The sequence below is a fragment of the Diospyros lotus genome, chromosome 7 (genome assembly GCF_014633365.1).
Source record: "Diospyros lotus cultivar Yz01 chromosome 7, ASM1463336v1, whole genome shotgun sequence".
In the NCBI taxonomy this organism is placed as follows: Eukaryota; Viridiplantae; Streptophyta; class Magnoliopsida; order Ericales; family Ebenaceae; genus Diospyros; species Diospyros lotus.
The window spans coordinates 5,003,633-5,073,347 of NC_068344.1; the positions used below are offsets into that span (position 1 = coordinate 5,003,633).

General features: G+C 37.1%; 3 protein-coding genes across 3 annotated transcripts; 1 reads left to right on the forward strand and 2 right to left on the reverse strand.

The window, feature by feature from the left end:
• The first annotated feature begins 17,071 nt into the window (after positions 1 to 17,071).
• Positions 17,072 to 18,280, forward strand: LOC127806454 (probable carboxylesterase 6). The gene has a single exon (XM_052343764.1). It carries the CDS (start codon positions 17,127 to 17,129, stop codon positions 18,159 to 18,161), a length of 1,035 nt encoding a protein of 344 aa, XP_052199724.1. The 5' UTR covers positions 17,072 to 17,126; the 3' UTR covers positions 18,162 to 18,280.
• Positions 18,281 to 28,442: 10,162 nt separating this feature from the next.
• LOC127806453 (aluminum-activated malate transporter 9) lies at positions 28,443 to 32,046 on the reverse strand. The gene is made up of 7 exons (XM_052343763.1): positions 31,883 to 32,046; positions 31,154 to 31,446; positions 30,888 to 31,025; positions 30,542 to 30,811; positions 30,201 to 30,337; positions 29,630 to 29,776; positions 28,443 to 29,251 (listed from the first exon to the last, which is right to left on the reverse strand). The coding sequence occupies exons 2-7, from the start codon at positions 31,395 to 31,397 to the stop codon at positions 28,724 to 28,726; spliced, it is 1,464 nt and encodes a 487-aa protein (XP_052199723.1). The 5' UTR covers positions 31,398 to 31,446; positions 31,883 to 32,046; the 3' UTR covers positions 28,443 to 28,723.
• A 1,447-nt stretch (positions 32,047 to 33,493) lies between these two features.
• On the reverse strand, positions 33,494 to 50,231 carry LOC127806455 (uncharacterized). The gene is made up of 5 exons (XM_052343765.1): positions 49,817 to 50,231; positions 47,859 to 47,952; positions 46,298 to 46,335; positions 46,061 to 46,196; positions 33,494 to 34,151 (listed from the first exon to the last, which is right to left on the reverse strand). The coding sequence occupies exons 1-5, from the start codon at positions 50,138 to 50,140 to the stop codon at positions 33,736 to 33,738; spliced, it is 1,008 nt and encodes a 335-aa protein (XP_052199725.1). The 5' UTR covers positions 50,141 to 50,231; the 3' UTR covers positions 33,494 to 33,735.
• Positions 50,232 to 69,715: the final 19,484 nt, after the last annotated feature.

The window sequence follows — 69,715 nt, forward strand, 5'->3', positions numbered from 1 at the left end:
ACAAGATGCAATACAAACCACACAATTTCAATTATTCAACTAGACATAATTATATCTAATGGGCACTCACACACTTAAAGTTAAATGGATTTTAGCTATAATACACACCTAATATTAAATAGATTTTAGCTAAAATACATACCTAATAAAGCACTCATAAAGTTAAATGGATTTTAGCTATAATATCCACCTAATAGTTAAATGGATTTTAGCTAAAAAACACACCTAATAAAGCTCTCACATACAAAATAAAAATAGATTTCTATAAATTGGTTTTTAATCTTCATTAGGATTAAAAATAATCCTTGGGCCTTCTCCAAATAATATTTTCCATGGGTTGCTCAAATTGGGCTTTAATTCTTCATGGGCTTGAATTCTTCATGGGTTTGAATTCTTCATGGACTTTAATTTTTCATGGGCTTGATTTCTTCATGGATTTGAATTCTTCATGGATTTGAATTCTTCATGGACTTTAAATCTTCATGGGCTTTAAATCTTCATGGGCTTGAATTCTTCATCCCTAAAAAAAATAATTTAATATTATTAATAAATTATATATTATATATATATATTACATATGGCACACATATATATATATTGGATTATATTATATATATATATATATATATTACATGCATGCATATAATGATGTATATGTATTATATATAATTTTATATATTATTATTATTATTATTATTAAATTTTACTTTAAAATTTCATTTTATTCATTTTTCAATTTAAACTTGCATATAACCATAAAATATATATTAATATCTAATTTAAATCATTTTTAAGATCAAAAGAAGGGTATAATTATAACAAAATTTTTATAAAATTAACCACTAATCATACCCCCCAACTTAAACATTGCTAGTCCCTTAGCAATCAGATTATACACCTGCCAAACTTTATTCACAATAACTGTATGAATGTAAAAATTTCAAATTCGAAACCAAAATGCATAAAATTAAATAAATAATTTAGCATTCTAAATCAGATTTTTGGTTAAAGGTCATACAATCTCAGGAATGGAAATTAGGATAACCAACACACAGACTTACTCCCTCGAAGTTTTGACTTCAAATCTCACTATGGATTTTCTCTCCAATAAAAAGAATTCCTCAGGTGTACACACAAGGGGGTGCACCGTTATAAGAGTAAATGCAGAACAAGTTCAAAACTCGGTGCCATCCCAAATACAAGGAACGTATTTTCATGAAAAAACAAGGAAATTGACATAGCTTCATGATTGGAATAATGCTCTAGATGAGTAACTTCTGAATTTAAACATGATTCCCTACTCCAAACTCGAATTCTGAGATCACATGATTTATAGCATTAAAAGGGACCAGACTGGGTTGTAATGGGGCTATAAGGTTAATACGGGTTGTCAAAGAAAAGGTAGAGTGTGCAAAGGGTGTGTCGGGATTTTTTTTTTTTTTTTACCATTTCTTTTGAAACAGTTATGCTGAATAGTTAAGAGAATTTCCCCCTTTTTTTTTTCACCTTTTTTTTTTCTTCTTTTTTCTTTTTTTTTTTCTTTAAATATGAAAATAGATAAACAGACTAATTCTCAAAATCACACCAAACGAGGGTAACGAAAGAAATTATACTACAAATGGCTCAAATAGGATAGCAAAGGAGGTTAATTTAAAGAAAGAAAAAGGTTTAATAAGCTCAAAATGAAAGAAATTGATCCCTCTATCATGCTTCTACAAAATGATGATACTCAGTCATCTAATTCAGAGTTTGAAACCAGTCAAACTTATCCGCTATCATACTAGACATTCAAAGCAAATTGATGTTTTGAAGCCATTGAAAAGATAAGATAAACAATAAAGCATATTTAGAGTAAGTGTTATTTCACTTAGAATTAACAGTTATTAGGCTCAAACACTCACTTGGGTAATAGTTTCCACTTCTGTTGAGGGATCATACAGTGTACTAATCAGCTAATTACCGTTACCTTTGACTTTATGACCGATAATCAATTTTTAAATTTTGAATCCCTGATGAATGCAAATTACTTATTCTAATGCATATACGTTTTCAAATAAGAAATCAATGCATTCATGTTTCGTATTGAAAACTTAGCCGGCTATCAGTGCATAACTTCAAAGCTTTAGGAATAGCATTATTTAAAACACATAATAATTTTTTTTTTTTTTTTATAAGAGCAGATAAAGATAATCAATTCCCACAAGACTACAAACTAGTAATAACAAACTCACAGTTAAATATAAACCAGATGATTCATGACTAAACCTTACACCCCCCAACTTGAATTGCAGTAATAAATTAGGGTTGTTAGGAATACCTGTAACTCCACAAGTTCATTTTGCTGTGAACTGCTAAAACTTAAACAACAAATGAGCACACCATATATATATATATATTTATATTTTCATACCAAAATAAAAATTGATGCAAGTCATAAGATAAGCAAAATGCGTCTCAAGAGTACAAAAAGTACTCCTTACTCAGCCATCTTATCAAAGACTTTGCTAACAACATTCCACAGTTTTGTTTTGTTTTGTTTTTTTTTTTTTGTTTTTTGTTTTTTTAAAGAACACAACCAAGAAAAATTCTGCGAGTTGTACAATAACTAGATGCGTCTCAAGAGTACAAAAAGTACTCCTCACTCAGCCATCTTAATAAAGAGCATTTCTCACAGTGATAAATCTAAATTAATCGGACCCCTTTGGCGCTTGTTACTAATTGCCTTAGACCAGTCTATCCGAGGCTCATGAGGATCGTACTGTGGAACATAAGCATGTAATTTCTCTAACAGCTTATCAATGGTGGATGCAGAAATGAGAATCTTTCTTGCTGAACGAGAAATGAACTGTTGGTCCACAGCCTGATCAAGAAAAGAGAGTAACCCATCGAAAAAATGGTTAACATTTAAAAGTCCAATGGGTTTGGTATGGAGATTACTCTTGGCCCAGGAGATTATACAAAAGATTTCTTCAAGTGTTCCAAAACCTCCTGGTAAAGCAATGAAGGCATCTGACTGATAAATCTTACAAGCCATGCGCTCAGACATAGAAGTCGTTTCTATAAGTTGACCGCGTGTAATCCCGGAGATATGTGGTTCAGCTAAAGGGATTGGCATTATACCTACCACAGATGAATTTCCAAGATGCACAGCTTGTGAAACATAACCATTCAATCCACGACTTCCCCCTCCATATACCAAATTAATTTTTTTCTCTCCTAATTTTTTACCAAGTTCGTTCGCTGCAAGTGCGTAACAAATATCACTCCAAAGTTGAGAGCCACAAAGTACACATATGGTTTTAATTTGACGAACGAACTGCCCTTCCATGTTTGTTCCTTTTGTATGTCCTGAAAAGAAGTTTGGAGATCAAAAGTAGCTATACTACAATTCAACAAGAAATAAATACAAACAAAAATCTTGCGTATGTATAAGTAGTTGTGATTGTGGCTCACATCTTCCTCTGGTTTTACGTCCAGAAACGGCTTAAACACTTTCTATGAAGCGGGGATAAGCTTCCCATCCAATTTTCTTATAGATTGGCAAACAGGGTCGTTTTTAGTCAGATTCCCAAGACTATAGCGTTGGTGGTCACTTCTGAACTGGGTCCATAAAGCAAGAAGTTCTCTTTGCACTATTCCACATGGATGCGTCTCAAGAGTCAATCGGATATCATCCAAAGACTCCTTACTCAGTCCATCCTTTATGAAACTAATTTTATCTTCTCGATTTATGGACGTAAACCCCACAGATTTGCATCGTGTGTTACAGGTCCATCGAGCACATTTGTAACAACCATTCACTCTTTTCGCTCTTCTTTTTTTCGCAAAACTACTCTTCCCTAAGCCTGGAAAATGCTTAAAACTAGGTGAAGTTTCACCAGCTAATCGAACTTTTGCTTCGATCAGCCAACGAATATCTTCAGGGATGTTATTAAGCATCAACAACCTAAGTCTTTCACACCTAGCAACATAAATTTTTTTCAAATCATTCTGCGGGAGAGATGGATAGTACTTGTGAATTTTTGAGAGATAAAGATCCATTTTTTTTTTTTTTTAACTATACTAAGAAGAAAGTAAAGAACTATAAATTTTACAAAAGGGATGAGAGTACCTGATCGGAGAATAACACAAAGGAGAGAAGACTGAGCTCAAGAAGGGTGGCTTGCCTTATACAGATATGGAGTCTCTTATAGAGCAATGACCATCACTATTTTACACTCGGCTCGAGGCATGCCATAATTACAGGGTCAGGCTTGGCGTCTCTTTTTCAACGCTTGGTGCCTCATTTTTCAACATTTGGCAGTGTGCCTTATCCTTTATAGGGCAGTGTGATTGCACTGCCCAAGAAAAGATAGCTACCACCAGCGTCAATTCTGTCTCTCAATTCAATTTTTTTTTTTATATTATTATTTTATTGTTTTTTTTTTAATTTTTTATTATTATTATTATTATTATTATTATTATTATTTTTTTTTTTTTTTTTGCACAATGGATCAGTTTCAAACACCAATAAAATCAAGTACACCTTACCCCCCAACTTAAATTGCGCATTGTCCTCAATCGACAATAAAAAGATAGAAGATAGGCATACCTGGTGGTCTTCAATGCATGAACTTGTATGCAAAAAATTTTTATTTAGATTGCACACAGAGAAACACTATTTGAATCAAAGTTAATTAAGTAATGCAGAAAATGAACAACTTATATATATAATTCTTTATTATTTTATTTTATTTTTATTTTATTTTTTCTTTTTTTTTATTTATTTTATTTATTATTTTTTTTAATTTTTTTTTCAGATCTATAAACATCCATTTAACCTAAATGGAAAGGTGGTCTTTTAACGTCAGATTCCCAGACGATAGGAAACTTTCCCTACGCATCAGATGATGATGGATCATCTAGATCCACAACTCCTTCATTCTCCTCAACACTACCCTGGTATGGTTTCAACCTATGACCATTGACTGTTAGAAGCTGTCCTGACTCCAGATTTTCTATCTCAAATGCCCCATATCCTGAGATGGACTTGATTACAAAGGGGCCGACCCATCGAGACTTCAATTTTCCTGGGAATAGATGCAATCGAGAATCATACAAGAGTACCCGTTGCCCTACCTGAAAGCTTTTTCGAATGATGTGCCGATCATGTAACTCTTTCATGCGAACCTTGGCCAATCTTGCATTTTAAAATGCTTCATTCCGAATTTCTTCAAGTTCATTCAATTGGAGCTTCCTGGATAAGCCTGCTTCAGTTAGACTCTTGTTGATCTTATGAATTGCCCAATATGCTTTATGCTCAATTTTCACCGGCAGGTGACAAGATTTACTGTATACTAGCCTATAGGGAGACATTCCCAAAATTGTTTTGTAAGCTGTCCTGTACGCCCAAAGAGCGTCTACTAGTCTTAAGGACCAATCCTTACGATTAGCAGCAACAGTCTTTTCCAATATGCGCTTAATCTCCCTATTGGCTAGCTCGGCTTGACCATTGGTTTGGGGATGGTATGGTGTTGCAACCTTATGCAGTACACCATATTTCTTCATTAATCCTGCCACAACTTTATTACAAAAATGGGAACCCCCATCACTGATGATTGCTCGTGGCATCCCAAATCGACTGAATATGTTTTCTTTCAAAAATTTCACGACAGTCCTATGGTCATTTGTTCTGGCCGGGATTGCTTCTACCCATTTGGACACATAGTCAACAGCAAGTAAGATATATTCATGACCAAATGAATTGACAAATGGGCCCATAAAATCCATACCCCAACAGTCAAAAACTTCTAACACTTGGATCGGATGTAATGGCATCATGTTTCTCCTTGACAGACTTCCTAACCTTTGACATCGATCGCAATTTGAACAAAACTTGTACACATCCTTGAACAGTGTCGGCCAATAAAATCCACTCTGAAAAATTTTTGCAACTGTTTTCTTGACAGAAAAATGGCCTCCACATGCAAGAGTATGACTGAAATTGATAACACTTTGTTGCTCATGATCGGGTATGCATCTACGGATGATTTGGTCAGGACAATACTTGAAGAGATAGGGCTCATCCCAAAAGAAGGTTCTGACTTTTCTGAAGAATTTATGCCTATCTTGCTTACTCCAATGGTCTGGGATCAGACCAGTTGCCAGGTAGTTCGCAATGTCGGCATACCAAGGGACAACAGATGATACACGAATAACATTCACTTTAAACAGTTGCTCATCAGGGAAATTGTCATGAATTGGTTCATCAAATTGTGTGAGATCTTGACTTGGAATCCTTGACAAATGGTCAGCCACCACATTTTCTACTCCTTTCTTGTCTCTGATTTCAATGTTGAACTCTTGCAGGAGTAAGATCCATCGGAGCAGACGGGGTTTTGCATCTTGCTTTGTGAACAAATACTTCAGAGCAGCGTGATCAGTAAAAATGATCACTAGTGACCCTACGAGGTAAGATCGAAACTTGTCCAGGGCAAAGACAACTGCTAGTAACTCTTTCTCTGTAGTGGTGTAATTCTTTTGTGCCTCATTAAGAGTTTTGCTAGCATAATATATCACATGAGGTTTCTTATCCTTCCTCTGCCCTAACACAGCTCCTACCGCGTAATCACTAGCATCGCACATAAGTTCAAACGGGAGGGACCAATCAGGGGACTGAATGATAGGTGCTGAAATGAGTGCATCTTTCAATTTATCAAAAGCATTTTGACAGGCAGGACTCCATTCAAACGGAACATCTTGAGACAACAAATGGCATAAGGGTCTTGTTATAGTGCTAAAGGAAGCAATGAATCTCCTATAAAACCCTGCATGTCCCAAAAAACTTCTGATGTCTTTCACATTCCTAGGGATAGGGAGTTTTTGAATTGTTTCAATTTTTGACCTGTCTACCTCCATCCCCCTAGATGAAACGATGTGCCCCAAGACTATGCCTTGTTTCACCATGAAGTGACATTTTTCCCAATTGAGTATCAGATTTGTTTCCTCACATCTTGCTAAAACCTTTTTCAGATTCTCCAAACAGGCCTCAAAGTTACTTCCATAAACAGAAAAGTCATCCATAAACACTTCAACAATTTGCTCAACCATTTCACTGAAAATGCTCATCATACACCTTTGAAAGGTGGCTGGAGCATTGCATAACCCAAATGGCATGCGCCTGTATGCAAATGTCCCAAATGGACATGTGAAAGTTGTCTTCTCTTGATCTTCTAGTGCAATTTCTATCTGATTGTACCCTGAGTACCCATCTAAGAAACAATAGTAGGCTTGGCCTGCTATTCTCTCCAGAACTTGATCCAAGAAAGGCAAAGGAAAATGATCTTTCCTTGTCACAGAATTGAGCTTTCTATAATCAATGCACATACGCCATCCTGTCTGGATGCGCGTGGGAATCAGTTCATTGTTCTCATTTTTTACAACAGTGACTCCAGACTTTTTGGGTACTACCTGTGTTGGACTTACCCACTTAGAATCAGAGATTGGGTAAATTATTTCAGCATCCAATAGCTTAAGCACTTCTTTTCTGACAACTTCTTTCATGTTGGGATTTAATCTCCTTTGCATTTGCCTAACTGGTTTTGCTCCTTCTTCCAAGAATATCTTATGAGTACAGATCAAAGGGCTAATACCTTGCAAATCTGAAATGGTCCATCCTAATGACTTCCTGTGTGCTTTTAGAACTTCTATCAGTTGTTGCTCTTGCTGAGGTGTCAAACTTGAAGAGATCACCACTGGGAATGCTTCCCCTTCTCCTAGAAAGACATACTTCAAATCACTGGGCAATGGCTTTCTCTCAGGCGTGGACTGATGGCTATCAGGAGCCATGAGCTTACTGTCCAAGTTCCTTAATGGCTCTAAACCAGGCATCCATGTAGGCTTCTCACTTTCTTTGCTTATGACTTCCACTTCTTTTATTTCTTCAAGATCTTGATTTCCTTCTTTGGGTCTTCTCATGAACTCTTCAAAACAGTCATTGGTCAGTGTTTGGATCAAGTCTACCTCCTCCACTTCACTCTCAGTGTCCTGATGTTTGGCTACCCTGAAGATATTCATTTCTACAGTCATGTTCCCAAAAGATAGCTTTAACACACCATTCCTACAGTTGATGATGGCATTTGATGTGGCAAGGAATGGTCGACCTAAGATGACTGGCACAGGAGGTTGAGGCCCCTGATGTGGCTGGGTGTCCAAAACGATGAAGTCTACTGGAAAGTAGAACTTATCGATTTGTACCAAAACATCCTCCACAATTCCTCGTGGAACTTTGACTGATCGATCAGCCAGCTGAAGGGTCACTCTAGTGGGTTTAAGCTCACCTAATCCCAACTGTTGATACACACTGTATGGCAACAAATTGACACTAGCTCCTAAATCCAAGAGTGCCCGATCAACCTTTTGACTTCCTATGATGCATGTAATGGTTGGACAACTTGGATCTTTGTATTTGGGAGGAGTTTTCAATTGGAGAATGGCGCTGACTTGTTCAGTCAAGAATGCCTTTTCATGCACATTTGTTTTCCTTTTGACAGTGCACAGATCTTTCAAAAACTTTGCATATGAAGGTGTTTGTTTGATTGCATCCAACAGCGGGATGTTGATTCTCACTTGCTTAAACACTTCATATATATCTGCATTTTGTTGCTCTTTTTTCAAATGATTCAACCTTTGTGGAAAAGGTGGTTTGGGCCTGTATTGAATTTCTTTCTCATCTTCTTTTTGTTTTTCATTTTTCTCATTTTTTTCATTTTTCTCATTTTTTTCATTTTTCTCCACGGTGGATTCATAATCTTTTGGTTCTTTTTCTTCATCAACATGTTGGTTTATCCTAGGATCAGTTGGTTTCTCAATTATTCTTCCACTTCTTAGGGCAGTCACTGCTTGCACTTGTTCATGAGTGTTGGTTTCACTATTTGAAGCTTCTACCTGGTTGGTTTGCCTAATTGGGTTAGGATTAGTTTGGGATGGAAACCTTCCGGGTTCTCTCACACTCAATGTTTGTGTTATCTTGGTCAACTGGCTCCTAATGTCTTCTATGGCTCTGTTTGTTTGGTCTTGATTTTTGACAAGCTGAGCAACCTGATTATTGATACCTGTTTGACTTTGGATGAACTGGTGCAAGGTATCTTCCAAAGATCTCCTATGAGGAGGTTGGTAAGTATTGGATGAAGAACCTTGATTTTGTTGGAAGGTATGTTGTTGTGTAGGGAAGGGAGGTTGAGAATGATTTCCAGAATCATTTCTCCAAGAAAAATTGGGGTGATTTCTATTATTGGGATGGTATGAATTGTAGTTCTGATTATTCCCATAATAGGCTCCACTCTGATTTTGATTTTGTCTCCCTTCAAAGTTGTGTGAATGATTGTTATTAGTCTGCCCATACAATACCTCCTTGAAAGCAGGTAGGGTAGGACATTCTTCAGTTGAATGATCTGTTGCATCACACACAACACACTTTACTTCCACTTGATTAACAGATTGCACATTTTTGGGTTGCATGTTTTCAACTTTCTTTGTTAAAGCAGTTAGTCTTGCATTTAAATCATCACTCTCACTCAGTTGGTATCTCCCTCTAGGTTGTGGATTTTCTCTTGAATCAAGAGCAGATGTTGGACCAACTTCCCAGTTCCTTGTATTCTCAGCCAATGTGTCAAAGAAGTGGAAAGCTTCTTCTGGAGTCTTCTCATAGAATTCTCCATTGCACATTGTAGAAGAAACAACCCTCTAGCGATTTCGAGTTGAAACGAATGAATTTAGGGTCAAAATGAGCAATCGGGCCTAAGTGTAATTTTCCAATTTTGTATGAGGGAGATCAAAACGATGGTTTTTCGAAAAGTTTGAAGATGAAATGAAAAGTACTAAACTTGTGGGCCTTAGTGGTATAGTTGGATAGATTAGAGATATCATGCAAATGGTAGAAATGACATTTGAAGAAACTTGGGAGTCAAAGTGTAATAAACCAAAGTTTGGCAGTGTGAACGTAAGGAGGAATTCGGTCGCTACAAATCCACCTCACGTGGAGACTGATTTCGACGATGGGACAACCAAGGGTGACCTAGGCGAGGTAGTATACGGCCGTGGGAAGCTTGGAGGCCATGTATCGACCGATGATTAGCCGAAAGGTGGCCAGAATTTGGCTATAAAATGGGGCTGAAACTTCAAGATTTTTGGCATCAAATTAGTCGATTTTGGGAGTGAATCGAAGGCAAGGGATAGAGGGCTTTTGGTCTCGAGGCATCAAGGATCATTTATGGAGCATTTGGTGTGGTTTGGTGTGCGTTTGAAGGTTATTCGAAATTGGTCGGAAAAAAGTAAGGCGGATCGCCTTCGCCGCTTGTAACAGCTCGTTTAGGGCACTTTCCAGCGTCCTTTCGGTCAGAGGTTGGTGCAGTTGGGATCGACTCTTTAAGGGCTTCAAGGGGCTGGGCTCAGATCGGCCATCGAAGCATTCGTCGGCGGCCAAAAATTTGGGGAAGAAGGTGGCGCGTGGCTGTAAGCGCCACAGTCCACATGCAGCCACGCGCTGAGAGTGTGATGGCGTGTGACAAGGGCTATTTTCGGTATTTCTCTTCCAATATTTAACTTAATTTATTTTAGGATTTATCATGTTGAAAAATCTGGAAAAATGTTTGAAGAGATAAGTATTTTGGAATTATCGATGTGAAAATTGAGAGAAAAATAGATGAAATTATGGAAAAATTGAGGAAAATGGATTTTGATGCTTCCTTAATTAAATATGATGTTTAGGGAGTATCGTGGCTCAAGATTGAGTATAAGTTCAAGTGTTTGTGATTTGACACACAAATCGAGGTAGTGCACGAGGATCGAGGCGATCCAAATACATTCGAGGTGAGTGAATACCCCCAAAACTTCATTTATTGTGGGTATATCTACCCTAAAAACTTGGTGTTTATGTTACCTAAATGTGTTATGATTTCATGCAAAATGATTTTGTGCATGCAAACGGTAATCAGTGATGGTTGGTTTTATAAGGGAGGTTCGTCCCTAAACGTTTTGTACTTGTGCTTTGCATTTTATAAAATTTTATTTATATGATGCATTAAATTGTGAAATGTGGCATTGTCTTGTGTTTTGTGTGTTCGTATGGAATGTCAGTCTAAGATGTTGTCTGCAAAGTGTAGTCATAATTCTCCAAGGGCGTGACGGAATAATAGAGGTATCTTGTGTTGGTGTGCACGCTAGGATAGCCTCCTTGGTTTTCGTGTTGGGCCGTTTGGTCAGGAAAGTTGCACCAGGATGACTAGATAGTCCATATTGTGTTGTTCATGTGGGATGTCAGCTTAGGATGTTGTCTGGATAGTGTAGCCATAATTCTCCAAGGGCGTGACAGAATAATAGGGTATCTTGTGCTGGTGAGTATGCCGAGATAGCCGCCTTGATTTCCGTGGCAGGCCGTTTGATCAGGGAAGTTGCACTAGAATGACTAGGTGGTCCATGTCAAATTTTGGAGTTGGGATTATGTGGTGGTTCTTGGATGCTTAGAGTGGGAACGTAATCTCCAACGTAAATGTGGTGAGCCGGGTTCCTGCGTTGATATGACCCTCTTGGGCTGGGAGTTTGTAACGATTATTCCAGAGATATTGGAGAAATGCGTTGACTTGCCCCTCTTAAGCTAGAATCGCGTCGTGTCGATGTGTCGGTATGGTGGCATAGCTTTTAGAGAGATTACTCTTTTTCCATGGTAGGGTTAAGCGCTTGGGATTCTCTTGGGATAGGGCTTACCGGGTGTATTGGTTTATTTCATGTCTTGCATTCATTTATGAAAAATGTGTTTTTTAACTCTTACTTAGATGATTCATCATCTAATATGGACTTTGTCTCTGGAATATTTAAACGTTCCAGGTGAAGGTAGCACTGCGAAGCGAAAAGGGATTGCTAAGGAGTGACGCCGATTAATGGATAGTTTACTTTATGTCGTTTTCAATTATGTTGTTAATTTTTAATGACGTCATGTAAACGTTGGTTCAACTTTATATTATGAATAAAGTGCTTTTGATTGTGTCTATTGAGGTTTCGATCTAGCTTCCACATTTGAGATGATGTACCTGTCTTAGTTTATTGATGGTTCATAGTTGATATACTGAGAATGTGTAACAGGATCTTCGGGGAACGATTTTTGTGATGGGTTTTTATTTGGAAGAAAATTTATATCCCCAGAATCTTATTTTACCTAACATCCTGGGAGAGCGGGGTGTTACAAAATGTCATTGTCAAGTCATCTGAGTTTGTAAAGAAGAAAACAATCAGAGGGCACAGAGAAGTTCTTGCATGAGCACTTCGATACTTAAATTAGACACTAAAAATGCTAGAGGTTTGAGAACAGTATTCACACTAGTATCATAGACGTACATTTTCTAAAATGCGAGTCTTTTGCCTTCTGCCTTGGTTGAGGAATTATGGGAGGCTTGAGAACGTACTTTTACAAATGATATTTATCCCCTTATCACCATTGCTTGAGGAATTGTGGGAGGCCAAAGGCCTTCTGCCTTGGTTGTGGTTGGCAATGTGGGGGTAGGAGATGTCTTCTGCATTTGTTGTTGTTGCCTGAGGAATTGCGAGAGGTTAAGTGCCTCCCGCCTTGGTCGCGACCGGTGGCGTGGAGGGAGAAAGGTCTCATTCCCTTGTTGTTGCCACTCGAGGCGATGTGGTTCTTCCGTTCTTAAGCATGGAAATTGCTCAGAGACGCTATTTCGGCATTTCCAAACTATTTCCCATTTTAGAAACGACAAAGATGGCCCGAAACACTTTTCGGGCTATTTCTATAGTTTGCGGAACGTTTCGAGACTGTTTCACAAATTACAGAAAATGGCCAAAAATGTGTTTTCGGCTACCGAGAGGCAAGGCGAGGCGACGACGAGAGATGCGATGCGATGGTAGAGATGAAGGATGTAGCGGCAGTCGACGGCGAGGGTGAGAGGCGAGGTGGTTGCCAAAGCGATGAGGCGACATGCCAACGACGAGAGATGCTAGAGATGTGAGGCGACGATAGAGATGGAGAATGTAGCAGCAGTGACAATGGGTCTCTCATAACCTACCCCAAACCTTCAACAAGCTGAAATTCCTTTGCAAATTTGCAATTCAAATGGCTGAATCTAAAGTTTATAATTTAAATGCTATTTATATCATATAAATTATAAACTAATTTTACATACACCCTTTTTTATTTTATTTCAACCCTTATAGTTTCAACTGTTTTTCACATATACCTTATTTATTTAACTTTTCAAGTATTTTCTATTCTATACTTTCTTTCTTTTTTTTCAAAAAAGATAACACTAACCAAGAATAATGATTATAATATCATATTAAGGTGCTCAAGAGAAAAATTTAGTTGAATGAAAAATATATACATATAGATGGTGGATTATAATATAGAGTTTGATTGATTTAATCCTTTTGATTGATCAATTAATTTTTGTAATCCATATATATGGTTAACAAGTATTAAATATATCTTTTTCGATAATATATTTATTATAATAAAACTAATTAACAATAAATGGTTAGACTTAAAAATAAAATATAATAAATATGTATTATCTGAAAATTAATGTATGGTGTTGGTGTGTTTTGCAACATATAATATATAAAATAAAAAAGTTTATGTTCTGCATATTACTCAAAATATATACAAAATTTCATATCTTTTAAATAATTACTATATTTTCGTGACAATATTATTTATATGTATTGATGTAATATTACATAATTTATAATAGTCTTATTTACAAAACAAAATCGTATATTTTTTTAATTTACACTTTATACTATATTTTCATTTTTTACTTTTTTTAGAAAAATATCGTTCTCTCATTTGCATTTTATATCGAAAATATTTCTTGTTTTCGTTTCCGTATAACCTACGTCTCTCATCGGCGAAGGGTTTCTGCCCTTTGGTCTTTTCCCATTTTTCTAGGTCGACCCACTTTTAATTTTTACTTTTTGTTTTCCTTTAATTCCTTTTGTAGTATTTTTATACAAGATATATCAATTGTAATTTGAATGACTTTTATCTATAGTGTAATAATGACGTATTAAATTGGTTCCAAGAAACTTAATTTCATATTAAACTAATTTTATGAAACTTAATCTCATGGACGAGATAATTTAATAACACACTTTAATCAAATTAATTATCAATACTATATATATATGAGATATGGGGTACATATTTTGATACTTAATATATATGAGATTTGAGGTACTTAATTCATTATTACATGACATTGAAATATTGGATGAAGGATGAATTTGTAATACAAATATTGACTACATTTCTATGAAAAAGGATGGGCTTGCAATAGCCTTCACGGGCATAGCCTGACGGTTGGTATTGTATATGTGTTATTTTTAAGGAGTCTTAGATTTTGCCGCTATATAGTCGGTGTTGGTTCCATGTTCGAATTTAGCCGCTAAGTTTCGTGATTTAACTCCCTTGTAGAAATTTTGAGGGTGAACTACGAAAGCTCTTGAGATGAGAAATTTTACCTTTTGATCCAAGCATTAATTTGCAATAAATTAAAAATTCTAAGTAACTAGTAGCACTACAATGGGCCGCTTTGAGCCCTTTGGTGGACAAATGAAGGTGGGGGAGCATGACAACTCACTACCTAACTACAGCTCTATATTTCTCATAGCCAAACCTTTTGATTTCATGTCAACTCCATATATAGCTGGCACAGGGAAAACAAAGATCGATAATAATGACCAGTTTGGAAAATAATTGATACATGAATCTTCATGGTCCTCCCCACTGTTCATGGCCAAGAAGAAAATGCTGGCAAGTGCTTCTAATTATAGAGCATTTGGGTATAGTATGAAAATAGATTTGGGTCAATAACTTCATGGTCCTTCCCACTGTTCATGGCCAAGAAGAAAATGCTGGTAAGTGCTTCTAATTATAGAGCATTTGGGTATAGTACGAAAATAGATTTTGGTCAATAATTTAGGATTCTTATTCTTGTGCAGTTTCTCGTTGTTCGTGTTTTTTATTTTGATAGAAAAGATAAATTATAGGTGGAGACTTTGTTTCATTACATAAGACAAGAAGTTAAACTCATGATCTACTGATGTGAATTTTAACTTATTATGAGTCAATCACTTGACCTGTGTTGAGCACAATTCGAGTCAATAATTTGAACGTCACAAAACGAAAAATATCATACACTAAAATGGGTCTGGGAGACCCTTTGGCATTTGAACTGAAAATAACCCCACCAAATACCCTCTTCGGATGTGAAAGACATCCAATGACAAGCATTGCAATTTGGACGGACGACATTGAGACAGGCAAAATGAATGAGTAGTAGTTGCCAGGCCCATTTTAGTTCACACATTGCTTCTCAAACTGGAGGAGAAAATCCAGACTGCTTTTCTTTTCTTTTTCTGAGAAAATTTCCCCAACAGTTTCCCGGAAAAGACGTTATCGGGAGGCTGCCCTCTTCGGTTGACATTATTGACTTCATTGCACACTAAAGTGCTTTCATTTCACATATCTTTACACATTTGCTGCATAAATATAATAATAATATGCATTGTATTTGACTCTCCTTTTGAAGCCACACCCACAAGCCCAAAGTGACCAGTTTTGAACTAACATTAGTCGGTAATCTAGTGATAGGTGGTTGGTGATAAGTTGAACTTTATGAGTTTCAGTGTATTTTTTTTTTAGGGTTTTAAGGCTTAAAAGGAAGTAATGATATTATTAGAGTTGGAAATGAGTTGACTTATTCGTGAATCAATTTTATAAAAATTTGTTCGAATTCGTTTGTTAAGATAAACGAAATAATTTTGAGTCGAATTTTGAATCTCGATTTGTTAACGAGCTGAGGCTGAACTAGTAAAACTCGACTCCTTAGCTGGTGGACAGATTTAATTAGAGAATTGAGAGCAAATTTGATTAGAAATTTGTGAATAACTCGTTAATAGACTTATTTATAAATATATTAATAAATTTATTCATAATTTTATAAAAATATTATTTAATATAAATTTATCAAACTTTAAATTATTATAATAATACCATTAAATCATTAAATTTTGTTAGATAGATTTTGAGAATGTTTTGACGATGAGAAATTAAATGTAAAACTTTAATATATTTTTTCCATTAAAATGTGTTGATAATAAGATATATTCATTAAGATAAACTGTTGGGATTTGTTAATTATCGAGTTCGATTTAAAGTTATATTTATTAATTATTTGTATATTAGATTATCAATTTTTTTAAAATATAATTTTGATAAATTAGAGCTCGAGCCCATGCTTTTGGCGAGCTCATTTTTAGCTGGAGCTGGATCTCAACCCGACTCGATTCAATTGCAACTCTAGATATTATCACAAAAACTTAAAAAGATATGATTATAATCTTTATTCGGATCCTAATTTTCATCGCGAATGAGTTGGACAAGATTTGCTTGTATGTGCCATGTGGGTTAAAAATACAATCTCACACTAAATAACTCAATATTATAATAATTGGTATACTCTGATGGATCTGACTACCCGAGCCAATTTTTTTTTCTTTTTAATTAACCATAGAGTAAACATGTGCCCAGTGAAATATTATTATTCAATTAGCACACCCAAGAAAGACATCATCCTTGGCACAAGTCAATCTTCCTTCTTATAAATGGCAAGTAATGCTAAGATTACTTGTTCTAAACTTTTCCTCTTATAGTACTGTTTCTATCTTTATTAAAAGGGTCGTAAGTTGGGCATGTTTTGGATGTGTTTGGGCACGGCTGATATATCAGGTTGGCTAGAGTTTGTGCATTTCTGTCACAACAACCCACTTCACTTTAAAATATTCATATAATTAAAATCATACTATATGGTATGTTTTGTCCACAAAATGATATATATTTTTATGGGTGGACAGGGGGCATGGAGAGTCCACGTGAAGATATGTGGAGCTTTACGAGTTGCCCACTTGTCAAATAAAGAGAGGAGGACCCCATCCCGGCCTCCCTAACTTTGATACCCTTATTAGTTCTGGACTGGCCGTTTTATCTTTTCTTCCTTCCTATATAAAGGAGCATAAGCAAACAACTATTTTCTAACCTAAGTAACGCCCATTTCTCCAGTTTCACGAGGAAGAGGAGAATGGCTGCCACAACAATGGATCTGACTTTGAGCCTTCAAATCAGCCCCAAAAACCCCCGCGAGCATGGAGCCATAGTCGAGGAAATCGAAGGGCTTATCAGGGTCTACGAAGATGGACATGTGGAGAGACCCCAGATCGTGCCACTCGTCACCGCCTCTTTGCCGCCTGAGCTCGGGGTCTCCGCTAGGGACACCGTCGTCGACAGATTCACCAACATTTGGGCGCGTTTCTACATGCCCAAGTCCCGCGGGAAGCCGCTCCCACTGCTCGTTTACTTCCACGGTGGCGGATTCTGCGTCGGCTCCGCCGCCTGGAGTTGCTACCACGAGTTCCTCGCAGAGCTGGCCGCCGCAGCCGGCTGCGTGATCATGTCCTTGAACTACCGCTTGGCGCCGGAAAATCCGCTTCCGGCGGCCTTCGAAGATGGGTTCAAGGCCGTTATGTGGTTGAGGCAACAAGCTTTGTTTGGGACTGAATACTGGTGGTCAAAGCAATGCAACTTCTCGAAAATCTTCCTCGCAGGCGACAGCGCCGGCGGCAACATAGCCTACAATGTGGCAATAAGATTGGCATCACAACCGACGGCGGCGCTAAGCCCGTTTAAGATCAAGGGAACCATTTTAATCCAACCCTTTTTCGGAGGAGAAGAAAGGACTAATTCGGAGAAGTTCGCGGCGGCGCAGCCGCCACACTCTGCCCTGAACTTGTCGGCTTCGGACACGTATTGGCGGCTGGCGCTCCCTGCGGGGGCCAACCGGGACCATCCATGGTCGAACCCAGTGGCGAAAGGGTCGGGAAAATGGGCGGAGCCGAGGCTTTTTCCTAGCATGGTGTGCATATCGGAGATGGATATATTGAAAGATCGGAACTTGGAGTTCTGTGCCGCCTTCTCCGGCGCCGGCGCCGAGAAGTCGGAGCATGTGATTTACAGAGGCGTTGGCCATGCATTTCAGATCCTTAATAAGTCCCTTCTGTCACAATCTCGAACTCACGAAATGATTTCTCATATCAAAGCCTTCATTAGCAGATCATGAATTAACGTAAATTGCTTAAGTTTTGTATATCATATCTTTATAGGATTATATATAACTTTGGTTGGCTGGCTTGTGGAAATTAATGGAATCATATATGAAGAGGAGTTCATTTGAAATGACACTGAAGTGCACATATATATATATGTATATATAGTCTGTGTATGTACGATGCCTGTTGCCTAATGCTTACTTAAGGCAATGGTGGCGAGTTGTGGTGTGACAAAAAGGAGAGATGACTCCAGTCACAGTATTATTGGGGGGAGATGAGATGAGGTGACGTAAAGCGGTCAGTAGCTACTGACACTTTGTTGGAACTTGGCCAATTGGAGATGAAGATGTTTTTTTTTTTTAAGAAAATGGTGAAAATCAAAAGTATCACTAGTGTTGAGATTCAAGACTTTAAGTTTAGGGTTGTAGGTTTTTACTTTAAGTTTGAGCGGTATATATAGTTTCCTATTGTTCCAATTATAGATGATATTGGTTCCAAATACTTTTAACCTATCAAGCTAAAGAAACAAAGCCTAATCCCTTCTCTCAGCTCCAGCAAACATAAAATAGATCCAAAGACAAAAATTCAAATAAAACCTAGGATTCAACGAAATTTACTGAGGCCTAGCTAGCTAGCTCAAAAAACCCACTGAAGAACAAAAACCCTGAAAAACTACATGGTCTTTCCACATCGCCGCCAGCTTTTAGCTTTAGTCTGATAATTGCAACTCCCTTTCCACCTTTTTCGTTTGCATCCACCTCCTACATGATTAAGATTTTGATTCCTCTAATTGACTTAGTTTAGGACGTTGATCTCAAGAAACTCATTCATCGCCGTCGAGTGCCGTCCTCCATCATCGACTAAGAGCCACTCCCTTTTTGTCATTATTGGTGCTCTTCAACTCCTCTTCCACATAAAGGATTGAGAGAGCAGGGAAGAAACTGAGAGAGTAGGGAAGAAACCAATAGGACTAGAGGCCGCCAGGACCCTAAAACTAGAGAAAACCCAAGGAACCATAAGAGGAGGAGAATTAAGCTCTGTAATTAAGGTTCCCCATCACAAGTTTCTCTCCTTGTTGAGTAAATGGACCAATCTCTTACGGAATCGATCATGTATAAGAATGTGTGGTGCTAAGCATGTCTAAAAACGCAAAAGAACGTTCTTTTGCTAATACTGTAACTAGAATTAATACTTTACATGAAAAACTTAATTAAGGTCGTGTTTTCTTTTAGGTCGTTTTTAGTTTCAATTTTTTAAAATAGTGAACATGTGTTTACTTTATTATTTTCGAAAACAAGAAAATTTTTTGTAAAAAAAAAATCAAAACAATAAAAAGTCGTTTTAGCTATTTTCATTACAAGCACGCTCAAAATTTTCAAAATACCGAAAACGCTGCAGACAAGAAGAATGCGTTTTTAACAATTTCAAAACAAATATTTAAAACATAAAACTGAAAATAAATTTATTAAAACTCAAAACTGAAAAATAAAATACAAAAGAACAACCCCTTATCACCTTTTGAACTTCAAATTTGAACTATCAAATACTTAATCTTTATAATTTATATTTATTGATTACTTAATTATTTAGTCAATATTGAGATTGTAATAGACGTGCATGAACAGTGACCGTGGGATGTTGGTTGGAGCAAAAAGGAAGAGGAAGGGTGAGTTGGTCACGAGTCACTAGTCAGAGCAAAGAGGAAAGGAAAGGATCGGTTGGTCGTAACTTGCAAGTCGTCGATCTGGGCAAAGAGGACGAGAAAGATGGATTAGTCACTGGTTGCCGATTGGAGTAAAGAGGAAGGGGAAGGGTCGGTCAGTCACCTAGTACTGGTCAGAGAAAGGGAAGGTTGGGTTGATCGTGACTCACAAGTCACTAATCGAAGCAAAGAGGAACTGATGGGGTTTGTCAAAACAACGACAACCAACGGAAGACTCAATTTTGCCGTTCAAGTCAACGGGAGATGGAGGTAAAGATGACGACTAAAGGTGAATGGGAAAAGCAGAATAAATGATAGATTTAGTTGGTTCTTCTCTTATTCTTTTTTTCTCATATTTTTCTTCTTTTCATTTCACCTCACGTATTATTTTATTTTAAATCAAATTAAGTAGTCATTAAATATAAATTATAAAGATTGAATATTCAATTAATCAAATTTAAAATTCAAAAAGTGAAAGGTTTTTATACAAATTTTGAAAAAAAAAATATGAATTTAGCCATTAATTTAATAACCATCATTCATAGTATTCCTATACCATCTCTCCTCATCTCAAAAGGGGGGAGTCATTCATCAGTGTGTGGGGACTCTTAAGATGAAAAATTTCACCTACATACAAAGAGGGGTCATTCATAACATTAGCATCCCACCCCGGTGGGCCATTTATGCCATTACCTTCCCCACTCATTGCCAGTTGGTTATTAGTCAACAACAGACACAGGATTAACTTGCAATGTGTTTGGAAGCATATAAGGATTATATATATATATATATACACACACACACTTAATTAATAAGAAAATTAACATTGATGTTGTGTTAAATTGGAATTTAACTAAATAATTACATAAATATGTATATATGGGTATATTTAAAATTATATGGGTATATGATCAATGTATTGTTATTTTTATTTAGAATAATATATAGATATAGATATAGATATATGATATTCTTCCTTCCTTTATTCGAGAGTCATGAATTGGAGAGAGGCCACTCCAATGGACTATATAGTGTTGGTTTTTGGCGTTCTTTTAGTATCCAAAGTCATGTCTAAAATGAAAAGTGGCCATGTGAAAAGATGCTTCCAAGTACACACATCGCCCTACAAATTTGACAAGAATTAAGCGTTTTCTCACGTTCTTTTCCTTTTTCACAACATTAAGAATCCATTCAAATTAGGAATCTTGATATCAAGATAAGATCATACACTAATCAAAGGGATAAATTATTATTTCATGTTAGTTCATTCATTTTATTATGGATATAACAATACTAATCTTTTCTTAAGAAATTTATATATTTTAATAGCTAGTAAATACTCAATTATTATTATTATTATCATAAACACACACAAAAAATGACAAAGTCTAGCACTATCAAGCTAGATTTGTGATCGCCCAACTTGAACCCTTGAAGCTCTTCTTATTTCTCTCTTTTTTTTTTAAATGAGACTTGGATTTGACAGCAATATACCTAGAGTACTATGCGAGAGTAAAAATATATATAAGAAAGACTAATAGGAGGTAACAAGATATAAGTGTGATAAATTGGGCACTACATAATTATTTATTAGACTTTCTTGTCAACTAATTACACCACTTATTATATATATATATATATATATATATTAGATAATTAAATTGATTCTAAATGAACATATAAATATCTGCAACATGGCACCCATATAATATAATATTACAACATTGCTGTCTTTGAAAGCAACCAAATTAAAATCCTACCATGAATAAAAATTTCACAGTACTACAGAGATGTATTTCATCATTTTGGAACTTAATTAGTTTGAATTAATTAATTGCAATTTCATTGTCACAGTTATACACATATGGATGCAAGACTTGTGCTTTGTGTCTACTTCTCAGATGTAAGATCCTATGATTCAAGAACTCCATTTAGATATATACATATATATATATATAATCTTCACTCCAAATGTCTTCATTATATATCCATGAAAATGTCAATGTCATGATGTTTGAAGCAACATTTTCGCATAAACACCTTGTAAGCATATCATTTTTGGGAAAGACTGATGCCACCTCAGACCCTGATCCCAACCTTTCGTGAAGGTCCGAGGTTGAGGCTCTGCTAATGTTCTCATTTCTAGTTCCTTGGTGGGATCAATGACTCCAAATCTCTTGCTCAAATGAGTGTTCCAAATATACATTCACAAGGTCGCACCTGCAAAATTCAAAATAAAATGTTTTACTGTACATTCATTTTAGTGTGCATATTTATTTTGTCACATTTGACAATCTACTAATTACGATAATGTTATGTTGTCCACGTCGAATAATATAACGTTTGTCTGATGCGGGCAAAATGAGAGAGGGGCGTGGGTCCCCATCCCCCTTGCATGCCTGCATCAAATTTGTCTGACGCGGGCTAAAGAACAAATCTGCTACTAATTATTAATGTTGCAATTTTGAAAGGAAATTACATTTAAAAAGTACAAAAATTATATAAATGATGTAATTAATAATATTGTTCTTATAATTCTGAGCACTTCTCATGGATATTTTCTCCCTTCAATAGATTTTAGAGATGTTCTGATGAAGAGAACTGAAGCAAAACTTTAATGAACTTTGACCATAAAAATCCAAGTAAAACCTTAATGTACTTTCTCTGTTATCTATTAATCACTTGGAAGACGTCATCTAGGCTTCAATGGATTTGGTTCTTAATGAGTCACAGGATTATCCTAAGTGTCCATAGTACCTAAGTGTTCAAATGATATAGGTGCTTAAAATATAGTTGAATATGTTTAAATGACTTGATATGATATCCTAAATATTTAAACATGTATTAATCGACTCACACATAGAGAAAGATTAAGATTTAAAAGAAATGTATTTGGAAATGTGTTTCAAATACGTACTTGAAACAAACATGAAGTCCTTGTATTCTCAATCTTGATACATTAATTCAAAAAGAATGTATAAGTGAAAATTATACACTCAAATGTTGAAATTTAATGATATCGGAAAAAACGCTTAATAAAGTACTTAAAAAGTTAAGTATTTATTGCTTGATAAGCAGAGCCGGCCCTGGCCCAGGGCTACAGCCCTGGGCCCATAACTGAGGGGGCACAATAGTTAGAAAAAAATTAATAAAATATATATTATTTTTATTTTTATTCTTCATAATTAGAAAAAATTTAATAAAATATATAATATATTTATTTTTGCTCCCCTATTCTCTCAACCCCCTCAAAAGTTGTCCCCTATACTTTATATTTTATCTCTAACCATCTCCTCCACTTTCACAAAATTAATCTATTTATTCCCTCACTATTCTCTCTCCCCCCTCTCCTTCACGGCAAAAATTTGAAACCCAACTCATTCTCTCTATTTCTCTTCCTTTAATTTTCTCTCAACAATATATCAATAAACAATTAATTTTATAAAATCTAACTGTTTGATCTTCGATTTGATCGCATTTTTACCATGAAAGTGGTCTCGATCTATAAAAAGGTAAGTCTTTTAAAATTTTCAGTAATTATTTTTAATTTTCAATACAGATCCATAATATATGTTTCAAGTTTTAATTATGTACTATTATATTAGACTGTTAGGGACATCAATTACATAAAAAACAATAGTGAGGGTATAATGGATTCTAGTCATATTACACTGTTATGCCAAATTAAGAAATTTGTCATTTTTTTTTGTTTTAGGAATTTTTTGTCTTGAAAATTTGTAAATTGTAATACATATCTTTATCAACTTTTTCTTATTTATTATTTGATTCAATAGAAAATTTAATTGGGATTCTTATTCTTTATAATTGGAAGTTTCAAGTGAAAGAAAATATACTCAAAGTTCAAGTTTTATTGTTCTTTGTTAATTAGTTTTTTTTTTTATTGTATTGTGTTTATTATAAAAATAAAAAAAATATTTCTTAAGAAACAACTTTCCGAAAATCTTAAAAGACAAAGAAAGAAAAAAGAAGAAGAAATTGCTCAAAGTTTAAGTAGATCTTTGAATAAATATTTTGTTAAATATACTAATACTTCACTTGAAAATTTAGATGAAGATTTACCAAATGAATGTGAATAACTAATTCAATTTGAAGAATTAGTCAAAAATGAGAATGAAGTGAATGAAGAAATTGGTGATGTAGATGAAAATGAAAATATTGATGAACCTTTCCTACAGATGAAAATAAATATTGATCTAGATGAAAATGAATGTAGATTCAAATATATAGTTTTCGTTTAATAATGTATTGTTTACAATGTGAGGTACTCTTTTTCTTTCGTTTGGGATTTTGTCCCATTGAATTTTTCTCAAAAAAAAATTTAATGAGGCCCCAAAGTATTCTTCTTTGTCTTTTATAAATTTTAATAAAATTAATTAATTAATAAATTTTATCATTTTTTATTTAATTTATATAAAAGGGCACACTTGATAAATTTTGCCCTGGGCCTTAATAAACCCAGGACCGGCCCTGTTGATAAGCAAACCACTCAAGGGTTTGAAAGATTTAAAATATGAGCTTCAAATTAATAATTATATGCTTAAACTGAAAACAAAACGTTAATTGAATAATATGTCTAATTTAATTGATTAGCACATATATATCTTACTCGAGTAGAAATTAATTTTAATCAAGTAATTATGTTATCAACTAACAAACTAGATTTAATCAAGTAAAGAGATATATCAGTTATCTGAGCTATGACAAAAACCCATCATCGGACTCTTCTTTATCTCTTTCTCCTCCTTTTCCTTTTTCTCCATTCATATAATTTCTAGCATAAGCATGAAGATTATTACGAAAGATGAGTATAAAAGACATCTCTAAGTTCATGCATAAACATAGCATATATATATATATATATATGTATTATATGATTTGAGTCTCTCAAGAAGCTCATGGTTTGGGTTGGTATTTATAGTGGAGATGTGAGGAAGGAAGCAAAGGATTGAAGTAAAGTAGTTAGCGGGGGTTGGGGTATATGTAATTGCATGTGGAAGAACCACCAGTCTCCTCACATCTAATGCAATGACTATATATTGTGATTTTTATGACAAAGTAACTATTTTTCAAGGCTATATACGTTAATTTGTTCCAATTTTTAAATTAAATATTTTATTTAGTTTTTAGTTTTTGGGTATGTAGTAAAAATAAATACTTTTGTTAACAAAATATCTTATTTTTATTTGATTTACTGAATATCTTATAAAAATTATAAGTTTTTTTTTTTAAATTACAAAAAATTGGGACAATTTTTAAAAACAATTTTTATTTTATATATCATCGTACAAATTTAATAATAAACTCTTTTGTAATTATTTTAATTATTTGTATAATTGTATGGAATTTGAATTTATCAATTACACTTTTTTTTTTACAATTATATAGAAATAATAATAACATAATATGTGTATATATAAATACTGTATGTGTCTAATTCTTATAATTAAAATGTTCCTTAATTTTAATTAGCCCATTTTTCACCCGCAATCCAATCTAAATTTATCCATAGTGCCATATTAATATTGTGGTTTTTCTCGATCCCAACTAATTACTAATTAATTAGCGAAAGAAAAAAAACCAAAAAATTAAATCAAGAACACTGTTACCATTATGACATAGCAATCTTGGAATGATTTCATCTCTTTGAGATAAATGACTCACTATTAATTAGGTAATTAAGAGTCAAGGATTTATAGAGTAATGCTCAACAATGAAGTTGAAAATTGATTGACAACCATATATTAATTAAAGAGGTGAAATTTAAACTGGCAAGTTAAAATACCGATCCTATAACTAAAAGCACCAAATATACATAATTTTATACAAATATATATACATATATATATATTGTTATGTTATACTATTATGGTTTTAGAGAATAACTAAAATCATTCTGGATTACATTTAAAATTGTAGTTCGAACAACAAAAACGACATTGTTTTGGTTGTCTCTCTCTTTTACTACTGCCCTTTTCATCATTCTATTTAGTTGAGGACCTTTCTCTTTGTGTTTTTTAGACGGTAGATCCACCACTGTCATCACTATCCGTTGAAGCTCAAAAAGGGTTTCAGAGGATAAAGGAGCTGGGACAACGATAAGCTTGAAATAGGGAAGAAGGAAGCGCGAAGAAGGAAGCGCGTTGGTCAGTAAAGCCCGTCAATGACAATGAGTGGAAAATGTCAAATAAAAGAAGAAAATGAGGAAGAGAAGAAGAGGGGGAGGATTTTGACGAGCAGTCGCCATGCACTAGGCAAAACCTTATTCCTCATTTTCAACGAGCTTCCTAGGTCACTGCCATGCCAAAACCCTCTTCCTTCTTTTCTTTTCCTCTTCTTCTCTTTCTCTTTCTCGTTCTCTTCTTTTATTCGATATTCGTCGCTCGTTGTTATCAATGGTCTTCGACATGCTTCGCCAATTATTGTCGTTCCAACTCCCTTTTTCTCTTTTTTGAGCTTGTTGTCATCCTAGCTCCCTCTTCCTCTAAAACCCTCTTCAAGCTTCAACGGACAACAATGGTAATGGCGAATTTGTAGTCCAAAAAACACAAAAAGGAGGGCCTCCGGCCAAAGAGGAGGAAAAGACAGACAGTGGATAAGGACGGGGGACTGGACAACCAAAATGAATCTAAATTGCAATTTTAAATACAATTCAAATTAATTTTAGTTATTCTCATAGTTTTAACTCTTTATTTCCCAAAATATCACAAAATATCATATTAATGACTTACTAAGCACACAACAAACAAACAATCAATCAACTAGTTTAGTAATCAACAAGTAAGTTGGTGCAACATACTTATTGTATCAAGCAATCTTGTCCAAGTTAAAAAAAAAAAAAGTTTTATAGGTGGGTTATTAGGCAAAATCATTTGGGGCTCCCCAAAATATTATAAAGTATGGTGTTTCATCCCTCATCTAATTCATACATATTATTTATTATTCAATTAATATTTTAGCTCATTTTTAGTGCAAAAATTAATAGAGAGTAAGCGAAAAACTTAATGGTGATACCTTAGTGGCTTTATATATTTGGAGCTCCTTGAATTATTAAAAAATATAATATTTCGTTTCTTATCTAATTGATATTTACTGTTCATCTTTAAACTAATACTTTAGGTCATTTTCAGTCCAAAGGTTAATTCAAAGTAAACAAAAAATTTAATAATGACATCTAATAAGGTGAATAGGAAAGATGTCAGATACATGTTAGAAAAGTTTGTACACATCATAAAAATACTTACATGTAAGCATTTAAATAACACTTAATTAGTAATTAAAATCTCTGTTGTCCGTCTTGTACAAATAAAAATAAGTTTTAAATTATATCAATTATCAGTAATTTAAATGACATGTGTCAACATTTGAATGACACATAAGAAAATGCGACTGTGAAATTAAGGTTGTCCAAGTCCATAAATTTGTAATGCAAATTTAATATTTTTAAAAAAATGAAATATTTGTTCAACTATATATCTAAAGTATATTGACAGTGGTATTTTTGTTAAAACAGTTTGCATGTATGAATATTTGGAGAAACCAAGTTGAGTTCATTCCACAATTAATGTGTTCATGACATAGCAAAATGAGCTTGGTCAAATTGTCCTAAATATATATATCTAACTGACCTAATTAAGCTCAACAAAATATAAATAATGATAAATGCTATTTTAAGTTTACAAACAAAATTCATTTAGGCACAACATAAACCTGACAAAACACCAAAATCGACATTCGATATTTCAAATTATTTCTAAGAATTTGCAGACTGCTGAGTCCCCACGTTTGCTGCTTTCCTTTGCTGTGCAACACTCTGTGTGGTGCCTTTGCAATTGAGCCTCTTGTTGGAGTTGGTTTTTTTTTACTGTATTTGACATCTTTTTTATTTACCTTATTAGTTGTCATTATTAAATTTTTCGTTTACTTTTAAGTTACCTAAAATATTAGTTTAATGATAAATAGTAAGTATAAATTAGACAAGGAAAGCATCATATTTTTTTATAATATATATAGTTACATATAATATATATATATATATAGAAGAATTTATTATGAGAGGCATTCTGTTTTAACCTTTAATTGTGTGATGGATGATACGAACGAAATTGGAGGAGAGGTGATCATTGACCGGCCGGAGGTGGTGCCAACTCCCATTCAGATGGCTCGCCTACCCACTTTCACGTGTCCCAGCCGGCAGCTCAACTCCCCCACTCTTACGGCTTTCCTTACCCTTTTAGTTTTATTTATTAATATATCTATATATATATAAATATAATACTCCTATGACGACAGAAAAGGATTGACGAGACAGTCGCTAGATTCCAATTTGTCTTTTCTGGAATTTTTGTACCTTGAGGGCGACGCTGCCTTGAAGCTTCCCATGACCGTCTCGAGCGTGCATGCATGCATGAACTTGCCACCCCACCCCCTTTGTCGTTTCATAGTTATATGTATATAATTCTATATATTTTATCTTTTCTTCTCAGTTCTGTTATTTTTCTCGAACAGTAATTAATTAGGGTATACGAGTACTAAGATTGTTCTCTAATTTACAAAAAATAAGGACCAAGATGGCACATACTTTTCAATCCTCACAAAGTGAAAAGTTTTGTATATAAACTAGTAGCTAGCATTGTTAGTATTCACTTTGAGAAAAGGAAACAAAGATTGTCGAAAAATACGATGCTCTTACAACTTTCGAAGTGACGAGTTATATGTTTTTTAGAGGGGGGAGTCCAAAAGAATGAATTTGAATCGTATGGGTTTGATTTACGTAGCAAAACCAGTGCTTAGGTTAGGTTAAAGGGTAATTGAACAGAGACAGAGGGTACGTATAGTAGGGTCCTCTTTGAATTATGGATTCTTGAAGTTGGCTTTGTCGCTAAGCTCTTGAAAGGAGCGGACAACGTGCTGAAGCCTGGCGACAAATTCAATCAAAAGCGAAGCGAAGGTTGCCAAAGACAAAGCGCTGGCGCTCTGATGACACCCCCACTTCTTTAATTCATCTTCTTCCACCTTTGTCGCCCCGGCAATAAACGACGACCACAGCTGCGCGGAAGCTTCGCTTTTTGCCGAGGAGTCGACGTCGACCACAGTTTCCCTCTTGTCTTCGTCCTCTCCACGGCATAATTTCTGGGAATCTTCGAGCTCCTTTGGCTGCTGCTTCTCTGACGAGGATGAGCTCATCAGGAGCTGCGATTTTTGGTCGATTATTCTCTTCTGCAACTGTTGCGCTGCTTCGTGCACGTCTTGAAGAATGTCTAGAGGGCTTAGTTTCTCCATCTTCTCCACTTTGTCTCCCAGCTCTCGTAGGACTCTGGCGCCTTCTACACCAACTCTTTCTAGTTCGCTCGCAAACACCCATCTCTGCTCGGGTGGAGCCTACATCGAACAGATGAATGAATGAAAAGATTGCGTTAAGTAGTCAACAAGTAACATAAAACTTAATTTGTTAGATCAATGGAGACCCTTGTGATAACATAACTAGAGCAATCAACTCACTCAATTGAAAATGATAAAATGATAAATTTATTCTTACTTGTTTGTCAATATACCCTTATTCACTGACCCAGTTGACTAATTGGATCGGGGGCTGAAGGGATCGAACCCAACACTCCAAAAACACACCCAACTGCTTGAATCACCACTTCCGTCATTCTTGATGTAGGTATCAATTTTACATCATAAAAATCTCCATGAATATATCCCATTTTCTATAATACTATTGTTAATTATTATATATATATATATATTAATTACCTGTATTTCTGAAAGAATGCATCCATGAAGTGCCATAACCATGAAGACACAGTGCCTCAAAGCTCCGCTTAGCTTCACATAGTTTCTCCATGGATAGTTGAACACTTTGTATCGGCCATGGGGGGGCTCCCAAATTGCAAAACCCAGCTGTCAATTCAACAATAATATTTACAAGAATCTATAAATTACCAAAATATCAAAACTCTAAACATTTCACCCATCTTACAAAATATAGAAATATATATATTATGTATATTGTTTATATCATATGTATATGTTCATGTTAGGCTATGGTATATTTACTAAAATTGTTATTATGTTTATGTATATATTTTATAATTTAATATAAATTTGAACTGGTAACAGTAAGTTCAGTATACCTTACCGGATGCGATAAATATTGATAACTATGACTTATCCTGAGAGTTATTTGAACTCTATTTCTAGAAGAGAGCGCTATAATATTTTATTATTGGACCAACCCTTCGGGTCTATTAATTTTCTTCTTTTTAAAGATGGTATAGAAAGTAATATGCAAATACATATGATAGATTGACAAATATTTATATACCAAAGTCTGCTCGCGGTTTGTAGACTCTAAAACTGATTTGTAAGCAGTGTGAAGGGGATCATGATCAAATGCTTCGTAAGTGACTATTCTTGATCTTGAAGGATATTCAAAGCAATTCAGGTACCCGTTAACACAGCCTGATCATCCAAAGTAAACCTTAATTAGTTGTCAAATTTAACTATATTATAAACTTAAAAAACCAGATCAACTAATATAATCAACTCAATCACATTACTTAATTTGATTCTTAAATCTATCCGGAGCTGTGAACATCAGTAGCTGATCAAAGCGGGTTCAGAGGAAGTTGCCTAGCATCAAAGAAAAATAGCATGAGAAATTACCCTCCAAGGAAGCGGCAGCATCCCTGAAGTTTCTGACCACCAGCCTGTGCAGATCATCGCCGGCCCAAATGGGATAGATGCAAGTATTGACTAAGAAGCAAACGCCGGCACCTACAGCTATAAGCACCAGCCTGGTGACTATTGCCTCTGTGTAATCTCTACTCCTATTTCCGGCCACCATGAGGATACAATACGTCATCACGAAAACCCGAAACCCGTATTCGTACGGCAACATTGTCGGGTACAGCTTCAAATAGGCTGCAACTAACCCTATTACCAAAAGAATGCTGTCAAAATTTTAAACTCCAAATTTTAAACACGATTTATTATTATTATTATTACTGACCGATTATGAAAATGCTAGCTACAATTACGACTTTTTCCCAGGGACCAGAGAGTGTAGCTAGCTTTGCAAAGCCAAAGGCGATGGCTCCCGCAAAAATTGTCCCCAACCCGCGATTAAATCCTTTGATTAAAGTTGCTCCTGCATGAGAAGGGAAAAAAGGCCTGGAATGTAGCTAAATTTATGGTTAATTCGATTGATGATTGCATTAATGCAAAATTCAATTTTAACCGAATAATGCAGCTTCCATGCAAGGTGATGCATGGTACCTATGCTGAACTCGAACATGACGACAACGGTGAGGATTGCCCAGATGGCATACTGTGAAAGTTCAGGGAACAAATCCACCCAGAATAGGAGGAGGGACACAACGGCTAGCGCCAGCCCCATCTTGGCGGCGAAGATGACTTTCCTCCGATCAGACCGGCCCATTTCGAGCACTTTCCCGGCGTAGTCCTGCAACTCATTACACAGTCTCGTTGCTTCCCGGCGAGCTGACGGGAAACCCATCATCAACCTCCAGCTTTCCCAGCCACAATATTCTCCGAAGCCGGCCAGCAACCTGTCCTTGCTCATATATATATATATATATATATATATGCAGCTATAGAGAGCTCGGAAGAAAGAACAAACCGAATACGAAATGAAGCCAAATTAAACTTGCAATGACAGCACCGTTCAGCTATAGAGAGCTCAGTTTGTCCATTGGTTTTGCTGAGAAGTTGGAGCAATATTCTGAAATGAGATGCTTGGAACTGAGCATTGAAATACTGTGATGATGACACTTTTAAGTTATATATAATTGTAGGCTATTTGGGAGTGTTTTTTTCTTTTTTTCTTTTTTAAAATTCTATGAAATATATTCAATTGGGTATAAAGATGAGATGACAACAACATATATGCATGGAAACAAGGTCATGAGAAAGTTCCATCTTGTGAGTAAAGAATATATGGTAGTGAAGGGGAAGCTTCAACCTTCACCATTGCTGCAACTTTACCTGTCAAACTGAGAGACTTGGAATTATTATCGGTTGAACTTTGAATTAGTAGATCTGTAAAACAAGGATCTTGGAAATGCCTTGAGACTTGTTGGGAAAGCCACTTGAATGGATGTCTAAATTAAATATGGAGCAAAGTAGTGGAGCAAAGTAGAGCGTGTAGAATAATTGTTCATGAGAATGCTTGTAGTCCTCTATTTATATATACTAGTTCAAATTAATCATTTGCTTTGGATTAGACCTCTATAATTGATATTAACTATAAATAATGATTATAAACAAATCTGAAGAGATTTGTCTTATTTTTAATAACCAATTTCCTTAATTTTAGGAGGAGTCAATCCCGAGATTGTAAGGATTCCTCAAGTGGATTTAGGCCTATCATCAATAATAATAATAAAAAAAAAGTGTTCCATTTGAGGTTGGTTCCATCCCTTGTTTGGGATTACCACAAAAGTCTTTGTTTAACTAGCACAATCTTCTAATCTTACCTATTGCCTGCCTGTAAAGAGGCGTGAGTTACCCTAGCCCCACTATTATGCACAATGTGGGCCCTTACGTTCGGCTTGTGGGGTTAGATTTACTATTGCAAGCGAGTCCATATTTGAGGGTATCATATATAATTCAATCTCTTAACCACCAATAGCAAGAGGTACTTTATCAAATGCTTGAACTACCACTATATATGGTGGTCTTTTTTTGCCTTTTAGTAAAGGATATTGTGGCTTTCCTTTTGATTTGCTCCCAACAATATATAATGTGTCATGTTATTATTTGTCAGTTTTATATTCTGGTAAGATATTTTGTTACGTTGTGACAATTTTTATCATTAAGAAATTATAGTTTTAACTTTTCAGGTGAATTATTTGTGTCTCAAGTTAATATCTGTGCTCTACATACTTTAGCAGAAAAGTACTAAATTTAGATTAAACATAGTTTTTTTTCACCAATTGTGTTAAAATGATAGCTAGTTGTGAGTTTTGACATATTGAATTCAAGGTCAATGAGTTTTAGGGTTTTCGTATTATTATGTTATATTCTACTATAAAGGTAATATTGTTAAAATTATATTTGGTAACTATGTATAGTGATGTGTTAATTAATATTTAGAGAAAGTAATAACTATTTAGTTAATATTTTATTATTGTGCCAGAAAAGATATTATGATATTAAATAACTATTTAGTAAAATAACATAATTATGAAGGGAGGTGATAATAATTATAAAAGTAAATAATCTATTAATGATTGCAGATCCCAAAAGTAACTTAAAAACTATTTTTTTAAAATTGTGCTTTAAAAAAATAAAGTTTTACCTTCTCAAACACCATTTTTTAAAAAAAAATTAATAAAAAACTATTATACTTAAAAAAAACACAACAATACTAAGCTCATAAACTTACTTCTCTAATTCATTCCCATATAGCCTTCTATCATACTTTATTGAATTTAAAAAATGAATAAACTAACAATATTATCTCAAAAGCTTAACAAAATATAATACTCTAGTATGACATATTAAGTATTCTCGACCCTTGCAACCCACTATCAAGAAAAAATAAACAAATAAGGCATTAAATAATAACTAAGATGACATTTAACTCAACTTAAATTATGGGAGCTTAAAGCTCCAAATCTTTATACTATAAAATTTTAAAATTTAAGGAAAGAATTTTAATTAATCGTTTTAGTTGGTCAACTATAGTTTTTTTTATCGAAATTTCTTCAAAATACATGAAACAAGAGTAAAATGCCTTTTTCCAAAAACCTTCAGATGCCCATATTGCTCCCCAATGGAGCTGAATGAAAAGCTATGACACCATTGTTACAGATGAATATATCATTTAGCTACAGTCACACCTCCTCATCAAGATCCAAACAAAGAAGGAACACAACTAAACCAACCACAGGTACAAATCTAAGATAATTCACCACACCAGCTTTGCTTTTCCCAACATTTTGCAGATTGTCACCTATCAACCAAGGCTGGAAGATCATATAGAGACATATATCCCAAATAAATGCATATGCCAGCCGCTCGGATCCTAGATAACTTGTCAAAAACTCCCATCTGTCCGAGAGGCCCCCAAAATTACCTTCTGGTCGGCCGAAAAGTGCCCATAGTGTGGATATCAGGCAGACAGCACCGCCGATCAGTCCCACAAAAGCTGCATTGTTAGCCATCAGAGAACCCAGCTGAGATTGCTTGCTGGGTGAATTCTGGACATCAGCCTCATTTAGCCGGACTGCCATGTAAGGTATCAAGAATGCTGGCATTGGATAATCAAACATAATGTCATTGACACAAAATTAAGGTTAGTAAACAGTTAATCGATGAGAAGAAAAAGAAGCAGGGAGGGTGTGTGCAAGCAGAAAATCATAAAAATGATCAACAGTTTATGCTATTCCCTGGTGCTTTAAGGCATTGTATGATCACACGTTGGATCGAGGAAAATATCTCCAACAAGGTAGGAACATGTATCAATATATTTGGCGGCGCCAGAGAACAGTTTCAACCAACTTTGGCCAGAAATTGTCATTCTCCTGGCCTTCCAATCCCTTGATGGTCTTAGGAGATTCAACGTTGAAAACAATTTAAATGTTTGTAATAAACTAGAGAATTGATTTTTTTGTTACAAGATTCAAAAAATTTCAATCAATTTTTCTGTTACAAAATTAAATATGATTTATTGCCATGAATATTGAGTGTGGGTGTGAATGTCATAGGTACAGAAAATATGTGGCCGATGGTGATTTCTGTACCTGAGGTAGGGACCTGGTTTGCCTACAAAAACCTCCTATGGTCTTACAGCTAAGGCAATAATTATCCTGTCTGGCTTAAAGGTGTTAGCCAATCACTTATGCACACACTCTCTACCCTCTCTCTCTCTCTCTCTCTCTCTCTCTCTCTCTCCTCTTCAGTATTTTCTACAGGTGATTTGATTATATTGTGGGTGATACAAAAGCAGAATTTCATTATCAACTACAAAGTGTCAGATGGCAGGTATACGAAATTACATGGTTCAATTTGATTATTATGTTATTGTTTCTATGAGATTAAATATTGTAAATGCATCTATATATGTTGCTTACAAATACAAGTTATTGTGCCTTTGATTTCTGTTTTCTGCATATTGAGTATGTAAGGAAAACAATGATCCTGAAATCTTCATCAAGAGGCTAACCAACAAGAATTAACAATTCTATTTCTATTCCTTACATACTCAATATGAGAAGAGGAAAAGTAGTTAATTTGTATATTCACAAAATAAAGAGAGGAAAACCTAAAGGGAAAGGAAAAATAAATGGGGCAGTTAGATAAGTGACAAACACTATCTTGGAAGACAGAAAGTTGCCGGAAAAAAAATGTCGCCGGTGGTGGTGTTGTGCTGCAGGTCTTCTTATTCTTAAAAAAAAATTGAAACTTTGCAGTGGACCACTCTAGATGGATAGGTTCATGACATAGAAATAAATTGTAAAGAATAGATTGATTATACCAAAATGGTTTTTCACAAGTTCTAAATTGGAATCAATTAATATATTTCATTGTTATTTATGGTGATAAATTAATGGAAAGTGATTGACTAATGATACCTTTCCAAGTCAAGTTATATAATTGAAATCAATAAGATTGGAATCTTTCTGAATAACTAAGATTGCGTTCTCTTTACTATTTTTAGCCTGTTTTGAGTTTGCAGTTTTTCAAAACACTGAAAACGCGTTTATTTTGCTATTTTCAAAAACGCATTTTCAAAAATAAGAAAAAAATTTGTAAAGAAAACGTGGGTGTTTTCAACCAAAACACCAAAATGCGAAAAACATTGCCCCCCTCCCCAATCTCGCACAGAGTAGCATCTCTCGCCTCTCTCCTATCTTCTCTCATTTCTCCTCTCTTCCCTTCCTTCTCAAGGCTCGACTGTCGACTGCACCCGTCATTGTCGTCGACTGCGCCCTCGACTGCCATCATCGCCGCGAGCTGCCATCAACCGTCCCCTGTCGTTCAACCACCCACTGATGTTGTCTCCTATCTCATCTCTTCTCTTCCTTCTCTTGTTGGTTTTTGAATATGTTGGTCGATGGGGATAAGGGTGTTGGATGGTTGGATCTGATCACCGGAAACCACCGGCCATGGTGGCCGATGGCAATTGCCAGTGTGTTTACACGGGTGTGGGTTTGGTTAAAAGTTTAAGCTTAGATCTATAGAGATTCGATCATTAGATGTTGCTAGTTTTTTAGTATGTTGGTCGATGGGGATGAGGGTGTCGTGTGGTTACCTTTGATCACTAGAAACAACCGGCCACGGTGACCGATGGCGACTGACAGTGTGTTTTCTAATTTTGGCTGAAAATTAAAAATCAGATCTATGAAAATTCAGCCATTAAATTTGAACTATTTTTGTGTATGTTAACCCCCTTGACTTGGTGTTTCTAATGGTAGGCTCTGATCGTGTGAATCTCTAGCCAACAATGGTTACCGACGACGGAGAAGATGCAAGCTGATGGAGAGAAGAAAAGGAAAAAAAAAAAAAAAAAAAAGAAGGGAAAATAAAATTATATATTTATTTAAAATTTTAAAAATGCAGTATATTTATATTATAATTAAAAATATAAGATAACATATACTATATTATTAAGTGTATTATACATATTATATATAATAATATTTAATATAAATTATCACTCAGATGTCAGCAATTCATTGATCAAATTTATTATTTTATTTTGATAGTAGAATTTCATTAAAAAGAGTTAATTTTATTATTTAATAATCAAATTCATTGAATAAAATATCATAAATTTTTTTTTTCAAAATTCCAAAGTAAACGTGTTTTCTAGTTTTCTGTTTTAAGAAACAATTTTTTAGAATGAAAAAAAAAAAACGTGTTTTCAAAAATCTCAAAATAGACACTCAAAATACAAAACTAAAAATGAATTCAAAATTAAAAACTGAAAACTGAAACACGAAAGAAAATGTAGTCTAAGTTTTTCATTTTCGATTATAAGAATAACAATAGATAAAGTAATAGAAAAATGCCACATTAAATTGCTTTACTTTTTTAATTTGATATTTATATATGAATATATTATTTTGTCCAAACAATTTTTTCACAAGTCTTGTGATATTCTAGTAACTTTCATGAATCCCCAACAGGTAAATGAGAGTTCTTAGATTTTTGCGAGAAAAAATATAATTTGCTCCTTGTGGTATTTTTAATTTCCATGAATCGCCAACAAGTGAAAGTTATTAAATATCATGAGTTTATATTATTTCATAATCTAATGCATTCTTAATATATGCATGGCAAGTGTTACATTTCCTACACCTAGTGGTTGATCTTCTCTTTCAGATATTTTAAAATCTGATGTTTTAGATGGTACTAACCATGTGGATTGGAAGCAGAGGGATGTGTTAACATTTTACAGATATAAGGATGTAATTAGTGTAGAAAACCCTCTTGTGATGCCTAAACCAATGACTAATGGTGGTGATATGGGAAAATATGAGGATGAACTTAGGAAATACAATGCTTGGAAGTTTGCCAATGACATTTCTAAGTGACATGATTTTAGGATTTATCTTTTTGTTTAATAATCTCCTATTAACTAGGGTAGTGCAGTTACTGCTTTGACCATTGCCTTGTTTGTTTACCACGTACTTAGTTGTAAACGTGGGTTGGTGTTGATTTCAATTAGTTTTTCTGTAAGACTATTATATAGCCAAAGTTGTTATTCAATAAGATAAGGTCATTCCTCCAGTTGTTTGTGTTCCTGATCTTCTAATTCCTAACAAACTGGTATCAGAGCCCTCACTGGGCCTGAGAAGAAAAAAGTAGCAGACTTTGAGTGACTTGCAAATAGAGAGAAGCATGACGAGTGAAGGGAATTTTGTGCAACCTGCAATTCCCCGTTTCGATGCTCATTACGACCGTTGGAAAATGTTAATGGAAAATTTTCTGAGGTCAAAAGAATATTGGAGCTTGGTGGAGACTGGCTATACAGAGCCAAAAGCTGGAGAAACTTTGTCTAAGGCACAGCAAAGAAGACTCGAAGAGTTAAAGTTGAAAGACCTCAAAGTGAAGAACTACTTGTTCCAGGTAATTGATAGAACAATTCTGGAGACTATTTTGCAGAAGGATACTTCGAAGCAAATCTGGGACTCTATGAAGAAAAAATACGAAGGAAATGCAAGGGTGAAACGTTCAACTCTTCAAGCTCTACGCAAAGAGTTTGAAATCCTTGAAATGAAGTTAGGAGAGAGGGTCACAGATTATTTTTCTAGGGTTATTTCTGTTGCAAACAGAATGCGTGTGCATGGGGAGAAAATGACTGATGTCACTGTGGTGGAGAAAATTCTTAGATCCTTAACTGACAAATTTAACTACATAGTTTGTTCAATTGAGGAATCTAAGAATATAGACGAGCTCTCTATTGATGAACTGCAAAGTTCGTTGATTGTCCATGAACAGAAGTTTCACAAGCAAAATGGTGAAGAACAAGCTCTGAAGGTGACTTATGAGGGCAGCTCTAGTGGAAGAGGTCGTGGCAGAGCTACATTTAGGGGAAGAGGTAGAGGTAGAGGTAGAGGATGCCAACCATTCAACAAAGCCCTTGTTGAATGCTACAAATGTCACATGCTCGGTCATTTCCAATATGAGTGTCCAGCTTGGGACAAAGAAGCAAATTATGCAGAGCTAGATAAAGAGGAAGAAATGAATAAAGAGGAAGAAATGCTCTTGATGTCTTATGTAGAGATTAATGAAGCCAAAAGAGAAGATGCATGGTTTTTTGACTCGGGATGTAGTAACCACATGTGTGGAGATAAAAGACTGCTTTGTGAGTTTAATGAAGGTTTTCGCCACATGGTAAAATTGGGAAATGACACAAGGATGAGTGTAGTTGGGAAGGGAAATGTGAGACTGCAGATGAATGGCTTTAATTATGTTGTTACAGAAGTCTTTTATGTACCAGAGCTGAAGAATAATCAGTTGAGCATAGGGAAACTACAGGAAAGAGGGCTTGCTATCCTAATTAAATCAGGAAAATGCTAGATCTACCATCTAGATAAAGGTCTGATCATTCAAACTGAGATGACAACCAACAGGATGTTTGTCTTGTTGGCTAAGTCTCAGCCAATGAAGGAGGCTTGCTTTCAGACAACATCACAGGATCTTTCACACCTCTGGCATTGTAGATATGGTCATCTCAGTCACAAAGGTCTAAGAACCTTACAATCCAAGAACATGGTGCGTGGCTTACCTCAGCTTCCTACTTCAAATGTTGTATGCACACACTGCATGATAGGAAGGCAGCACAAAGATCCTATCCCAAAGATAAGTACCTAGAGAGCATCACAAAGGTTGCAGCTCATTCATGCAGACATTTGTGGTCCAATTACTCCCATTTCCAACAGTAAAATGAGGTATTTATTATGCTTTATCGATGATTATAGTAGAAAAGCTTGGTCTATTTTTTGATTGAGAAGTCAGAAGCATTTACAACATTCAAGTATTTTAAAAATTGTGTGGAGAAGGAGACTGGTTCATTCATTAAGTGCTTAGGTACTGATCGTGGAGGAGAGTTTACTTCGGAGGAATTCAATGATTTTTGTAGAAGGAATGGGATAAAGAGACATTTGACTGCTGCCTATACTCCTCAACAAAACGGAGTTGCAGAGAGGAAGAATAGGACAATCATGAATATGGTGAGGAGCATGCTTTCGGAGAAAAGAATTCCCAAAACATTTTGGCCTGAAGCTGTCAACTGGACAATATATGTGTTGAATCGATCCCCAACCCTTGCTATGAAGAATGTAACTCCACAAGAAGCATGGAGTGGAGTCAAGCCATCAGTGGAACATTTTAGAGTTTTTGGATGTGTGTCACATGTCCATGTACCCAATACTAAAAGAACTAAGTTGGAGAACAAAAGCTTCAATTGTGTTCTTTTGGGAGTTAGTGAAGAGTCCAAGGCATATAAACTTTACGATCCGGTTTCAAAACGGGTAATAATCAGCAAAGATGTCATTTTTGAGGAAGAAAAGCAATGGGATTGGGATAAGAGTTATAAGGAGTAGCTATTGATTGACTTAGAGTGGAATGATGATGTTAAAAATGTGAATGATGCAAATGAGTCAGAAGGTGAGAGTGATGATGGTGCTGTAGAGAGTGAGAATGCTTCACCAAATGCTGTAAATGCAGAAGGAATGTCAAGCATAGAAGAAGAAAGAAATATAAGGGCACCAGTGTGGATGAGGGATTATGTAAGTGGTGAAGGACTTTTTGAAGAAGATGTTGATGTTAATCTAGCATTGTTTGCTAGTGCTGATCCGGTGTGTTTCGAAGAAGCTGTGAAGAGTAGCAAATGGAGACAAGCTATGGATTCAGAGATAACGTCTATCGAGAAGAATGGACATGGATTCTTACTGACCTACCAACAGGAGCTAAGAGAATTGGGGTTAAGTGGGTGTATAAAACGAAACTCAATGAGCATGGAGAAATTGATAAGTATAAAGCACGATTGGTGGCGAAGGGGTTATGCACAAGAGTATGGGGTTGATTACTCGGAGGTGTTTGCACCAGTAGCTAGAATGGATACAGTCAAAATGATCATTGCTCTTGCAGCACAAAGAGAATGGAGTATTTATCAGCTTGATGTAAAATCAGCCTTCCTTCATGGAGAATTAAGTGAGGATGTATTTGTGGAGCAGCCTAAAGGGTATGTGCAGAGAGGTGATCCTCACAAAGTTTACAAGCTAAAGAAAGCATTGTATGGACTAAAGCAAGCTCCGCGAGCCTGGTTTAGTCGAATTGAAGCACATTTTTTGAAGGAAGGATTTGACAGGTGCCATAGTGAGCAAACCCTCTTCATCAAGACAAAAAAAGAAGGTAAAATTCTCATTGTTAGTTTGTATGTGGATGATTTGATTTTTACTGGGAATAATGAAGCTATGTTTGAAGAATTTAAAAATTGAATGATGAGTGAATTCGATATGACTGATTTGGGGAAAATGAGATATTTTCTCGGGATTGAAGTGCTGCAAAGAAGTGATGGTATTTTTATAAGTCAGAAAAAGTATGCATTGGATGTGTTAAGGAAGTTTGGAATGGAAGAAAGTAATGCAGTTCACAATCCTATTGTTCCAGGGTTTAAGATGGTTAAGGATGAAAATGGAATAGAAGTGGATGCAATCTTTTACAGACAAATTGTGGGAAGCTTAATGTATCTGACTACTACTCGGCCAGATATGATGTTTGTAGTAAGCTTGATTAGCAGGTATATGGCACAACCTACTGAGCTTCATCTTTTGGCAGCAAAAAGAGTCTTGAGGTATTTGAGAGGGACTACAAACTTTGGCATATTCTACAGGAAGGGAGGGAACAAGGAATTGGTTGCATACACTGACAGTGATTATGCAGGAGATTTGGAGGATAGAAAAAGTACTGCTGGGTATGGGTTCATGTTAAGCTCAGGTGCAGTGTCCTGGTCTTCAAGAAAACAGCCAATTGTCACTCTCTCTACAATTGAAGTAGAGTTTGTTGCTGCAGCAGCTTGTACATGTCAGGCTGTGTGGATGAAAAGAATTTTGAAAAAGCTTAGTTATGATCAAGGTGATTGCACTACTGTGTTCTGTGATAATAGCTCTACCATCAAGTTATCTAAAAATCCTGTGATGCATGGTCGTAGCAAGCACATTGATGTGTGTTTTCATTTTCTGTGTGATTTAACCAAGGAAGGAGCTGTGAAGTTGGTTCATTGTGGCACTCAAGATCAAGTTGCAGATGTGATGACCAAGCCACTCAAGCTTGACCTGTTCCAAAAGTTGCGTGGTATGTTGGGAGTGTGTGAAGTACCTAAAATAAACTAATTGCTTGTTGCAGTTAGTTTAAGGGAGGGAATGACATGATTTTAGGATTTATCTTTCTGTTTAATAATCTCCTATTAACTAGGGTAGTGCAGTTACTGCTTTGACCATTTCCTTGTTTGTTTACCACATACTTAGTTGTAAACGTGGGCAGGTGTTGATTTCAATTAGTTTTTCTGTAAGGCTATTATATAGCCAAAGTTGTTATTCAATAAGATAAGGTCATTCCTCCAGTTGTTTGTGTTCCTGATCTTCTAATTCCTAACACTAAGTCCTATGTCCTTAGTGGTCTCGACCAATGTTTAAAAAAGCACGCTTAAGCGCAAAGCGTGAAGTGCAGCATGTTTGGGGTTTTTTTTTGTGTGAAGCTCTGCAACTTTAGTTGGGTGTGATTAAAGTGCGCTTAAGTTGTGCTTTTACCTAAGTTCCAAAGTGCAATAAAGCACGTTTCAAAAATACATTTTGTTTTTTTAATAAAACAACATGAATGGTTGGATTTGTTTAAATTTTTGCAATAGCGTGGCTGCTTGTATGGAATTCTTATCTAAAAAAAGCTATTATCATATCTTAAAGAGATCTAAATAAAATCATATTTACATTGTTAAAAAAAAAGACTCAGATGTATTTTGCAAGCAAAAAATATTAAAGAAAACATGTAATTAAGTGTAAATTAGGGGTTGCTAATTTATTCCTACTTGTTGTAACTTAGGGATTGATAATTGATTCTTGATTGTTGTAAATTAAGGATTGTTGATTGATTGCAAATTAGGGATTGATTAATTGGGGATTGTTGTAAATTAGGAGTTGACTAATTGGGAATTATTGTAAATTAGGGATGATTTTTTTTTTTCTTATTCTTCTATTCGATCCTGATTATAAATTGTGTTAATCAAATAGAACAAGTTTTTTTGCCAAATTTTTACAAAAAACAAAAGAAGACTCAGCAAGATAAAAAAATTAAAAATTAAAAAAGAAGCCTTAGCATATCCTTATCCTTTCAACAAAGAGTTCAAACCAATTCGTCTTCCAAGCTCCATCTGAATTGGAAGCTAACCAGATTGTATCCTTGTATCCTTTTATATGTCCCCTATTTGTTTTTGCTATGGTTATATGAACTTGTAAACTAGTATAAAATATAAATGAAAAACAGTATCTCATCTTTTGTAATTTTGCAGCCCTCATTCATATTTAGTTTTTTTAATGATTATTTTTTTAATAGTTTATATTTTTTGTACTTATAAAAGTTTATAATACTCTTTATTTTATTTACATGCGCTTCACTTTACTTAAGTTGCACTTCGCTTTGCACTCTGCATTTAAGCTCCATAGGTCTTCAGTGCTTAGCGCTTTTCAAAACACTTGTCTCAACAAATCCCTTAGAATGACCTATTTCCACATATCTACTGCAAAGGAGATTTTGGATAAATTGGAGGCTAAGTGTGGAAAAAAAATCAGCTGCTCACATAAATAATTTTTGGAAAAAAAATCACTAGGGCTAAGTGCAAAGGAAGACGTGATGTTAGAAAACATGTCAGTGATATATATGGTAGCCATAGCTGATGAGCTTATATTTAATGGCAGAACCATGGATGATAAGACTGTTGTGTCTCTGTGATTATCAACTCTTTGCCTGAGTCCTACAAATTTATAGAAGATTATTACACCTTAGCCGAATCCAAGTGGACAGTTGAACATTTAATAGACAAAATTGACCATCAAGAAGATAGGAAATCTTTTGGGAAATCTGAAGAATCAAGCAAGTCTAATCCCTAGACTAGCAATGTAGAACTGAAACCAAAGATCAAGAAGTACTTCCAGAAAAAAGGGAATAAGCTACACAACGATCAAAAGAACTCCAAACAAAAGCAGAAGGTGAACATAGAGCAATGGGTTTGTTCTCATTGCAACAAACCTGGTCATCTCAAGAAGGATTGTTGGATTTTCAAAAACAAAAAGAAACCAAACAAAGTGAGTCCTCCCTTCTTGAGTGTTGTATTTCTTTTGTTGAACCTTTTAGTTGGTAAGCTAACCCTGGTGCAATAGTTCATATCTCAATGGACTTTTAGGGGTCAAGGAAATGAGAAAAATTGATGGGAAAAGTTTTATCCATATGGGAAATGATGATAGAGCGCAGGTAGGAGGAGTTGGAACCTATCAACTAAGATTGCAAAATAATGAAAATTTCCATGTAGAAGATTGTCTTTATGTACCTTCAATGGGGAAAAATCTTCTATTTGTGTCATGTTTGGAGGAACTTGGATTTTCATTTTATTTTGGGAATGGAAAATTTGTCATGTACAAGGATGATGAAATAATATTAAATAGTTTTAGAAATTCTGGAATTTATCAAATACATTTGAATGGTAATGTTGTATGTGAGGTTTCTTATGGATCTTTAATTGAATCAAATGAAAGTTATTTGTGGCATCTTTGTCTTGGTCACATTGGAAAAGATAGAATTGGAAGTTTAATTAAGGATGGTACACTATAAAGTGTTGAAATGAAGGAATTTCCAACATGTGAGAATTGTTTATATGGGAAAATGACTAAGGTACCATTTCCTTCTAAGGCTGAGAGAAGTCAAAATATTCTAGATATAATTCACTTTGATCTTTGTGGTCCCATCAGTTTACAAACAGATAATGGTCATTTATATTTTGTGATATTTATTGATGATTTTTGGAGGTCTAGTAAAACATATTTACTACAAAAGAAGAGTTAAGTGTTGGAAGTATTCAAGGGTTTTAAGATAGAAGTAGAAAATGATAATGGGAGAACGATCAAGTCACTTCATTCTGATTGAGGGGAAATATCATTATATTCGAGATATGTTAAAAAACCAAAAGGTAACTATTGAAAAAGTAGTATCAAAAGAAAATTTGGCAGATCCATTTACTAAAGCTCTTGTTATATCTGTATCTAATAACCATATACAAAATATGAGATTAATTCCCAATTGAGATCTCAGTTTGTTGATAATTACTCCATGGAATAGAGATATATGATATAAACTGTTTGATGCTAACTATATTGTGAGTGCTCACAGGTTATACCTTGAGATGCAGTGTCCTTATAAGGTATCCACTTGTAAGTGGATATTAGAGGGTCTAGATAAGGAGGGTAGGTTGCATCTAAAATTTTTCCAGGCCTATAGAATGTTTGGGGCACATTTCCTTAGTGGCTAATACTCAAATCAGTACCCAACTTTTCCTACGTTGCTAGATTATGAGTATGATGTGGGTGGTGGACCATTCTGGATTCAATTCCCCATCTTAATCAAAAGGTATATATTTGTGTAGGCCCCAGGTTAACTACATAAATATATATCAAATGATTTTGAGATAACACTCTTTGACATGGCAAATATTATATTTTGGATTTTGAAACCAAGTGGGAGATTGAAAGATTTATTTAGAAATAAATGGGTGATTTAGATGATAATTTAAATATTTGTAATAAATTAAAGAATTGATTTTTGTGGTTACAAATTCAATATATTCCAATCAATTTTTTGATATAAAATTAAATATGATTTTATGCCCTTGAATATTCAGTGTGGGTGTGAATGTCATGGGTACAAAAAATCCATGGCCAATGGTAATTTTTGTACTGGAGGTAAGGGCCTAGTTTGCCTATAAAAACCTCCTATGGTCCTACGTGTGAGGCAACAATTATCCTATTTGGTTGAAAAGTGCTAGCCAATCACTTGTAGACACACACACACAAATCTCTCTCTCGCTCTCTATACTCTATAGTATTTTCTACAGGTGTTTGATTATAATGTGGGGGATACAAAAGCGGAATTTTGTCATCAACTGCAAAGCATCAGATGACAGGTATACCAAGTAACATAGTTTAATTTGACTATTCTATTATTACTTCTATGAGATTAAATATTGTAAATGCATCTATATTTCCTACAAATGTCACTTCAAAGACTTGCACTGTAAGCGGAAAGGGCAGGGATAAGGAAGTTGCAAATTTTCTTCTGAAATTTCACTCATTTGGAGATTTTAGCACTCTACACGGAAGATATTGAGAATGCTTCACTGAGTCATCAAAAGTTTTCAGTATCACATAGTTTTCAATGTTATTGAATTGAAGCAATCCCACAATCAAAACCATCTAAGTGGAAATATCTGATCCTTGGTTGATCTAAACTAAACAGTAGTTACTGTGTCTGACCAAACCAATTCATTTCCTCAAAAATCTCATTTGGATATAATAAAGAATGTTTATCTCTAAGCTAAGTTGCTCATAATGGGAATAACTGATTATGGTCATGTCTTCATAAAGCATGAGATATTAGGGAACATACTGTTTGTGAGGAACATTTGGAAGCCCCATAAAACATCAAGTGAACCCTTGTATCTGTCTCTTTTTTGATCTGTGAATAGCAAAGGAGCAAACATGAAAGTCCACCCAATAACAAAGTTGAATAGTCCCTCAGCCATCTGTATAGAAGAAAAAACTGTCATTAATTGAGGCATAGATTAATGGATGAGACCAATATGATGAATTCTTTGAAAAATAACTATAGACTAGCGATCCTTACCGGGTGGAGTACTGGTGCATCAATTAGATGAATGCCAACTACTCTGCCAGAAAGGTTCATTGCATAATGGTCAAGGCTAGAATGCAATAACATATACTTAAAAAGCCAGAAAGAATGATACAGGATATATCCATCATTACAATCATATAAGAAATGAGGATTAACTTTTTAAACATGAATGATTGAGACACAAAAACATACTGGTCCATGTATGAAGATGATAGACATATCTCAATAAAGCATCTCATATTTTTATATCCCAAAAACATGCCAGATTTTATGGTGCAGCTTTTGAAGTCAATCTGGCAATGGTATCAAATGCAATTAATCACATAGCTACATAAATTCGATGGCATATCACATGGTTTCTAGAAAAGTAAAAAGTTATGCCTTGCTCAACAGAGAAGAAGACCTAATTAGCCAGTAGTTCAACAAATGAAATAAAAGAGGAATTAATGATGAAGAACAATGATACTTAAAGAAGAAAAATAACTGTCTGGACCTTATTATATAGGATAAGACAATTCCTGTTGCAACTTTTAACAGAATTAACTCTCTTAATCATATTGAGATCAACAGTTCTATAACTTTATCTATACAAAGTATGCGAACCATACTTCAGAATAAGTTCTGGCCCAGGGAAAAGAAGGAGACCTGCCATAGATTGACAACAAAAGGAAAACGTACATATTTACGGATAAGATTTTATGGATGATATTCCTTGAAATGGAGTTCAATAGCAAAATGAGTACAATGTAGCCAGCCCAGAGTAGTTAGGATAAAGGTTCTTGAGTTATATTTGATTTTACTAACAACTAAGGCATAGATTGCTTCTTCAAGTAACATACTAAAAATAATCATTGGCATTGATATAAAGATAACTATTATTACTGTGATAAAATACAAAAAACATTAAAAACAAGCACACGTGTAATAATTGAATGATTAATCATATCATACCAGATTCTCCTAAATCTTTCTTACTTTTCTAATGGTATTTCTTGAAAGTTAACACAATTTTTATCACAAGACATGGTCTCGTCTCATAGTAACAAGTGTAAAAATGGATAACCAGGAAGAAAAACAATGGTAGGCATTCTAACATGTCCATGAAATGTATCTGAACAGAAACGGGTAAAATTGCTGGGCCAACAAGTATATGGTAGGTCAAGGATGGGGCTGATGAGGAATAGCCCTTACATGAAGGATGAATATAAATGATATATTGACAGTTCAGAAGAAGGTGAGATATTTTTTTTCTAGGAAGATGGTGAGATATTTGATATTGGAAAAGGTTCCTGGTGGTTTTAAAGGAATGCAGGTCTTTTTAGTAGAACTTTGAAAAGTTGATAAAGTGATATGACAAGTAATTTATCAAAACTAAACATAAGTATTACCAAATTAAGGATGAGGAATGCCACAAACGAATATATTCAACAGAATAAACAATAAAGGTGTTGTAGATGCAAAAGGATATAATTATGTTAATATGTAAATACATTTGAAATCAGAGGACATTACATATCAAGTCAGTGATTCAAGAAACTAGAACTAAACATACCAGAGTTCATTAGAGGAAGAATAAAGAAGAAATTCAGAGAAAGGCCCACAAGAGAGTTGACCGTGTCTGAACTGATAGCCCAAACAGGATCCCCCTGAACATATAAGGAAAACTACAAGTCAGTTTCAAACTCAATCCAGTTTTGCCTGCTGTGAAAATCTCAAACATCTGAATTCTAATATCAACTACAACTTGTTGTAACACTTGTAGCACCAATATCTGACTTTTAATACTGCAGCAACCAGAAAGCCTATGAAGCAATAACACCCAAAAATTGGTTGAGCATACCTATTCACACATGTTACTCATTGGAGATGTCAAAATATGTGTCAAAACACACAAAATGATTGTTGATCTCATGATGCATAAAAAATGTGTTAAACTTTTATGTGGCTACTATAAGTTCAGGTTGGGCCTAGGTAAGTTGGTATGAACCTATTTTTTGCCCCTCCCCCCCTCTTCTATGAACCTTCTATGAATACAATATGTTGATCGGTCTTTTTTTAATTGCAATAAAATGTAACAGACCATGATTGTTTATGACTTGTGATATTTATCCTTTTACATTGGATTAACCTTATTTTGTGATTTTTAGATACTATTTTATATATGATGCGAGTAACAATATATAAAATATATTTTTTTGTCTTATAATTTTTCCAAAGAGTCTTGTCCATGTCTATGCTCAGAATCAACGTTAAAAGATCTTACACTTTTTGAGGTGGCTGCAGACTAACACAAGCTTTCTCCTTCATCTAGACTTGAGACCAAGTAATACACAAATCTGTGGCGGTGAAGAAGGAAAATCTTTCAAAGTCGGTGAACAAACCAACTTCTAGTACCTATAAATAGGGAGTGATCCTCTCAATTGGGGTAAGCAAAAAAATCTCAACCTGTAGTGCTCTGCTCAAACTAAGAAAACTCCCATAAGCTACTGCTCTGCCCATCCACTACAAAAAGACTACTTCCTATTTCAACCTTGGTACCGTTGCATTCTCCTCATTCCTTAATAAATACTACTTTGAGAATTTATTTCCTCATTTCCATTCTAACAAATGAACTCAACTCCTTCATTTCCTTGTTCTAACTTTTTGCTCTTTTTTTGGAATAATTAAGAAAAAGTACCTATGATTTGCTATAGTATTCACTTTTGATTAAATTTACTGTCAGCCTTAAAAAGCACCTACCCAAACCATTTTTAACATAACAGAAGCCTACCTAAGCCATGCATCTTCATGGAAGAAAATTCCAAAAAAATGATCAACACCCTTCTTAAGGCTAGAGAAAAGTATTGACAAAGTTGCAAGTCCAAAAATAAATCATTTATGGGGTTTTGGGTATCAAATAGTCAACAATGAGAGAGAGTTTTAGACACATAAAGCCGTTCAAATGATCTTTTTCGAGCTTGCATGTTCCCAACACTCTCTCGGCCTTCGGGAAACATGTGGATTATTTTTGTGGACTTTTCCTCCGTGAAAATCTAGACGTTAGGTAGGTCTCTGTTAGATTAAACATGATTTAGGTAGTTTTCCATGAGGTTAACGCTTAACAGTAAGTTTAATATGAACAGTGAATACCATAGAAATCCTCAAGTAATTTTCTGTAATAATCCTTGATTTTTCTTTTTTCATTTTCCCCCTCTACAAATCCAGGTTCCAAACGGAGCATACATGTACATTTTTTGCATAAAAATGGATCAAACTGGAAAATCATTTTCTTTGCACTATAACTCAATTAATTTACTGCACAGTTCCTAACACAGCCAAAAAAAATGAACAAACAAGAACAATTTCAGTTATCCTATGCTTCTGTAGTTGTCTCGCACGACAGAAATCATATCATTAGGGCGAATTATCTTGCAACAGTGAGCCGACATTAATAATTAAACAGAAAATCTTAAATCAATCAATCTTACACAGGAAAGAAGAGAAAAAGAAAGGCAGAGAAACGGTGCATACAGGAGCATAGGGAAGCAAGAAGAGCCAGAAGATGTAAATTCCCTCGGCGGCCCAAAGAACCAACTGTAGGACGCGCCGCACAGTGTCGTCATTCCCTCCCGGCAGAACCTCACCACCGCCGGCGCTCTTCCGGCGAGTCGCGCCGCAAGAGGAAACAGTCCTTAAACAAAGGCCCTCATCCTTGCAGCCGAATCGCCGAGACGGCAAGTACCATGTTCTGGTGCCAAGCGCCGCCACTGGTCTTCTAGGATTTGAGAACGGAAGTTTCGAGAGGAGAGGACGACCGTGCGTTAGAGAAGACGTTATTGCGGTCGCCGTCGCCATTAATTATGCGCTCGGCCGCCGCCGGCGAAGTCTTTTCCAGTGGAGTGACTGTTCTCTGTGAAGCCGGGGGCCGTTTTTTAGTAGTGGTGACTGTAATGGGCCACGTGGTGTTCTCGCACGCAGTCATTTCTTTGATTTTCCCGATGATTGGCCAATGGCCGTCGGAATTATTGGCTAATGATAAATGAGTTTGAAATTTTAAATTTCATTTTTTTAAATTTATATTATTTTCTAATTAGTTCACGTGTTATAATGTTATGAAAATATTTGAGCTACGTAACTTCATAAAGACATCTTCCATTATTTAAAATAATAATAATATTATTTTATTATAATATCAACCTTCAAGAGACACTTATCATTTTATTTTTTAAACAGAAACAAGAGTTATCTTGAATAACCAGAGGCAGATCCAACATTTTAGAGTGAGGTGGGCTAGATTGAGTTGGAGGTGAGCTAAACTGAATTTAGGCTAGACTTTTAACTTAAAATTTTAATTTTTTTTGTGAGTTGTTCTGAAGTTTAGTCTAGGACAACTCACATTTAAATCCGCTCATACGAATAACGGTGTGACATCTTTTTCAAATAGTAGTACGTCACTTTCTTTTAACTTACACATTGCTTAATTTTTTTGTCTACCTCTACCTCAATTTGAGTATTTTGTATTATAAATTTTAATTATTATATTTTCAATACCAACACTTTTACTATTAAACAAAGAGACATTTGACATTTATTATTTATTCTCATTCTTCTTTTTTATTATCTTTTTCTTTGCTAATTAAAAAAATAATATAATCTTGCTTGCATACGGTCGGTAATCACTATCGTAGCCCGTTGTTGAGCTTCAATTGAATATTTGTGTTAGTTGGGTTATAAAAAAAATCATTTATTTTTATTTAACTTTAATTGAACCCAAATTTTTATTAAAAATAAAAAAAATATCGTTAATGTTGTCGCCATCGTTAAATAAGAGCCATTGACGCTACCATTGCCAAAAAGGAGTCACCATAGCCACTACTAAAAATGAATCCTTCTTGTCGTTGGCCATTGTTGAAAAATAAAAGATAATAGAGAAAAACATGATAAAAGAAGAAAATTATATTTAAATTATAAGTATATTTAAACATATTATTTTTTTACAATTCACAAATAATCTCTTTTATGAATTATAAATAAATTTTTAATTAAGTAATTAAATGGAGTTGCTAGCGAATGAATCACTTTCAAGTTTAAATTTGACTTATTTTAATATATTTTACCTCACTTGGCCCAAATTGAATCGATTTTCAACTATATATTTCATAAATCATTTGAATTAATATAATTGTGTAAATTAAATCTTTTTTTTTTTTAGTAAAACCTAATTAGAGCTACATTTTTTATTTTTTTAAACTCGGTTAACATAAGGTTAGATATGGTTTAAACCATCAAGATCTAAACACCCCATCCAAACATGACTTATATAAATAACATCAACAATTTCGTTATTTATTAACATGTTTTTGTATCCATTTATTTTTCTTATGCTTATAATTTTTTTTAAGTTTTGTTATGGGTATTTTATAGACCACTTCTTATGGGCCGAACTTGACTCAGCAGGCCGTCCCAACCTTCTGAAGCCCAACGAGCCCAAGCCTGAGGTCGTCAGTGCAAGGTCGTAAATCGCCGAAACCCAAGCTCAGTCTATGGAACAAAGCAAGCTCCCAGCGATGCTTTTAACTCGCTGGCCAAACAGTTCAGCTCGCATAACAAAAAAAAACACGAAATAATCGGAGGCGATGTCCACCTATCTTATCTGAGGCAAATCAGATCCTTGATAATGTGGAATCCATTTATGATTTTATGGAGCTGATAAGGACATATTGCCTTTATAATATTATCCTCTCATTTTGGATTTTATGAAAATTGCAAATACCCTACACTAAAAATAGGCATAAAAAACCATTATAAATTAGGGATAATAATAACATACTGTTACTCTACTGGAATAATCATAGAACAGTCGTGGACTAGGCATCATTCTGGCCAAACCACGTAAAAACTTTTATGTGTGCGATTTATTATTTGTTCTATTTGTTTCTCCTCTTTGCATTGGTGTTTATTCTCTCATTGCGGGCTGACGAACCACGGTCGACCAACTCCGAACATCAATATTTTGACGCTAAAAGGAGGGTCCGCTCTGATCGTTAGCCATGGTAAGAGGAAGGAACACACAAAGCTCTGATGTAGTGGCCAATTTGCCAGGAAATCGCCACGATCAATCGCAGGATGTTCCGTCAGCTGTGGAACTCGTGGTTTCTACAGTGGGTACCTCTGTTTCACTGTCGATTGGAGTCACTGTCGGCATGCCCCCACGGGCTCCGGTCCAACCCGTCACTCTAACTGCCAAGATGGAAACGATCCAGGCCTGGCAGCAATGCCATGAGACATTAGAGAATATAGTCATACAGTTTGCTAACGCAATCAAGGCCCTAGCCCAAGCTTAGACGCAAGTTATCCAGACACCATCGGAAATCCCTTCACCTTAGAGGATTCGCTAGTCGAGGAAGGAGAGACCTCCACTGGGTGAGAAGGACAATGGAGATAATTACCCGCTCCCAAGTCGTCATTCCCCAAAGTGGGAGAATGGGCGAAGCAGGCGATCGCAGGCCCAGCGATCTGCGAACCTGTACTCGACCGTTGAAGAATTGTTTCAAAGAGTCTAACAATTGGAGGCGCAACAAGGGATTCGCGTCCAAAATAATGGCTATGGAGAGAGGACTTCATTCACTAGAGAAGTTGAGCTCGAACCTCTACCTCATAGGTTCAAAGTTCCTAGTATGTCGCAGTACAATGGGGACAGTGATCCCTATGACCACCTAGACGTGTTTAATGTCCAGATGGATTTACATGCAACCAGCTCATTGGTCAAGTGTCGTGTCTTTCTAGTGACCTTGGATGATATTCCTCGTGCTTGGTTCATGAGCCTTTTGCCTCGCAGCATCGACAGTTGGGAAGAGTGACAGCGGAGGTTTCTCAATCAATACAGGGCATTAAGAAGGCAGCTCCGTCATGCCACCTCGCCACGGTGTTCTAGAGGACAAACGAGTCCTTGAAAGACTACATTGCCAGGTTTAGGTGCGAGGTGAGCAATGTTGAAGATCCCTCCGATGAAAGTGTCCTGATTGCGATCTCTGTAGGCCTCCGCAAGGATGAAAAGCTCTATGAAAGCATTTACAGGTCCCCTGTTAAAGATTTGGGGGAATTCTATGAACAAGCTATCAAGGAGATCCGGTGGGAAGAGGCTTTTAGCTCGACGAAGCCCGCCAGATAGAAAGAAGAGGTTAGGAGCTCCAGCCAGAACAAGAAAAGGAATAATGGAAGCAATGGAAGGGAAGCTCAAGGAGAACTCTCAAGTAACCAACTCTCCAAGTGAGATCGAAAAGCGGAAAGGGAAGAGCGACCTCTGCGGTAAGGTTGCTTTGACAACTATAGTGCCCTATCAGATCCACAAGAGAGAATCTTCGCCATGGAGAGAAGAAAGGAGGATTTCGAGAGGCCCAACCAGATAAGAACTCCTAACAAATTTCAAAACAAGGAGAAATTATGTGCATACCATAACGAGGTAGGTCATGACACCTCTGAGTGCTGGGCTTTCAGGGACGTCATTGAGGACCTAATCAGAAGAGGTCGACTGAGGGACTATGTGGTGCGACTGACCAATCAGCTACCCCAACAATCAGAGCAGCAGCGGCCTTCCCCTAATAATGAGCGTGCACCAGCGGTTCGAACGATCTACACAATCCATGGTGGACTTCACCTTGCTGGGACTTCCCATAAATCCTATGAAATGTACGTACGTGAGGCTAACCACATCTTGTTAGCGGGATTAAGCGGGCAGGACAGACCCACGAAACAAGTTAGGGTGATGGCGGAGGAGATCACTTTCTTAGCGGAAGACGCCAGAGACGTACATTGGCTGTACAATGATACCCTCGTCATTCGTGCCCAAATCGAAAAAGTGGAAGTGCGAAGAATAATAATGGATACATGTAGCTCGATAAATGTGATGTATAGAGCTTGTTTTGACCAGATGAGGCTAGGACTAGAACAATTGAGCGTATCCCCAAAGCCACTCTATGTGTTCACAGGAGATGCGGTGGTCCCCGTCGGGCGAATTAGGCTCCCTTTTACCATTGGAGATATAGGTCACTAGGCCACAACATTGATAGAGTTCCTTATAGTAGACTGCCCTTCGGCATACAACGTCGTGCTCGGGAGCTCGACAATGAATGACCTAGATCTGGTCACCTCGACCAGGTCACTAACTGTCAAGTTCCCGACTCTCAACGGAGTAGAGTGTGTACGAGGGGAACAACACCTCGCAAGGCGCTGCTACAAAGATACTATAAAGATGGGGGCTAAAGGGAAAAAAAAGTTAATGTTGTTGCAGGAGGCGACCTACGACCTTCCATCTAGAGGAGTGCTAGCTACAATTTGGACCCCCGTGAGATGGACTATGATAGGGCCACCGACCTAGTGGAAGAGCTCGAGGACATCCCAGTCAACAAAGTAGATGAAGAAAGATGACTCAAGCTAGGAAAGAATCTGGCTCCCAAGGTAAAATCCCAACTCACTAATTTCCTTAAAGCTAGCTTGGATGTATTTGCATGGAATCACGAGGATATGGTAGGAATAGCCCTAGAGGTTATGTCGCACAGGCTCAATGTAAACCCTAGCTATAAGCCAGTGCGTAAAAAAAAAAGGCCGATGACTCCTGAGCGCTACGTCGCTCTTAAAGAAGAAGTAGATAAGCTCTTGGCGAGTGAGTTCATTTGAGAAGCCCACTACCCGGTCTGGGTATCCAACCCAGTTTTGGTAAAGAAGAAGAATAGGAAGTGGAGGACATGTGTCGACTTCACCAACCTAAACAATGCTTGCCCAAAGGATAGCTTTCCTCTCCCCTGGGTCGATTAGCTCGTGGATGCAACAACCGATCACCAACTCCTTAGCTTTATGGATGCTTATTCGGGCTATAATTAGATCCCCATGAACCCCGGTGATGAGGAGCACACGTCGTTTATTACCAACCGGGGGCTGTATTGTTACAAAGTGATGCCCTTTGGGCTGAAGAATACTGGGGTGACCTACTAGAGACTGGTGAATATGATGTTTGAGGCACTAATTGGTAAGACTATGGAGGTCTATGTCGACGACATGCTAGTAAAGTCAAAGCGGGTAGCTGATCACACTCGTGATTTGGGGAAGATGTTTAAGATCCTCAGGAGCTATCAGATGAAGCTCAACCAGCTTAATTGTGCTTTGGGGTGGCCTCTAGAAATTTTTTGGGTTTTATGGTGAATAATAGAGGCATCAAGGCTAATCTAGAGAAAATAAGAGCCTTGTTGGATATGAGGTCACCTGTACGGATAAAAGATGTGCAAAGCCCCACCGGCCAAGTCATTACCCTCAGCTGATTTATTTCCAAAGCAACTGATAAATGCGTCCCATTCTTCGAAATGTTGAAAAAAGCATGGGATTTCTAGTGGACAGAAGAATGTGAGACTGCCTTCCAGCAAATGAAGGAGTATATAGGATGAGTTCCATTCCTCGCCAAGCCCAAAGACAGAGAAAAACTTATTATATACTTGGGAGTGTCTCAGCATGCTCTCAGTTCAGCCCTTGTTTGGGGGGAGGATGGGCTACAGTATCCCATATATTATGTTAACAAGAGCCTGGTGGATGCGAAGACAAGGTACACGCCAATGGAAAAGCTTGTGTATTGTCTGGTGATGGCATCAAAGAAGCTGCAGCCCCATTTTTAGGCTTATCATATTGAGGTCTTGACTAAGTACCCGCTAAGGCAGATCTTACAGAAGCCAAACATCTCGGGTTGCTTACTGAAGTGGGCTATCGAGCTTGCCCTGTTCAATATAGAGTATAAACTAAGGACGGCGATAAAAGGGCAAGCACTGGCGGATTTTATTACTAAGTTCACTGGACCAGTTGAAAAACAGAGTGCTCGGAAGGGCCGTCCTGGGAGTTATATGTAGACGGATCATCAAGTGGATAAGAGCTGGACTCATTTTGATAAGCCCCGAGGGCCACAGGATCCTCTGTGCCTTAAGGTTCGATTTTTGAGCCACCAATAATGAAATTGAGTACGAGGCACTACTGGTAGGACTCCGCTTAGCAAATGAGGTGTGAGTGGAGGCCCTGGTAATTTTCAACGATTCTCAACTGGTTGTTAGTTAGATACAGGGAGAATATCAAGGCAGAGGCTTGAAAATGGCGGCGTACTTGTAGAAAGTACGCGAGCTCCTAGGTGCCTTCGAGAAATATGAGATACGCCAGATTCCCTGTTCTCAGAAATCTCATGCAAATGCACTGCCCTGTCTGGCGACTGCATGAGATGCGGAGTTTTGGGGGGCCATACCATTAGAGTTCTTAGGCCCCCCCAAGCACTGAACAACAAGTTGAAATGATGGTGATCAATATGCCCTAAGGCTTATGGATGAATCTCATTCTAGATTATCTACAAAATGGGAAGCTGTCAGAAGATAAGTTGGGGGCACGCCGATTGTGAGCTTGAGCAGCCCGATATTGTGTCTATGACGATAGGCTATACGAGAGAGGGTTCTCAGCCCCACTTTTGAGATGCATTGATGGCCCTAACTATCAAATTGTGCTAGAAGATATTCATGCGGGTCATTGTGGTAATCATGCTAGGGCACTATCATTGGCGCAGAAGGCACTTCGGCAAGGATTTTATTGGCTCACAATAAACCAAGATGCAATAGAGCTAGTTAAGAAGTGTGATAAGTGCCAGAGATTTGCTAAAGTCCCGTGAGCTCCGCCGCTCCCAACAGGCAATAGAGGGTGTAAGTACACCATAACAGCAGTTGACTACTTCACCAAGTGGGTAGAAGTCAAAGAGCTCGCGCATATCTCCAGTTCAAAGATACATAAATTCATATGGGATAACATTGTTTGCAGGTTCAGAGTTCCACGACAAATAGTCACGAACAACAGAACCCAGTTCACCAGCAAGCAGTTCATCAAGTTCTATGAATTGCTGGGGATCCAAAAGAGTTTCACAGTCGTGGATCACCCCCAAGCCAACATACAGATTGAGATTGTCAACAAAATAATTAAGCAGATCTTGAAGACGAAGCTGGAGGCCAGAAAAGGAGCCTGGGTGGACGAACTGCAAACAGTGCATTGGACTTATCGAACGACAGCTCGAAGCAGCATGGGGGAGACCCCGTTCTCAATGGTGTATGGTTCTAGCTATGATCCCAGCAAAGCATGAGGTAACCACCCAATGAAGGGCTACCTTCCATCCAAATGACAATGAAGAGTTGTTAGAGGCGAGCCTAGACCTGCTAAAGGAAACGAGAGACATGGCTCACATGAGAGTCACCATCTACCAAGAAAGAGTGGCGCGATACTACAACAAGAAGGTCCAGGTTCGACACTACAATGTCAGAGATCTTGTATTGCGCCTAATACTTTTCGGAGTTTGCAAGGCCAGTGACAGCACACTAGGTCCTAACTGGGAGGGACCTTTCGTCATCAAAAAAGACTTGGGAAACTGAGCGTATCACTTGGCAAATATGGATGGGGTTATTCTCCCACGCACTTGGAATGCTGAGCACCTCCGTCCTTACTTCCAATGAATATAACTTTTCTTACTTATTCTCCAACTTTTTGTTACAATTAACTCTCATAATTTTGATTGGAATTTATGAATTTTCGTTCAGTAAGCTTATTGCACTTTATTCTTATTGATATTCGATTGAATATCTTTAAAATTGGGGGTAGAGATACCATGGTTTGTAAGCTGGGGCCTATTCATCTTAGCCACCGTGCTATGGTTTGCAGCTTAATTGAGCATTCATCTTGGTCCTCCCTTAGGTTGTGGTTTGCTAGTTGAGGACCATCCATCTTAACCTAATGTCTGGTATGGTATCTATTGAGCAACCACTTCTATTAATGATTTTGAGCTAATGTTCACTAGTTGAGGTCCTTCATCTTGACTCAAGTCATAGTCTGCAACCTACTTAGGTGTTCCCTCTCGACCAATTAAACCTATAAAAAGTCATGGTATGTTAGCTGGGATCAGCCTATGAATCTGGACATATAGTTTGGAGATGCAAGTTAGTTAAATGGGTGTCATGGTATGTTAGCTGAGATTGTAATGTGATCTACCTAGACATATATCTCAGCAAGGTTTTCAATATGATCCAGATATTATTTCGTCAGGACATGTTAACTAAGGTTTGACTTAATTTGCCTAAATATGGTTGTTTGTGACCTACTTGACACATATCCTGATTGTTAATTATTATGTCCATCAATGACGAGATGTTATAAGCTTGTTAGTTGCGAGCTGGGAATTTGTTGGGTTTATCTTAACTTATATTCGGAAGATTCATTCAAGCTAATACTCTGAAAGTTTTTTCCAAGTTATACTCTTGGGCCTATCCCAGGATATAGGAGCTTCCTGGAGCTTACTTTAAGTTATATCCTGGAAATTAGTTCAAGTGTTATCCCGTCAAGTCTCATTTAAACTCCAAGTTTGATTGGCTTGAGTTTGTGGAAAAATTTAAAGCAAAAGGCATATGTTCAGAGAATATTAAGCTTCATTGAAAGTACTTGTATTACAAAGTAAAAAATGGAAGAAAAGAAAGAAAAAAGATGCCCTAGCAAGGAGGAGTTGTTTCTTTGGCTGGCTGGCCCTCGACGTTCTCAGATGGTGGGATGGCCCCGCTTTGGTTTTGCGAGGTGGAAGCATGGGCAGCTTTTTCCTTGGCAGCTTGAGCTGTGAACCTTTTTACCTCCTGACGGCTTCCTCACCAAAGAAGAAGAAGTCCATTTCTGGATGCTTCACCCACAAGGTGAAGAGATACCCCGAGCAAGTGTTGGATTCGATCTCTTTGCACACCTTGGCTATTTGGGCTTCCACATCCGCCTTGATCTCATTAACGACCTTGTCCACCATCTACTCGCACTCATTAGCTCGATTGATGGCCAACTTCAACTCGTCATTCGCCTTCTTTAGCTCTTCCTTGGCCTTATTTAGCTTGCCGGTGAGACTGGAGTTAGAGGTCTCCCATAAAATCTTCTCCCGTCGAAGCTCCTCCTCGAGGTCTTTATTCCTCTATTGCGCTTCTCGCAGTTGCATTTCGAGCCCATTAACCTTCTTTTAGGCCTTCAAGAGCTTAGCGATATGGGAATCCCACTCCTTATCGAGCTTCTTCACTTCTTCCTTAAAGGCCACACTAGCCGTGTTAAGCTGTCCTTCAAAATCCATTGCCTGCCCTTTAAGCTTCATGGTAGTAAGGAGGCCTAAAAAGTAAAAAAGAGTTAGCTCGTGAGAGAAGATAAGACTAAGAAACTGAAGAATAAAGGCGGAGCTTACCAAGAGGCTGTGGCGAGCTAGATAATCATGGAGCACCACTCCGATCAACTCCTCCTTTTCCAGACTCTTGGCAGAAGAGCCCATAATCGACGACATATCATTGAGAAGGGCGTTGAAGTAGACTCCTTCGACCATGGGCTTCAGAACTGTTTTTCTCGGGAAGCCTGGCCCTCTTACTCATGTCTTCCTTCCACTATTGCTACTGATCTGGTCTCCTCTTTGTTCCAACAGTGAGAGCATCTGGGGCTTCCTTAGTGGGCTCCTTCCCGTGACCTCTGCAAGCCCCCATTTGTTCAGAGGAAGTGGGGGCTTGTTGCTGTTGTTGTTGGTGCTGTTGTTGCATCCGCGGTCATTGTTGTTGTTGCCTGTTCCGACCTCTCTCCCTGTGAGCTTGAACTCAGAGCCACACTTGATACAGCGACGAACTGGATAGGCTTTAGAAGGTTCAGTTTCACCATCTCCACAGCCGAATCTTCTCCCTCCTCGTTGTTGCTAGCCTCAACGAGTTCAAAGGTAGATAGGGTTGGCCTCGTTCCTCAAACCTCGATGAACTCTCCAGCAACAACCTCAGCGTCAAAGGAAGGGGCGAGCTTGTGCTCCCTAAGCAATTCGTATGTCAACTTGAGCTCTTCTGAACCCAACCCCGCAGCAGCAAGAAGATCGAGAATCTCGACCTCTTTGGTTGACAAGTTTGGCCTTTTGCTTCCAAGGTTTGCACAATAGAGTGAAGATGTTAAAAATAAAATAAAAATAAAAATAATAATAATAATCCATGCAAGCAGGTGTGCCCTTACCCGAAGCCAGTACGAAGCTATAATTTTTTAGAGGCTGGAGAGAGGGGTAAGAAACGAAGAACAAATGGGACTTGTAATCGCCCATATTGGACTTCCCCTTGGCCTTGCCCTGGGGAAGAAAGGATTTATAGGTTGAGGAATGAGTTGTCAAATAGTACAGCTCATCCTTGGCACTTTTAGAAGAATAAAGAAATTTTATAAGTTTCAGTGATTGAGGAGAAAGGTCGTTCCTAAGGAATAAAATGGCTAAGGAAGTGAGTTGGGCATAAGAGTTCAGGCTTAATTGAAAAGGTGCGAGTTTGAGTTCATTCAATAAGTTAAGGAGATATGGGGTAAAAGGAAACCTAAAGCCAAACTCGATGTGCTGGGGACTAATGGTTATAAAGCCAGTTGGAGGATATGTTGCATGGCAGCTTGGAGAGGGGACCATCGCCTGACAATCCTTCGAAAAACAAAACTCCCTAGTACAGGTCCCTGACTCACGGAATTTTGTTTTCAAGGGGAATCTTTTGAAGACCCCTCGCTCCTGACTTTCTTCGGCGACCTGCCCACTGACAGGCAGAGCAGTTTCTAGAGCCATCTCTTCCTTGACCTCCCTAGCTCGCGAGCTCGTCCACTCGGTGTTATGCATCTCTACCACAATGCAATCTTCAAAATTTGAGGTATCGTCTTCTCTTATAATATGATTGCAGCACTTTTAACCTAAGTTCCCTTGAACAAAAATGGACATTTACAATGAAAGAAAGAACAATTAGGCCACAATTCGCAGACCAAACCTTGGAGAACCAAAAAAACCCTAAAGGTATTCCTTATTTATAAGGTCATGTGCTTCGCAACAGGGTGCTGCCTAAGGCGGGGCTAGGATTACAAGCCTGACACTCCATGAAAAACTAACCCTAAAGTCAGCAAGCCCGAAGGTCTAGAGGATACCTAACAAATTGTTTCAAATCGATGCACCAAGAAATGAAAGGTGACTCAAGAGAAAGATGCTGACAGAATCAGGAAGGCAAAGGGACCAAGGACTCTTAACCGGCGACGAACGACCTAACGAAAGAAACCTCAAGAAAGAAACAAAGGTCCCAAGAAACTTACCTATCGGTGAACCTCTTGTTGGTACCAGAGCCTGGAGCAAGCCTTAGATAGCAGTGGACACCCAAATGATTGTAGTCAGAAGAGCTTCGTCACAATAAGAGCCTCTGAGGAGGAAGAAGAAGAGTGCAGAAGCAAGAATCGTTTCAAAATGACATAGTGAGAGGGAAAAGAATTCTCCCATGCTTATATATGTTGGGTTGTTCTGCAATTGATTTGGGGGATCGACGAGCTACCCTAGATCTAACTGTGACATGTAAAGTTATGGGCCCCACGAATATAATGATCAAGCGGCTATGGGGAACGCGCGCATTAAATGCACCTTAGACAAGGCGTGCGGCATGAAATGACGTGATTTGAAATGATTGGCGCAAAAGTCTGAAAAGCGGATTGACAATTCACATAGCCAAATTCAATTAGCTTACATCATCTCCTAGTTTGAAGATCGCACTGCAAGCTGGGGGCTGGTGTTATGGGCATTTTCTGGACCACTTCTTGTGAACCAGACTCAACTCAACAGGCTGGCCCAACCTATAATACCCGGGAATGATTTGAGGATATAAATAATATTTAATGAAGGGCATAAATGGAATTTGCAAAAAAGTAAGACTATAGGGTACACTAACGCAGCTTTGGATGACCGAATTAGTCGAAGGGAGTACTTCGGACCCTAAACAATTAAGGAGAATGGTATAATATCGACGAGTGATTTAAATTATGATTTTTAGTGATGAAAGAAATTGGATCGGAAACAGTTTTCGGTACAGCTGTTGACCGGGCTTAGAAAATCGAATCGACGTAGGAGACTTTCGAAAAGTCAACGAAGAGTGTTAAGGACCTATATTTTATATATAGAACAACCCTTAAGTGATTTCGAGTTAAAACGAATGGATTTAAGGTCAAATCGACCAGCCGGGCCTAAGTGTAATTTACTAAATTTGCCCGAGGGAGGTCAAAACGATAATTTTTTGAAAGTTTCAAGGATCAAATGAAGAGTACAAGACTTGTGGGCCTTAGTAATGGTGTTGGAAAGATCAGGGGTATCATGGTAGGGGCTAAAATGGAATTGGAAGAAATGAGGGGGTGAAAGTGTAAAAAATAGAAAGTTGCAATGTGAACACAGCCATGGATTTCGGTCGCCGCACGTGGCTGCCGCTTTCGGCGATGGGAGGGCCGAGGGTGGCTTGGGGAAGGCTTTATACGGCGTGAGGATGCTTGGTGGCCAAGCCTTGGCCGGTGATTGGCCGAGAGGTGGCTGGAAATTTCTATAAAAATGGGGCCGAGAGTTTCAAAATTTTTGCAAGAAATCGATCGCATTTTTAGATGATTTTTGGAGCTTTGATAGAGGGGTTTTGATTGCGAGGCATCAAGGATCACTTTGGGAGCATTTTGAGGTATTTTTGAGTGAGTTTGGTGGCCATTCGAAGCTTGGCCGTGAGTAGGAGGCGGATCGCCTAGGGCTACCTGTAAATCAATTTTTGGAGGACTTTTTGGTGTTGTTTCAGCCTACAAATTGCACCATCAGGATCGATTCTTCAAGGGCTTTAAGGGGGTACCACTTTGGTGGTCATCGGAGCAACCAGCAGGCGACTGAATCTTTGGAGAAGACGGTGGCGCATGCAGCCACGCGCCAGCCTTTACTTACACCCACGCGCCAAGTGCGTGAGGGAGCGTAAGCAAGGGGCTTTTTGGTAATTTAAATTCTAGAATTTTCCTTTAATTATTTTAGGATTTATTGTGTTGAAATATTTGGAAAAATAGTTGAGAAAATAATTATTTTAGAATTACCGAGGTGAAAATGGGAGAAAATAGAGGAAATTAAGGAAAATTTGAGGAAAAATGGATTTTAATGCTTCCTTAAATTAAATATGGTGTTTTAGGAGTGTCGTGGCTCGAGGTTGAGTACAAGTACGAGTATTTGTTTTGACACACAAAACAAGATTGTGCACAAAAATCGAGGCGATCCGAATACGTCGAGGTGAGTGTTCTCCCCCAAAACTTTGTTTTGACTTGTGAATGGTTATATCCCAAAAGTTGGTTTTGACTTGTTCATGCAAATGGTTTTTGTTGCATTGAAACGATAATCGGTGACGGTTGATTTTATGAGGGAGGTTCGTCCCTAAACGTTTTGAAATTGTGCAATGCATTTTATAAAATGTTGTTTATATGATGCATTGAATTGTGAAATGTGACATTGTCTTGAGTTTTGTGTGTACGTTTGGAATGTCAGCCTCGGATGTTTTCTGGATAGTGTAGCCATAATTCTCCAAGGGCGTGACGGAATAATAGGGGTATCTGATGCTGGTGTGCATGTCAAGATAGCCGCCTTGGTTTCCGTGCCAGACCGTTTGGTCAAGGAAGTTACACTAGGATGACTAGGTGGTCCATACTGTGTTGTTCATGTGGGATGTCAGTCTAGGATGTTGTCTGGATAGTGTAACCGTAATTCTCCAAGGGCGTGATGGAATAATAGGGGTATTTGATGCTGGTGAGCATGTCAAGATAGTCATCTCGGTTTTCATGCCAAGCCGTTTGGTCAGGGAAGTTGCACTAGGACGACTAGGTGGTCCATGTGAAATTTTGAAGTTGGGATTGTATGGTGGTTCCTAGATGCTTAAGGTGGGAACATAATCTGGTGAGATGCGTTGGCAGCCCCATTTAAGCTAGAATCGCGTCGCGTCGTCGTGTCGGTATGATGGCATAGCTTTTAGAGAGATTGCTCTTTTCCTGTGGTAGGGTTAAGTGCTGGGGATTCTCTTGGGCTAGGGCTTACTGGGTGTATTGATTTATTTCATGTCTTGCATTCATTCATGAAAAATGTGTTTTGAACTCTCACTTAGATGATTCATCATCTAATTTAGACTATGTCCCTGGAATATTCAAATATTCCAGGTGAAGGCAGCAGTGCGAAAGGAAAAGGGATTGCCGAGGAGTGACGACGATTAGTTGATAGCTTGTAATATGTCACTTTTAATAATGTTGTTTATTTTGAAGACGTCTTGTAAGTGTTGGTTTGACTTTATGTTATAAATAAAGTGGTTTCGGTTATGACCTGTTAAGGTTTCGATATAGCTTCCGCATTTGTGTTAATGAACCTGTCTTAGTTTATTAATGGTTCATAGCTGATATACTGAGAAGGTGTAACGGGATCTTTGGGGAACGATTTTTGTGATGGGTTTTTATTTGGAAAAAAATTTATATTCCCGGAATCTTACGTTACGTAACGTCTTCCAAGGAATTGGGGTGTTACAATTGGTATCAAAGCGAAGGTTTGAAATTTAAGGGACTCTGATTAGAGCGATGGTTATTTGAGGATTATAAATTTCGATGGAAATTTAGAAACTATCGATTTGAGGACAATAGTTAAAATTTTTACGTGGAGTAATATGATAACTGGTAGTTATCGGGAATGAACGAGTTAGAAATAATTCGGTTGGATCAAGGATCTTAGGAATATTGAACTTAGGATGATTCGATAAAGTATTGTGGAGAATCGAGTTTAAGGATTCTAAGGATTGATTTTGGTGATAGGGAATCTCGAAATAAATGTTGAGAGGATCAAGGTAGGGTTACCTCAAGGAAACGACTCATGGGAACAAGTCGAGAGTGTTTAGTTCAAATGATGATCTAGAGGATGAAGTGGTCGGGATGTAGGATTAAATCCCGTAAACGTTATTGGAGATTAGGAATTTTGATTATTCTTGATTTGGAATTAGACAGGGTACCTTTGATGGTTGTGAGACTTGAAAGAACGGTTAGCAAGATAGAAATTATCTTAAGGTGAGATTAACACTTATTAAGAAAGTGTTTTTCTTTCTCAAATGGTGAAAACTCGGAGAGTCATGGATCTCAACGAGCGAGACGAAAGTGATAGTAATAGCAGTCATCGCAGCCGTTCTGCGAATCATGTCACGAATGATGGACGACAAGAGGAACGATCAGGTCTTAGCGAGAATAGACTTGACCGAATGGAAATAATCTTGGAAGGCATGCTGACACATGTAACGAGGAACGAGCCGCTGAGGCATACTACTCATGTGTTGGATCAATATCGCCAACAAAGACCCTCCGGTGTTTAGGGGAAAAGCAGAAGACGACCCCTGCATGGCAGAGTTCTGGATGGAGCAAACTGAGAAACTGCTCCAACATTTGTAGTGCAGTGACAAAGATAAGGTTAACTGTGCTACATTCATGTTGAGGAAGACGCTGCACGATGGTGGCAATCAGGCCAGCGAGCTTTGCAAAGGACACATAGGCAAGTGGAGCAAGATGCAAGGCCGAGGCAAGCTCAACCTGTGACATGGGCTAGATTCAAGGAAGCGTTTGACGCAAAATATTTTCCTCGGAGCTGGAGAGAAGAAAAGACTTGGGAGTTTATGAAATTGAAGCAGACTGACGAGATGTCGGTAACTCGATATGATGTCAAGTTTACTCAACTGATCCGGTATGTACCTATGTATAAAGCTGATGAGTGGCAGAAAGCCCAGAAATTTGTGGGTGGACTTAAAGTGGGACTACAACAAGCTCTTAGTTCGTGGAATTTGGACACCTACAATGAGGCATTGGATAGAGCCTTGTCCACTGAGACTAATCTAATGCGAGTTGGTCTAATTAGATCAGACGAAAAGAAGAAAGATCCGAAAGATAGGAAAAATAAATCAGATGGAATGAACTCCAAAGACAGTGAGCCATGTTCCCGATGTAACAAGATACACTCAGGGAAGCAATGTTTCCAAGGACTTGTCCATTGTTTTTCATGCGGTGAAGAAGGACACAAGGAAAAAGACTGCCCTAAGAATAAAGAGGCACCACCGATCGGGAACCGAATGAGGATCACATGTTTTTCATGTCAACAACCTGGTCATTACTCGAGCGAATGTCCGAAAAGGCAAAAGGTGGAACAAGTGGGAAAAGCAAACGAGGCTCAAAAACCTCGCCCTGGATGAGTTTTCTATCTGTCAAGGGATGACGAGGATAACTACCCGACAATGGAGAAAGGTACGCCGAGTTAATTCAATGTTATCAATTTCTGTGCAATCATGGCTGGTGAGTTAGTTCAATGTTATCAATTTCTGTGTCATCATGGCATATGCATTAGTATAAGAATGGGTTGGGAGAATTATTAGTAAAATAAAATGGGTTTTGAGGATACGATTATAAGAGATATTAAGCTCTATAAATTATTTTGGGAGTTATGCAATCGCCTGTTTAAAGCTACAACGGGATATTCTGAAAACAAGAAACGTGCCTGGTAAGCTCGGACCATATATGGATGTAAGTTAAGAGTGATTGTCAAAATTAGGAAGGATATATTTAGGACATTTCAATTGGGAGTCATTAGTGATGGTGGTGATATAATCATCACGAACCAAATTTCGAGAACGAAATTTATTAAGGGGGGAGAATGTAATACCTGGGAATGATTTGAGGATATAAACAATATTTAATGAAGGGCATAAATGGAATTTACGAAAAAGAAAGACTATAGGGTACACTAACGCAGCTTTGGATGACCGAATTAGTCGGAAGGAGTACCTCGGACCCTAGAAGATTAAGGAGAATGGTATAGTATCGACGAGTGATTTAAATTATGATTTTTAGTAATAAAATAAATTGGATCGGGAACAGTTTTCGGTACAACTATTGACCAGGCTTAGAAAACCGAATTGACGTAAGAGACGTCCGGAAAGTCAATGGAGAGTGTCAAGGACCTATATTTTATATTTAGAACAACCCTTAAGTGATTTCGAGTTAAAACGAATGAATTTAAGGTCAAATCGACCAGCCGGGCCTAAGTGTAATTTTTTAAATTTGCCCGAGGGAGGTCAAAACGGTAATTTTTTGAAAGTTTCAAGGATGAAATGAAGAGTACAAGACTTTTGGGCCTTAGTAATGGTGTTGGAAAGATCAGAGGTATCATGGTAGGGGCTAAAATAGAATTGGAAGAAAGGAAAGGGTGAAAGTGTAAAAAATGGAAAGTTGTAATGTGAACACAGCCATGGATTTCGGCCGCCGCATTGCCACGGCACGTGGCCGCCGTTTCCAGCGATGGGACGGCCGATGGTGGCTTGGGGAAGGCTTTATACAGCGTGAGGATGCTTGGTGGCCAAGCCTTGGCCGGTGATTGGCCGAGAGGTGGCCGAAAATTGCTATAAAAGGGGAGCCGAGGGTTTCAAAATTTTTGCAAGAAATCGATCGCGTTTTTGGATGAATTTTGGAGCTTTGATAGAGGGATTTTGGTCGCGAGGCATCAAGGATCACTTTGGGAGCATTTTGAGGTATTTTTGAGTGAGTTTGGTGGCCATTCGAAGCTTGGTCGTGAGTGGGAGGCGGACCGCCTAGGGCTGCCTATAAATCGATTTTTGGAGGAATTTTTGGTGTTGTTTCAGCCTACAAATTGCACCATTATGATCGATTTTTCAAGGGCTTTAAGGGGGTACCACTTTCGTGGTCACCGGAGCAACCGCTGGCGATCGGATCTTTGGAGAAGATGGTGGCGCGTGCAGCCACGCGCCAGCCTTTAATTGCACCCACGCGCCAAGCGTGTGAGGGCGCATGAGCAAGGGCTTTTTGGTAATTTAAATTCCAGAATTTTTCTTTAATTATTTTAGGATTTATTGTGTTGAAATATTTGGAAAAATAGTTGAGGAAATAATTATTTTGGAATTATCGAGGTGAAAATGGGAGAAAATAGAGGAAATTAAGGAAAATTTGAGGAAAATAGATTTTAATACTTCCTTAAATTAGATATGGTGTTTTAGGAGTGTCGTGGCTCGAGGTTGAGTACAAGTACGAGTATTTGTTTTAACACACAAAATGAGGTTGTGCACGAGGATCGAGGCGATCCGAATACGTCGAGGTGAGTGTTCGCCCCCAAAACTTTGTTTTGACTTGTGAATGGTTCTATCCCAAAAGTTAGTTTTGACTTGTTCATGCAAACGGTTTTTATTGCATTAAGACGATAACCGGTGACGGTTGATTTTATGAGGGAGGTCCGTCCCTAAACGTTTTGAACTTGTGCATTGCATTTTATAAAATATTGTTTATATGATGCATTGAATTGTGAAATATGGCATTGTCTTGAGTTTTGTGTGTACATATGGAATGTCAGCCTTGGATGTTGTCTGAATAGTATAGCCATAATTATCCAAGGGCGTGACAAAATAATAGGGGTATCTGATGCTGGTGTGCATGTCAGGATAACTGCCTTGGTTTTCGTGCTAGACCGTTTGGTTAAGGAAGTTGCACTAGGACGACTAAGTGGTTTATACTGTGTTGTTCATGTGAGATGTTAGCCTAGGATGTTGTCTGGATAGTGTAGCCGTAATTCTCCAAGGGCGTGACGGAATAATAGGGGTATTTGATGCTGGTGAGCATGTCAAGATAGCTGCCTTGGTTTCCGTGCCAGGCCGTTTGGCCAGGGAAGTTACACTAGGACGACTAGGTGGTCCATGTAAAATTTTAGAATTGAGATTGTATGGTGGTTCCTAGATGCTTAAGGTGGGAACGTAATCTGGTGAGATGCGTTGGCAGCCCCATTTAAGCTAAAATTGAGTCGCGTCGTCGTGTCGTCGAGTCGGTATGGTGGCATAGCTTTTAGAGAGATTGCTCTTTTTCCCGTGGTAGGGTTAAACGCTGGGGATTCTCTTGGGCTAGCGCTTACCGGGTGTATTAGTTTATTTCATGTCTTGCATTCATTCATGAAAAATGTGTTTTGAACTCTCATTTAGATGATTCATCATCTAATTTGGACTATGTCCCTGAAATATTCAAATGTTCTAGGTGAAGGCAGTAATGCGAAAGGAAAGGGGATTGCCGAGGAGTGACGGCGATTAGTTGATAGCTTGTAATATGTCGCTTTTAATAATATTGTTTATTTTGAGGACGTCTTGTAAGTGTTGGTTTGACTTTATGTTATAAATAAAGTGGTTTCGATTATGACCTGTTAAGGTTTTGATCTAGCTTCCGCATTTGTGTTGATGAACTTGTCTTAGTTTATTGATGGTTCATAGTTGATATACTAGGAAGGTGTAACAAGATCTTCGGGGAACGGTTTTGTGATGGGTTTTTATTTGGAAAAAAAATTATATTCTCGGAATCTTATGTTACGTAACGCCTTCCCGGGAATTGAGGTGTTACACAACCTCCCGAAACCCAACAGGCCCAAGACCGAGGTCGTCAGTATAAAGTCTCACGTCGCTGAAACCCGAGCTCAGACCGCTGAACCAAACAAGCTCCCAGCGATGTTTTCAACTCGCCGGGCGAACCGTTTACCTCACATAACAA

Excerpts from the sequence above, each read along its gene's own strand:
- LOC127806453 (XM_052343763.1), bottom strand. The coding sequence starts at position 31,397 with ATGATGGGTTTCCCGTCAGCTCGCCGGGAAGCAACGAGACTGTGTAAT. Across the intron at positions 30,812-30,887 it reads AGCTAGCATTTTCATAATCG|GGTTAGTTGCAGCCTATTTG; the intron begins GTCAGTAATAAT and ends TTTTGGTAATAG. Across the intron at positions 30,338-30,541 it reads TGCTGCCGCTTCCTTGGAGG|GCTGTGTTAACGGGTACCTG; the intron begins GTAATTTCTCAT and ends TTGGATGATCAG.
- LOC127806455 (XM_052343765.1), bottom strand. The coding sequence starts at position 50,140 with ATGGCGACGGCGACCGCAATAACGTCTTCTCTAACGCACGGTCGTCCT. Across the intron at positions 47,953-49,816 it reads TCTTGCTTCCCTATGCTCCT|GGGGATCCTGTTTGGGCTAT; the intron begins GTATGCACCGTT and ends TTATATGTTCAG. Across the intron at positions 46,336-47,858 it reads TCTTCCTCTAATGAACTCTG|TTGGCATTCATCTAATTGAT; the intron begins GTATGTTTAGTT and ends CTGGCAGAGTAG.
- LOC127806454 (XM_052343764.1), top strand. The coding sequence starts at position 17,127 with ATGGCTGCCACAACAATGGATCTGACTTTGAGCCTTCAAATCAGCCCC.